This window comes from Tachyglossus aculeatus, chromosome 4, assembly GCF_015852505.1.
Source record: "Tachyglossus aculeatus isolate mTacAcu1 chromosome 4, mTacAcu1.pri, whole genome shotgun sequence".
Taxonomy (NCBI): Eukaryota; Metazoa; Chordata; class Mammalia; order Monotremata; family Tachyglossidae; genus Tachyglossus; species Tachyglossus aculeatus.
In genome coordinates this window covers 126,326,400-126,387,347 of record NC_052069.1, presented here as the reverse complement: position 1 = coordinate 126,387,347, position 60,948 = coordinate 126,326,400, and the positions used below count along the sequence as shown (strand labels likewise).

General features: G+C 57.5%; 2 protein-coding genes across 6 annotated transcripts; both read right to left on the bottom strand.

Moving 5' to 3' along the window:
• Window positions 1-544: 544 nt before the first annotated feature.
• On the bottom strand, window positions 545-34,955 carry PUF60 (poly(U) binding splicing factor 60). Of its 4 annotated transcripts, XM_038745527.1 has the most exons (12): window positions 34,903-34,955; window positions 11,087-11,182; window positions 10,438-10,527; window positions 9,048-9,098; window positions 5,778-5,939; window positions 4,947-5,039; window positions 3,581-3,794; window positions 3,092-3,282; window positions 2,737-2,872; window positions 2,332-2,364; window positions 1,220-1,461; window positions 545-1,017 (listed from the first exon to the last, which is right to left on the bottom strand). In XM_038745527.1, exons 1-12 carry the CDS (start codon window positions 34,924-34,926, stop codon window positions 718-720), a joined length of 1,632 nt encoding a protein of 543 aa, XP_038601455.1. In that variant the 5' UTR covers window positions 34,927-34,955; the 3' UTR covers window positions 545-717. The 4 variants fall into 4 exon arrangements, with proteins under 4 accessions (XP_038601455.1, XP_038601456.1, XP_038601457.1 ...); XM_038745528.1 differs by lacking the exon at window positions 2,332-2,364; XM_038745529.1 differs by lacking the exon at window positions 9,048-9,098.
• A 4,976-nt stretch (window positions 34,956-39,931) lies between these two features.
• NRBP2 (nuclear receptor binding protein 2) lies at window positions 39,932-56,215 on the bottom strand. 2 transcript variants are annotated; one of them, XM_038745225.1, is made up of 18 exons: window positions 56,098-56,215; window positions 49,641-49,763; window positions 48,161-48,262; window positions 47,854-47,943; window positions 45,825-45,865; window positions 45,007-45,101; window positions 44,778-44,801; window positions 44,586-44,669; window positions 43,833-43,888; window positions 43,626-43,721; window positions 43,125-43,257; window positions 42,725-42,827; window positions 42,408-42,458; window positions 41,763-41,898; window positions 41,190-41,243; window positions 41,029-41,092; window positions 40,711-40,766; window positions 39,932-40,528 (listed from the first exon to the last, which is right to left on the bottom strand). In XM_038745225.1, exons 1-18 carry the CDS (start codon window positions 56,209-56,211, stop codon window positions 40,460-40,462), a joined length of 1,491 nt encoding a protein of 496 aa, XP_038601153.1. In that variant the 5' UTR covers window positions 56,212-56,215; the 3' UTR covers window positions 39,932-40,459. The 2 variants fall into 2 exon arrangements, with proteins under 2 accessions (XP_038601153.1, XP_038601154.1); XM_038745226.1 differs by lacking the exons at window positions 49,641-49,763; window positions 56,098-56,215 and adding an exon at window positions 48,733-49,250.
• Between the last annotated feature and the right edge of the window lie 4,733 nt (window positions 56,216-60,948).

Below are 60,948 nucleotides of genomic sequence, written 5' to 3'. Positions count from 1 at the left end.
GAAGAAGAGATTCGTCTCTTGGCCTTCGGCCCCAGCCCCCTCCCTCCAGCCCCGCGGAGGCCTCCAGTCCAGATCGTGTCCCTGTCAGAGTCCGGTCACCCCCTACGGCTCCTCTCCGCCCGACCCCAGCCGGGCCCTCACGCGACGACAGCTGCCGGACCCTCCCTCCCTCACCCTCCGCCCAACTCCCTTCCATGCCAGAGGGGTGGCGAGCGGGGTCCGTGTCGGTTGCTCCAGCGAGGAGTGCATGAGGCGGCTCGCGTCAAGAGCGTCAGCTGGTCTCCCTCGGGGCCCAGCAGGGGGACGCTGCGGCTACGGCCCCGCGGGGCCGGGGCGGACAGGGTATTCGGAGCCCGCAGAGGTAACCGAGGAGCCAGACGCCCCATCCCTCAGCAGGCGCAGGGGCTGCCCCTCCTAGCCCGGAGTCCCACAGCCGCCCTAGCTGAGGGGGCAGCAAGGAAGGGGCACAGAGGGAAGACGGCCCACGACACCCGCCCCCCCCGCCCCACCGCTCAACGGCCGCACACCCACACAGACACCCACGCCGGCTCCACACTTTATCCAAGCGAACCCCCCCACACAGCGGGGGGAGGGTCGGGGGGGAGGACGGGTGGGAGAGGACAGCCCGCCTCCGCCCAGACCCCATCTCGTGTTTCTACAAAACAAGGGAACGGGAGGGAGGGATGGGCCGAAGCCCGAGTCCGTGGGTGGCAGAGTTCAGGCCGAGAGGTCGCTGTTGTCAAACCGCTCCTGATCGTAGACCTCGGCCACCACCTTGCGCCCGGCGAACCAGCGGCCGTTCAGGGCCTGGATGGCCTTGTGCGTCTCCGAGGCCATGGAGAACTCGACGAAAATCTTGACGATGATCTCGGCGTCCTCTTCCTCGCCCTGCTTCTCCTGGTAGATGATGACGCGGTTCACGGCCCCGAACTTGCCGCACTCCTCCGTCACTTCGCCCTCCAAGTCGTCATCGATGTCCTTGGGGTCCACCATGTTGCGCAGGACCATCACCGTCGACTGGGGGGGGGGTGGACGCAGTGACCGCGGGCCCGGATCGGGAAAGCGGGGTGGTCTCGTGATCCGCCCCCCTCCCCCCCCACCTAACCCGAACAACGGGGTGGTCGGTCGCTGTCGGGGACGGGGCGGGCCGAGGCGGGCAGCGGGGAGTCGGTCAGGGCTTAGGCGGGGTCGGAGGGGGGCCGGGGCCGGAGACCCTCACCTCCTGCTTCCGGAGCAGCTTCTGCATGACCATGTGGCGGGCGCTGCTGCCGGAGATGCTCATGTGCTCCTGTTCGCTCAGCATCTCCGGCCGCTCGGCCTCCTGGAAAGTCTCCTCCTCCTCCTTCTCCTTGTCCTTCCTAGGCTCCAGCAGGCCCAGCGTGGGAGGGCTGGCCAGGATGGGGTTCACGACCCCCACCTGAGGAATGGCCACGGGGAGAGGGGGGCGGGCAGGAGTCACACCTGCAGCGGAGCAAAAGGGCTTCAAAAAGGGGTAAAGAGCAGGCCAAGGCCAACGCGGCCCCGCCCGGCCCGACCCAGCCCGATCCAGCCCTTAGCGGGGGGTCTGTCCAGGAGAGGAGTTAGTCCAGCCACCCCCCCAGCGTGAGACTGTCCTGGTCCCCCAACACCGCTCTTTCCAAAACGCCCAGAGGGCCCAGCCGGGGAAGGGCAAGGGCAAGGGAAATGGAGGGGGCAATCTCGGGAAGGGCAAGGGAGAACAGGGAGCGGGGGAGGGCAGGGGAGGGGAGGGGGAGGAGGGAGCCAAGGGACAAGCTGGGACCAAGGAGGGCAGGGCAAAGGTGGGTCCTCGCTGCCAGGGGAACAAGGGGGCGGGGAGCCGGGAGGGGCAGAGCTCGGTAGCAGATGGGCGGGGCTCAGCCGGGCGCTCCAACACAAGGGGGCTCAGGAAGGGTCATCAGAAGAGGACGTCGACGGGTGAGGATTCTGGCAGCGACCTCGGTCCCAGCCTGAGCTCCGCTCTCTGGGGACCGGGGCGGGGTAGGGCCGGGCAGGGTGGGGGCTGGCCGGGGCTGGGGGGACGGGGAGGTTTGGCGGGGCGGGGGGGGGGGGGGAGGGGAGGGAGGAGGAGGAGGGGAGGGGCGGGGACGGGGGACAGGCAAGCGGGGCGGGCGAGCACATAGCTGGGGCAGCCTCAGGCAAGAGTTTCCGAGCACAGGCCAGGCCCCCGCCCCCAGCTCCCGCGCCTCCCGGCCCCCAGCTCCCGGCCCCCGGCCCCGAGCCCCCGGCCCCCCGGAGTCCAGCCCCCAGCAGCCAGGACCCAGCACCCCAGAGCCCGGCCCCGGCACCCCAGCAGGCCGGCCTTCTACCCACTGGGCCTCGCTGCCTCACAACCGACGGACCAGCCTGGTGGGAAATCAGAGAAGAGCAACTCTAGGGCCCGCTGGGGCGGAGGGCCAGACTCGGGGGGCGGGGAAGCGGGGCCAGGGACCTCAGCGAGGGGGAGCGTGGGCGCGAGGGGCACGGGGTTTAGGAGGGGAGGGGCCCGAACGTGTGACTCGGCGGGGGCAGGGGCCAGGGCCCTCTCGCTCGGCTCAGCCTTGGCGGAGACCAAGCCTGTCTGCGCTGCCCGAGGCCTCGACGGCCGCACGGGTGACCGGTCCGGCCGGGGGACGCGGGGGGTGGCCGGGGGCGGTGTGGCGCGGGGCGGTGGGGGGGATGGGACGGGACACGGGGGGGGGGGGACGCGGGGCGGGGACGCAGCTGGACGGCACTCACCTGTGATGACTCCCGGCGCTTGGGCAGCCATGACGGCCTGCGGCAAGGCCCCCAGGGGCTGGGCGAGTGTCAGTGCTGGTGACACCAGCCCGGGGGTGGCTAGGGTGCCCAGCACCGCCGCCCCAGCCACAGCTTCCTGCAACGAGAGCCCAGTCACCCTCCCGCTGGCCTCGCCCCACCCCACCCCAGCCCACGGCACCCTTCCAGAGGCCAGGCCAGCTCCGCTCCCCACCCGGCCGCCCACCCCGTCCCCGCTCCCCGCCCTCCGGTCACGTTACCTCCCGGTCCGCATCCTTCCCCGGCATCAATCGCCGCGTGGCCATCCCCAACCGGTCCCCGGCGGGGGCCCCCTCACCTGAGCTGTGATTTTGGCGGTAGCTGCAGCTGCTGCCACGGCGGCCGCAGGGGGCAGGCCTCCGGGGGTGGCGGGAGTGAGGAGAGGCATGGGAGGGGTGACGGCCTTGCCAACCCGGAGGTACTGCCCCCCCAAGTCAAACAGGTTCATGGAGGAGACGGCGTCTTGGGAAGACTGGGCCTTCTCGTACTCTGCAACGGCAACGGGCAGGGCGGGGGGGGAGTGAGCGCCGTCCCTCCGGCCGTCTCGGCCACCTGCGGGCCCGGGACGGCCCGGGGAGACCCGCCCCGTCCGACAGAGGGGCCCCGGACCGGCCCCGCGGAAAACCCTTCCGGGCCGGGACGGGGAAGGAGCCCCCTCGTCCTTCCGTACCGTACAGAGGCGGCACCCCCCGCGCAGGTCTCGAACCCCGCCCCCGGGGTGGAGGGCGCCCGAGCCCCGACCTCCGCTCCGGCCGGGGACCGGGCCGTGGCGGCGGGGCCGGCTCACCGATGAAACCGTAGCCCTTGTGTTTGCCCGTGGTAGGGTCCCGGGCCAGCGTGCACGACTTGATCTTCCCGAAAGCCTCGAAGACGCTCTTGATGTCGTCGTCCGACAGGTCCTGGTGCACGGACGCCACGTAGATCCGGTTGAAGGCGCGGGCCTCTTCGGCCAGCTGGTCGATGATGGGCTGAGCCTGTCCGATGTTGCTGGGCCGACCCACCTGCGCGGTGCGGCGGGAGTGGGGCGGTCAGCCCCTCGCCTCCCCGGCCGCCTCGGCCCGACCGTTCCTCAGGTGGTGGGTTTTAGCCTCCACCCCGAACCCATCCAGCTCCTCCTCCTCCTCTTTCCTGACCTTTCCAAGGACTGCCTCCAGGAAGCCTCTCTGACCTCGTGGGCCTCCCCTGGGCCCGAAAGGCAGCGGCTCCGCTTGGAGCCCCGGCCAGAGTGAGGGATCGGGAAAGGTTGGAAGAGGTTGGCTTCTAATCCTCCCCGCCCCCCGCTGGTCTGCTGTGGCGCCTTGGGCAAATCACTTCACTTCTCTGTGCCTCAGTTACCTCGCCTGTGAAACGGGGATTGAAACTGGGAGCCCCGTGTGGGACAGGGACTGTGTCCGACCTGATTTTCTTCAATCTACCCCCGCCCTTAGTATTGCCCCTGGCACGTGGTGAGTGCTAAATAAATACCATTAAAGAGGAGGGGGGGAAAAAAGAGTGATGTCTGTGCCGTGCTGGAGCGGAGCAGCAGCGGAGACCGCACGTATTTTGGGGATACTAAGTGGAAAGGACTCAGACACCAGCGGTCTTCCCTGTAACCGCACAGCAGGACTGCGGGGAGGACAACCGTAGGGATGTCCCCCCACCTCATGGGGGGGGGGGGGGGGGGGCACTCACATGCTCTGCTCTGCTGCTGCAGGTACCCCCCCCCCCCCCGGCGCCCCTCCCACGCCTGCTTCTGCTCCCTGTCACGTTTGCCTCTGTGCCCGTGTGGGCCCGTGCCTGCGCACGCTCTGGTCGACCCAGGTATCTCATCTACCCGGGGGACCCAGGGCCGGAGCAGAACAATGAAGCCCTCTTCTCCTCTTTCTCCCAGCTGTGGTCCAGCTCACGCTGAGGGCGCAGGCGCCCGGCCAGTTTGAAAAACGTTGCCAGCCCAGTCGGGTGCCACCGGATGTGCTCGGCAAATGTCGCTCGCCTGGTGCCCTGACCCCCTTCTTCCCCCGGCCACTGTCCCTCCCCACCCTCTCTACACACATTTCCATGCCTCCTCGGAGGGGTGCGTGTACGTGGGGCGGGGGGGAGCGCGGTACACCTTGCCTTCCCTGCCTCAGTCCTCTCCCAGGGAACGGAGCCGGCAGGCGAGGTCTCGGACTCACCTTGATGTTCCTTCCTCCCAGCATTACGGAGTTCATCTGCTCCAGGGCCAGCTGGGCGGCCTCTGGCACCTCATACTCCACAAAGGCAAAGCCCTGGGGGTGGAGAGACTGGGTTACCCTGCCTCATCCTCCTCAGCCCGGGGGGAGGGGGCAAAAATCATCATCCTGGCCTGGTCCCATCGCGGTCCATCCAGGCCGGGATCGTCTCCGGCGGGGACACCGGGACGCTTGGGGAAGCGTGGGCTGGCTTGCCCCCCCAGTCAGCCCCCCTCAGGGCTCGGATGGAACAACCAACGTCCCTAACTGTCCCCTCTCGGTCCTCGAGTCTCCCTCCAGAGACCCAGCCTGGACCGCTTGCCCGGGTTCTATCGAAACGCCCCGGAAGCGGCTGGCATTTCCGGCGGGGCACCGATCAGACGCACTCGTTCGCCCCGCGCTGGGCAGAGACGCGTTTCCGACGCTCTGCTACGGGGCGGGGGGCGGCTTGGAGAGCGACAACTCCACGACCGAGGGGCCAACTCCTCCACGATCGTGTAGGTGCCCATCTCGGCCCCAGAGCTCTAACCCCACAGGCTTCCCCTCGGCCAGGGGATGCCCTGGCCCCCGTTAGTTGCCGGGAAGCGGGACTGAACGGAGAGCGGCTCCCCCCTCCATTGGGGCCTCCGGCCCCAGGCGGGGCTCTAGGGAAGGGCCGTGCCCATGGCTCCGGGGTACCGCCCGGCCGCCCGCCCGCCCGTGAGGGTGCTATGGAAGCTGGGGTTTCTCCCCGCCACCAGGCTGAGGCCCGGGGCGGCCCCGTCCCCTGCTCCCGCCGCAGGGCTGGGGCCCCACCTTGTGCTTCATGGTCACCGAGTCCCAGGACATGTCGATGCTCTTGATGGGGCCGAAGGGGGCAAAGGCCTGGCGGATGGTGTCCTCCCCCAGCTCGTAGTAGATGGAGCCCACGTACACTCGGCACATGATCGCCAGAGCCCGCTGCCTCTGTGCGGCCATCTGTACGGGAGAGAAGGGCTAGCTGGTCAGCGGGGGGGGGGGGGAGGGAGGAGGGATGGACAGGATGGATGGGAGGAGGGGGCAAGGCACTGGGACGGCTCTCTCTCCTTCCCCCAGCCTTCCCAACCCAAGGCCGGGCCTGGGCCAACAACACAGTTTGCCCGGTCGCCAGACTCTCCGCCCCGCGGAGGTAGTCTCTGGGAGGCTGAGTGGTCTTCCCAGGCAGCCGGACCCTTGGCCAGAGCACCCGGAGAGACCACCCTTCCCGGCCAAGGCCCGCTCCATCTCGGGGACCCCACCACAGCCCACCCCAACCAGGAACCCCCGCCACAGCCAGGCAGGGGACCGGGGCTCGAAGGAAATTAGGCCAGGCCAAACGGAAGTCGGGCTGTGGGTAGTAAGCAGTGTCAATGAAAATGGAAACCAGCTCCCGCCTCCCAAACCTGGCCTTCTCCGGGCAGCTGAGACAAGCAGGGGCAGAGGGGCAGCTCTAGTAAGCCGGGGACGGGGATGGCAAGTCAGATGACGCCCTGGCCGTACGGAGAGATTTAGCTTTAGGAGGGCTAGGCCCCTCCCCGGCCACCGTGGACCCTCTGGGGGCCGGGCCCCCGGGGAATCCGTTTGTTCCCTGGCCTCGGGTGGGCCGGGGAGGTCCAGGGAGGTTGAGACTTTCAGCCCCAACCCAAAAGACAAAGCTGCCCCCACGGGTCTCTTGTGTCCCGGGCAGCGGTTGCTGGGAGAAACGGGGGGGTCTAGCCCAGCCACGAGGGTTGCGGGTGTGGACGTGGGGTCGAGGCCGATCTCCCGAGGGCACAACGCTCCCCCGCCTCCCTCCCCCCGCCTGCCCGCCCGGCCACCCCCCAGCCCCCCTCCCCCGTTCCTGCCGCCGCCCCCCTCCTTCCCCCGGGTCCCATCGAGGGCCTGCACTCCTTCGCCTGCCTCCCCCGGCTCTGGCTCCAGCTCTGTCTCTCTGTCTGTCAGCTTGGCAGGGTCAAACATGAAGCTGTCAGGGGGTGGGGGGAATGGGGAGAGAGACCCCAAGCGAGGAGGTGAGGGGCAGACAGGAAGACAGGACTGCAGTTAACGGGGCAAGAGAAGCAGCACCCACAGGGCTCCCCAGCGTCCCTCTCTCCCTAGGTCCCCAGCTGCTGCTCGGAGGGCGGAGGGCAGCCCCAGGACAAAGCCCCCAGGCTTAGGGGTGGCAGGCCTCACTAGGGATGCTACACTTTCTAGCAGGTCTGAAGGAAGGGCCCGACTGACGGGGAGGTGTGCGGGTCAAGCTCCCTTTCCCCACAAGGCACGGAGGCGCGCCAGTGCACGCGCATGCTCACACGCGCGCACACACACACACACACACGCACATCATACCTCCTCTCACCCAGACTCCCACACTCCAGACCAGATGCCCCTGTCTGCGTCTGCCCCGGCTCAGCCTCCAAGGGGAAGTTTTGGCTTCCCCTACGCCCCCCCCGGAGCCTCAGACAGGCCGGGGGCTGCACCCTCCCAGCCGGCCTGGAGGCCAAGACGTTCCCGGAGGGTCCGGACGGCCCCTCCCGGGGGAGGGGAGCCTTGCCGCCGCCGGCAGGCGGTCTGAAGGCCAAATAGCCAGCCGTGACCCCTCAGGCCTGGAACTCCTCTCTCCCTCCCTCCTTCAGCGGGGGCCGGCCAGGCGGGAATTCAGCCAGGTAAGGATGGGGGGCTGGGGGTGGGGCCTCATTTGGAGCGGGACGGGACCCTCCCGGGGAGGGGGGCGGGGTCCTGCGTTCTGCGACCACCGCCAACCAGGCGGGCTTCCCTGGGGGAGCAAGGCTCTCCTCCCAGCTCCTGGATTGGGGGGCCTCACTCGGAACTCCTGGGGGAGCCAAGCCGAGCAGTGGGGACGAGGGTGATGCCCAACCAACCCAACTTCCTCAGGTGTCCCGTCGCCTCAAGAGCAGGCTGGAACAAAGGGGCAGGGGGTAGGGAGAGGTAGGCAAATGGGACAAGAGTCCCGCCCAGCAAGACTCTTGGTCTTATCTGCTCTGCCAACCCTCCAGTTGAGCCCAGATTGGAGTCCGCCACACTGGCCGACGGGGCCACGAGGCCAGCCGAAACGGGGCCGCTCTGCCCAACGAGACGCTGATGAAACCTTTGCGCTTTGGGCTCTCCTGGCTCCGAGCTCCTCGCCCAGCTCGGGGGAGGGGAGGGGTGGGACTGGGGAGCTCTTCACACCTGGCCTCCGAAACTAAATCCTGTCCTACCCCCAAGCGAGAGCCCACTGGGGAAAGGCTGCTTGGGCCTCGGCACCACGAGGGTGGCCACTTGCTCTACCGTGGACTCCCCCTCCGCCTCATGGATGCCGCCTGCCGGTCTCCCTGCGGTGCCCTTTCCCCGAGCCCTCAAATGGACACCTACCAAGGACTGGGGCACCCCACCGAACCCCTGCTGCTCTCCAAGGGACTGGCGCCCGTGCCTCGTGCCCGAGCACAGCCCCAACCCTGCTAGGGAACTGAAGAGAGGGGAAGACTCTGAGAGCTGTCCCTGGGACGCCTCACTTGGTTGCCTGGGGTCTAGGGCCGGGTCCAGCGGGCATCAGACTGGGCAAGAGCAGAGCTGGGGAGTGGGAGGTTGGGGGGAGAGGGGGCGGGACGGGGGAAGAGCAGAGGCCTGGACCCTGTGGGTCCTTCTTTAGGCCCGAAGCTCCGCCTGGCAGTCCGGGGTCTGGGGGAGGGGGGGCACCCCGTCAAACTGGCGCCCACCGTGGCGTTACCTTGGCGGGAATTTTAAAGCCGGGCCCTCAGAACTGTCGCATCCCTAGGAAGGCGGCCGCCCCACCAGGTCCCGGGGCGGGCGTATTGGCAAACGGCGGACCCTAAACTCACTCTCCGGGCCGGCCGCTTCCCAGCCCGGCGGTCGGTCACAGAGGCCCCGGCCCCGGCGCCCCCGCCTGGGAGCAGCGCCTCCCGAGCTCTCTGCAGGGTGTGTCCAGAGCAGGTGGGTCTGAGGGAGCTGGGTCTAAGCGCAGGGCCCTCCCTCCACCCCGCCCCTCCCCACCCCCCCGCCTGGCCTGCCCCCCGCTAGGCCCTGCCTGAGAAAAGTGCCCCAGAAGAAGTGAACATTTCTATTGACCGATTGCAAAGGTGAGAGAGGATCTCCAAAGCCCATTGTCACTGCTGCCATCTGAAAGACAGTAAAGACAGAGTTCAGACTGTTGGAGCTGAGCATACTGCGGCCATTGTTCAAAACTCAAGCAGACAGCGGCGCGGAGAGCCTGGAGGAGAGGGACCCTGTCCCCTCGCAGTCAAAACGCCCCGTCGGACGGGGGCCCCTAGGGCAGAGTCCGGACGGGTCTGGGATCGGCGGGGGCCCTGAGTACCCGGCCCTCCCCCGGCCCCTCTCCCGGCACGGCGCGGAAGGGGAGCGGGGCGCTGCGGCCTCAGGGCGCCCCTTCTGGGGTGCTCGCTGGGGAGGGGCCGGGACCAGGGCCACGAGGGGCAGGGTAAGGGGGGCTCAAGGCGGCAGCACCCTCTGTCACCACGGCTGTTGACTCTCCCCTGGCGTGACGGGGAGCCCCCCGCCACCCCCGGTCTCCCCAGCGGCCACGGACGAAGAGGCACAGACCCAGCTCTGAACTGCTGAGGCTGCGCCCGGCACAGCCCCACTGTAACAGCAGGTCCAACGATCAAAAGCACAAACTACGGCTGGGAGGCCCAGCCTGGAGCCCGGAGCCCGGGACCCTCCTGTGCTAGCTGGAGCCCAGGCCCCCCCCACCCCCGGGACCTTCCTCCACGAGCCGCGTGGCAACTGTGCAGACGTTGGGGGTGGGCGGGGGAGGTGTCTGCCCAATTGCCAGCCATGCAGACACACACCGGAGGGGTGACGGACAGGCGGACGGGAGCGGCAGGCGGAGAGAGACGGAGGCGGTGGGGGGGAAGGGGGAAGGGGGGACGAGGGGCAGGGTGAGGGGAAAGGCAGCCCGACAGTGAGAGGATTGCTGGGCCGCAAGAAAGAGGGGAATGGCAGCGAATGCAAAGCAGCAATACGGAAGTGGGAGAGGGGCTGGTGACTGGAGGGGGAAGAGACACCCCTCGTCCCCGACCCCCACTTCTCACAGGGATAGAATGAGGGGGAAAGCGACACTGCTCCTAGCCCCAGGAGCCTCCTTTGGGGGGTAAGGCAGTGACAGAACAGACATTTTGACTGACTAGAGATTTTTTTTTTTTTTTTTTTGGTAAAACCTCTTGCCTGAGAGGAGTTGGAGGAGGAGGAGGAGGAGGAGGAAGAAGAGGAGGAAACGGGGAAGAGGAAAGGGGGAAGGAGGAGGAAGAAGAGCTGCTCTTCCCGGGCTCGAGGGTCCGGGATGAGAACGGAGACTTCCGTTTCCCTGGGGAAACCCCCAGAACTGACAGGTCCGAGGCTCCAGGCCAGCCCCAGGCAGGCTCTGCCACTAACGGCCTAAAGGGTCCCTTCCTCCTCTGAGGGGAGGCAGAGCCAGGGGAAGGGGGCGCCGGGGGCTCACCTGGAGGTTGGTGAGCTGCTGCTGCTGGTGGGCGATGGTTTGCTTCACCAGCACACTCTTGATGCTTTGCTCCATGGCGTACTTCTTGGCCTGCGGGGGGAAGGGTTGGGGGGGCCGGTCAGGGCAGGGGCTGGGGGCCGAGGGCCGGAGAGGGGAGGGTGGCCCGCGAAGACGGCCCGGTGGCCAGCTGGGCCAACCGAGGACAGGTGACTGGAGTCCAAAGCTCCCTGGGGGCTAGGGGAGGCTGGGAAGGTAAGGGGCCCTGAGCCGGTCCCAGGACTTCAAAGGGGGGAAGGGAGACACAGAGTGGGCGCCTGCCTGCCCGTCCGTCCGTCCATCCATCCGTGGGGAGCACTGTTCTCCACCGCCTGCCTCCACCCTTAGGGAACGGACAGCTCTTCCACAGCTGCCCCACCCCCTCATCATCCCACTCCCCTGAGGCAAGGGTCGGCCCCAGTCCTCGCTCTCCTGAAGAAGAGGAAGAGGGGACAGGAGGAAGGGGAGACCAGCCAGGGTCAGCCCCTGCCCTCCTCCAGGCCCGGGGCCCCTCCGGGACGGGGGCGAAGGGAGCAAGAGCGGGGATTTGGCCAACCTTGCGGAGGAGGAGGGAAGTCCCGCTCTGGGGGACCCAGCCCGGGACAGGACTCACCTTCTGGAGGGCCTCCTGCTGCTCGGGGGTGAGTGGGGGGAGCCCCAGTTTAGCGGCTGTGCTCTGACCATTTTCCATCTTTATGGAGTCGGTGCCCTAGAAGACAAACAGTAGTCGTGATCAGCCCGCCCCAAACCCTTCTCCCAGGGTGCCAGCACTCCAGCCCCCGGACCCTGTGGCATCGACAGAGCTGGGGGGGGCCGCCCGGGACTAGGGACCCTGCAGTCTCTTCTCCCCGGCCGGCGCCCGTGGCAGGAACGGCCACCTGCAACCAACACCTGGAAGCCGAGGCTCATGCCCTCGTGGCCCCGGGGCCCGTCGCTCCCTGGTTTTAGGATTTACGCTGTGGAGTTCCCCTCCCGGTCCGCAGACCGACCCATCCTCCCTGCTGCCACCCCCACCTTCCCAGTCGATCTCTAGGCCTGGTCTCCTGCCCCTCTCTCCCTCCCTCCCTCCCCCAGCCTGGAAGATCAGCTCACGGCACTCCTCCGGACCCTGAACCCCCAACCTTGCCCGACCTGGTGGACGGCTTGTCCTCAGAGTCGGGGGATGCGTTAAACACCTTCTGGGGCCCGGGTGGGAGGTGTAAGGTGGCAAGGGGAAGCCAGGGTCAGTCAGAGGGCACCAGCCCCGTTGCAGCTGGGCAGCCCGCTCCCTGCAGGAGGGGGAGAGAGGCCCTGTGCTTAAGTAGGGCTGGACGGCACGGAGCTGGAAAGCCTGACCAGCCCTTCACTGGGCAGGACTCTACCAGCCAGCACCCTCCAGACCAAGCAGATTCCCTCTCAGGACCTGAGCGAGGTCTAGAGGGCGGGGGACTCTACAGTTTCGGGAGCACACGGAGGAGGCCACGAGGTCTGGAGAGATAGATGCTCCTCTTGAAAGCAAGCAAGCAGGCGACTGCCCCTGGGCAGAGGGGTGTCACCACTGGGGCAATTCCAGCCTTTCCCCCAGGCCAGGGAGCTGGGGTGCAAGAGGCAGGAACTCTGGCCCACCTGGGAACTTAGGGTGTACCCTCGCAGGCTCAAGAACTACCCCAGAACTCTACCATAGTCAACCCGGCTTGTGGGCCGAGGACGAGACCTGCTCCAGGAGCCCGGCCCTCCCCTCCCCTTCGGCCCCCAGAGCTGGGGAGGCCCGGAGGCCCAGTGTGAGGGAAGACACGGAGGCTTCAACGAGATCATTCAGTTGCACAAAGACTTTCCCGAACTATGGCAACCAGCTGCCAGTTCATTTGCTTCAAGTCGGAGAGACCCGCCTCTCACGACTCCGGGACAAAGAGAGGTCTCAGAGCAGGGGCTGAGTGGGGAGAAAAGGAAAGGGAAGAGAGAAGAAGGGGAGGGATGGGGAGGGGAGGAGAGAGGAGGAAAGGGGAGGCAGGCCCAAGCAGAGCCAGGGCGGGCTGGCCAGTGGGTGGGATTGGAAGACCAGAGCAGAGAGATGGGAAAGCCAGGAGTCCCCTTCAAGACCACTAAATGGCATCTGAAGAAAGGCTGAGGCCTGGGGCTGCAGATCCTCTCCCTGACTTTCTCGTCACTGTAGACGGCACTACCATCCTTCCCGTCTCACAAGCCCGTAACCTTGGTGTCATCCTCGACTCCGCTCTCTCGTTCACCCCACACATCCAATCCGTCACCAAAACCTGCCGGTTTCACCTCCGCATCACCAAGATCCGCCCTTTCCTCTCCATCCAAACCGCTACCTTGCTGGTTGAATCTCTCATCCTATCCCGACTGGATTACTGCATCAGCCTCCTCTCTGATCTCCCACCCTCCTGTCTCTCCCCACTTCAGTCTATACTTCACTCTGCTGCCCGGATTATCTTTGTGCAGAAACGCTCTGGGCATGTTACTCCCCTCCTCAAAAATCTCCAGTGGCTGCCTGTCAACCTACGAATCAAGCAAAAACTCCTCACCCTGGGCTTCAAGGCTCTCCATCACCTCGCTCCCTCCTACCTCACTTCCCTTCTCTCCTTCTTCAGCCCAGCCCACACCCTCCGCTCCTCTGCCTCTAACCTCCTCACCGTACCTCGTTCTCGCCTGTCCCGCAGTCGACCCCCGGCCCACGTCCTCCCCCTGGCCTGGAATGCCCTCCCTCCGCACATCCGCCAAGCTAGCTCTCTTCCTCCCTTCAAAGCCCTGCTGAGAGCTCACCTCCTCCAAGAGACCTTCCCAGACTGAGCCGCCTTTTTCCTCTCTTCCCCCCCACCCCCCCCGCCCTACCTCCTTCCCCTCCCCACAGCACTTGTATATATATATTTGTACAGATTTATCACTCTACTTATTTCACTTGTACATATTTACTATTCTATTTATTTTGTTAATGATGTGCATATAGCTTTAATTCTATTTGTTCTGATGACTTTGACACTTGTCTACATGTTTTGTTTTACCGTCTGTCTCCCCCTTCTAGACTGTGAGCCCACTGTTGGGTAGGGGCCGTCTCTATACGTTGCCGACTTGTACTTCCCAAGCGCTTAGTCCAGTGCTCTGCATACAGTAAGCGCTCAATAAATACGACTGAATGAATGAATCCTTGTAGGAGAAGGCCCAGGGAGCCTCGGTGTTCCCCGAAGGTAGCTCAGCTAGGGGCAGACCTGCTTTGGGTCAGGAGACTGGCACCAGCAAGGTCCAGGAAAAGGTTTATAGAGCAGCAACAGCAGCCGCCGGCGGCCTGCCGGAACGATGTTCAGTGCAGAGCACGACCTCTCGAGGAAATGAGCAGCGGAGAGGATGCGATAAACAGGGTTGGGTGGTTTGGGGCCAGCTGGGCAGCAGTCAGGCAGTCATCTGGGCTCCCGGGGAAAACCCGGGGGACAGAAATTCAGTTTTCAAACACACGGACCCAGCTGGTCCCGGGCCGGGCTGGCCCCGGAGCCCCTCCAGTCCCCGCATTCTCCCAAACAGGCGGGAGGCTGAGGCGGCACTCAGCTCCCCGGGGAGGGAGGGGGTTCAACAGCATCTGAAGAAACCAAGGCCTGCGGCCACTCGGGCATTCGGTGGCAGTGAGTAACAGCCCTACGGAGTGGGGCCTTCCTAACTGGTGGGGGGAGGTCACACCTCACTTTCCTCCCCGGAGCGCCGTTGCCAGCCAGATGTCTCACGACAGGGCCCGACAAATTTCTCCACTTGGGGAATAATAACAATAATAATGATGGCATTTATTAAGTGCTTACTATGTGCAAAGCACGGTTCTAAGCGCCGGGGAGGTTATAAGGTGATCACTTTGCCCCACGTGGGGCTCACAGTCTTAATCCCCATTTTACAGATGAGGTAACTGAGGCACAGAGAAGTGAAGTGACTTGTCCACGGTCACACAGCTGACAAGTGGCGGAGCCGGGATTTGAACCCATGACCTCTAACTCCAAAGCCCGTGCTCTTCCCACCGAGCCACGCTGCTTCCCGCCCGTGACCTTGGCCCCGCGACCGGAGGTCGGGACCAGTTTGAGCAGCCCCCGTCCTAGGCTGTCCAAGCTCCAAACAGACTGCAAGATGGCGGAGCCCCCTCAGCCCTCGCTGCTCAACATTTCAGGCGGGAACGTGAGTTCCCTCCTGCAGGAGAGGCGCGTGGGGAGGAGGGAAGCGGGGGGAGAGAGGCAGGGCAGGACATTCAGCCATCTCCGCGGTAACCGCTGCCCAGACCTCACGTGGCTGTGGGGATTAGAAACCTCACTTTCCTTTTCAACAAGGGGCCTCAGAGATTGAATACCTTCTGCCAGACCCCTGGGGTGGAAGGGGCGGGGTCACCAGACTCCCCCCTCACTCCCCGTGGCCCCCCCCCACCCCACCCCCAGCTTCCACCCCAGCAATGAGAGACATTAGCCTGGCAGCTGACGGCAGTTTCAAGGAACAGACCCATTCCCTCTGTGACCAACGTGGGGCTCCGGGAGCTTCACCCGAGAACCCGTGTCCCCAAGGGTCTCAGAGTAAGCGGCACCCGCCCATCCCTCCACCCACGGGCTCAGCCCCAAGAACTGGGGGGGCGGGGGGAAGGAAAATGGGGGGAGCATGGTTTGGTGGCGGGCGCAAGATGAGGATCTGATCGAGAGGTTCAGCTGCAGGCTCTCTCGTCTAGCCTGGGCTTTTCCCAACCCACAGAGATGGGGCCTCTGTACGCTGGGTCCTTTCTGACATTTTTCTGAGCAGAGAAGGGGCCCAGGGCAAACCACGGGGCCGAGCCGGGCCAAGCCTCCTGGGAACTCCTCGGTGAAAGTACAAGACGGCCGATCCTCAAGGACTTCCTGAGCATCCATCGTCCGGGTCCTCGGCCCTGGAGTCCCTCAGCTTCAACCCCTCCTGGCCCCAAGGCCGTACCGGCCTGCCACGGGATAAATAGGCAGCGGTCTAACCCCTTTCTTCCCTCCCTCCCTCTCCGTTCAGGAGGCGGCAGCGGCCACGTGCAACTCACGTCCCCCTCCTCCCCAGATGCCAGGCCAACATTTCCTCAGCCGTCCCCTCCCACGAGCTCCACTGGGGCAGCCCATCGGTCTGGGCTACTGGCTTCTCCCAGGCAAGAGCGGGGGCCCTGTTCTGGGATGTTTCAGGTGAGTCGGGGGTTGTCCACACAAGAAGACGCCTTGCAAACCCCTCCCTCAGGAACCCAGTTCCCCCAGAAGCTGCTCCCCAGCCTGACTCATGTCACCTCAACGGCCACCCGGACCACATGGGTTTCACGGCGGCTTTCATTTTTCCAGCTATGTGTGTGTGATGTGTACACACAGACACACGCACTTCCTCCCACTCTATGTACCCAATTTGTGCCTGTAGTTTTACTTATTTAATGTCTGTCTCTCCCTCTAGACTGTAAGCTCTTTGTGGGTGGGGAATAATAATAATAATAATAATGATGGCATTTGTTAAGCGCTTACTATGTGCAAAGCACTGTTCTAAGCGCTGGGGGGGATACAACGTGATCAGGTTGTCCCACGTGGGGCTCACAGTCAATCCCCAATTTACAGATGAGGTAACTGAGGCTCAGAGAAGTTAAGTGACTTGCCCAAGGTCACACAGCAGACATGTGGTGGAGTCAGGATTTGAACCCACGACCTCTGACTCCAAAGCCCGGGCTCTTTCCGGGGAATGTGTCTGGCATGTTGTATTCTCTCAAACGCTGAGTACAGTGCTCTGCACACAGTGAGCACTCAAGAAATATGACTGACTGATTGACTGACTGACTCTCCCATTAGACTGTAAGCTCCTCAAGAGCAGGGACTGGGGGCTCTTATGTGCCCGGTGCTCTCCTCAGCGCCTAGTAGAGAGCGCTTTAGCCAGCAGGGGCTCAAATAGGACAGCCAGCTTCCCTTAGGCTTCTTTTAGAGCTCTTCTGTCACACCGCTAAGGAACTTTAATGCCAGTACTACTTACAGGCTCTCGCTTCCCTGCCAAGTTTACCTTGGCGTAGGCACTTCCCTTCCCCACCGACTGACTCCAAAACAGAGATTAGAGCCCATTTCCATTTAGCTTTAGACAATGACATCTATTTAGCAGAGCCTACTAGCAGATCTACAGTCTACTAGCATAAGGTACCTTTTTGTTGCCCGGGACTGGAAAATGTGCTATTAAATTTATATACCTATATAAAAATTAATGCAAAATAATTCATCGGGGAACTCATTTTCAGTGGTATGTGACAGTGCCATGATATTAATCGTACCTTTTTAAATCACTGAAAAATACATTTCTATCATTCGACACGTTTTTTCCTGTGGGGAACTCTACTACTTCGTAAGATAGAGGGAATGACTGGACGGATGGACAGTCAGAGACCAACGGTTCTGTTGGACAAGCGGATCTTCACCCTAGGTTACACCTGAGTCCCCCAAGGAGCCGGCACCGAGGCCGCAGTGGCCGAAGCAGTAGAAGGGTTGCGGGCAGGAGGCCCACCTGGCCCAGTGTTCCCCTCCTGGGAAGTCCCCAAACCAGAAGCCCGGCTCATTTGACTTGACTGGCCCAGCCCAGGCCCAGTTAGCCCAGCCCTACATTCACCCCAACCTGGGGGTGAAAGATTCCAGGCAAGTATTCTCCTTCTCTAGACTGCAAGCTCCTTGTAGGCAAGGGGCATGTCTACCAACTCTGTTATACTGGATTCTCCCGAGCAGTAGGCAAGCGATAAATACGACTGATAGATCAAGTGGAGCATTCCCGATATAATATGGGGCCAGACCCAATCTTCCCAGACCTCTGGGTTTGGCTCTGGCCCAGCCAGTCAACCCCAAGGCACCAGCATTCATTCATTCAATCGCATTTATTGAGCGCTTACTGTGTGCAGAGCACTGTACTAAGCGCTTGGGCAGTACAAGTTGGCAACATATAGAGACGGTCCCTATCCAACAGCGGTCTCACAGTCTAGAAGGGGGAGACAGACAACAAAACAAAACATATTAACAAAATAAAATAAATAGAATAGTAAATATGTACAAGTAAAATAGAGGAGGGGAAGGAGGTAGGGCAGGGGGGATGGGGAGGGGCAGGAGGGGTAGAGGAAGGAGGGGGCTCAGTCTGGGAAGGCCTCTTGGAGGAGGTGAGCTCTCAGTAGGGCTTTGAAGGGAAGAAGAGAGCTAGCTTGGCAGATGTGTGGAGGGAGGGCATTCCAGGCCAGGGGGAAGATGTGGGCCGGTGGTTGGCGGCGGGACAGGCGAGAATGAGGCACAGTGAGGAGGTTAGCGGCAGAGGAGCGGAGGGTGTGGGCTGGACTGTGGAAGGAAAGAAGGGAGGTGAGGTAGGAGGGGGCGAGGTGATGGAGAGCCTTGAAGCCGAGGGTGAGGAGTTTCTGCCTGATGCGCAGATTGATTGGTAGCCACTGGAGATTTTTGAGGAGGGGAGTAACATGCCCAGAGCGTTTCTGCACAAAGATGATCCGGGCAGCAGTGTGAAGTATAGACTGAAGTGTGGAGAGACAGGAGAATGGGAGATCAGAGAGGAGGCTGATGCAGTAATCCAGTCGGGATTAGTCCAGCAGAAGTGGTAGCCAAGCCCCGGGGACTCACACCACCTGCCCCAGGGCAGGCAACATGCACGGCCGGGCTTGAGATCTCTCTCTTGCGCGCCTCTCCTTTGGTGCATCCCCTCGGTAGTGGCAGGGATGAGGCAGGAATTCACTCTTCCCAGCAGGGTAACAGGGAACGGCAAGATGCTGCTGACCCTGCAGCATCCCCCTCCCCTCCCCTTCTCCCCAAGGCAGACGGGCCGGGAGATCTAGGACACAGGATGGGTGGTGGGTCCCAAACTCCCCAGCTCAAGGGCCACCAGTCTCCCAACAACACAAGACGCAGCGTGGCCGAGTGTGAAATCAATCAATCAGTCGTATTTATTGAGCAGAGCACTGTACTAAGCGCTTGGGAAGTACAAGTTGGCAACATATAGAGACGTTCCCTACCCAACAGTGGGCTCACAGTCTAGAAATGGGGATGAAGACTGTGAGCCCCACATGAGACGGGGACTGTGTCCAATCCAATTTGCTCAGATCCACCCCAGCTCTTAGTACGGTGCCTGGCACATACTAAGAGCTTAACATTCATTCAATCAATTGTATTTATTGAGCGCTTACTGTGTTTAACGAATATGGCAATTCTTCCTCTTGGCTCCCCACAAATCCCACTCCAGCAGCAGAACCGGGGAAGGGCAGGGCGGGCAGGACAGGTAGGCGGGCAGATCCGGCCCTTTAGCACACATAATCCAGGGTGCCTCCAGGCTTTTCAGGCAGAGGGGGAATAAATCAATCAATCGTATTTATTGAGCGCTTACTATGTGCAGAGCATATGCTCTCTTGCCTGGCTCCTGGAAGGAAGGTGGCCGGAGTAGGGCATAGGGGGGATACCGACAATGCTAGGGTGCTGAGCATTCCTTCCTCAATTTGCACAGCCGGCCTGGACAACTGAATACAGCAACTCACCTCCCTCGTTACCGCCCTCCAAATCGTCAGGGACCCTGGTTTCCTTCCTTCAAACCTTGGGCCTACCTAGGACAGGACTAGAAAATCCTGAATGTAAGGGTGGAAATTTTCCTATCCTCTTTCACCATCTCCCTGAAACCACCAACCCCCATCACGAGCCTGCCCAGGGCCCAAGAAACCTCCGGGGCAGAGAACCCATGCCCCCGGAGGGAATCAGATGGGTGTTTCTTGAGAGCCTGGTCAATCGCTTGCCTTGGGTGGGCCCTCTAACTCTGCCATACCAATCAATCGATCAATCGTATTTACTGAGTGCTTATGAGGAGCGGAGCAACGAGAACATTCAGCTCTCCTAATCATAATAATGCCAATGGTATTTAAGTGCCTACTATGTGGTGGGTACTGTAGTAAGGGCTGGGGTGGGTCCAAGCAAATCGGGTTGGACACAATCTCTGTCTCACGTGGGGCTCACAGTCTTGATCCCCATTTTACAGGTGAGGTAACTGAGGCACGGAGACATTAAGTGACACGCCCAAGGTCACGCGGCAGACAAGTGGCAGAGCCGGATTAGAACCCAGGTCCTTTCTGACTCCCAGGGCCACGCTCTATCCACTATCCCACACTGCCTATCAGTCGATGAGATACAATGGGACCAGTCCCAGCCCCCATCCCATGTAGGGCTCCCCGGGAATCTCCATTTGACACTGGGGGTGTCATATTTTTGATAAGCCCTGTGTCATCACGTTCTTAATGAACCCCGCGCCGAGGAACACTTTCTTTCCAGGGCACATCCCCGGACTGCCGCCGCCTCCGTGATCCCAACCGGGCCTCCCTACGGCTCCTGGCTCCAGGGGCACGGGCTCGGAAGGACGGCTTATGCTGGCCAAAACACGGGGCCAAAGTACGCATTATGGAAGAACCAGCTTGGCCTAGGGGACGGAGCACGACCTGGGAATCGGTAGGACCTGGATTCTCATCCCAGCTCTGCCATTTGTGTGCTTGTGACTTAGGGCACGCCACTTTACTGGGTCTCAGTTACCTCATCTGTAAAATGGGGGTTAATACTGTGAACTCCATGTGGGACAGGGACTGTGTCCATTCCAGTTTTCTTGTATCCACCCTGGTGCTTAATACAGTACTTGGCACATGGTAAGCGCTCAACAAGTGCCACAATTATGATTATCATTAGTAGTGGTATTGTCATTATTAACCGCATGTGCTGGCCAACAAACCAGGAGCAGCCAGTCTTTCAGAACCCCAAGTTTGAGCCTGCTGACCTGCTGGCTGGCTCTGGAGCCAGAGGGCCCGGTCAGGAAACCTAGGCTGGTCGGTGGTCCGCCCTTGCCCTGCCCACCCTGGCCAAAATCAATCAATCAATCGTATTTATTGAGCGCTTACTGTGAGCAGAGCACTGTACTAAGCGCTTGGGAAGTACAAGTTGGCAACACATAGAGACAGTCCCTACCCAACAGTGGGCTCACAGTCTAAAAGGTTCTAAATGATTAGCTGATGGGAAAACTGGCTTGGAGCCTGCCTCATACGTCCAGAAACGCCCCTAGCAGGGGCTTCTCCCCGCGGAGGTGCCACAGGGACGGCATGGCCTGTGACGTCCCGGCCCCGGAAGACCAATCTTCGTTTTCAGAAAGGGTCGGGAGGCCTGTGGCGCTGCCCCCCCACCCCGAGAACAGCCGACAGCTTCCGCCAGCCCCGCCCCCACTCCATGGTCGCCGACCTCCTGTCGCTCCCCAACCGGATGTGCTCCCGCAGGCCAGCGGGGAGGAAGCCCCCGGGAGCGGATTACCCCCACCCCTCGCCTCAGGAAGTCACCCGGTCATCCAAAGCGTCCTACCCGCTGCCCCCTGCGGACCCGACCAAGTTCGCCACGGCTCCACTGGGAGTCTGTCCAGCCGGGTGTGTCCGCTCCCGGCCCCGGGACGGGTGTACAATGGCTTGGAGAACGACTCTTGCAGACGGAACACGTCGGATGCTTTCTTTCCCTGGTCCCAAGGCTGCCAAAAATGCTCTCGGCCGTAGGTCCTACCTTTCCCCCAACTTCTTTCCCCCACCTCGCCCTCAGAAACCTCTGGCCTCATAGCTCCCTTTCGCCTCAGCCACCACCGGACCGGCTCCGAGCCTAGAACCGAACCCGGCCCCCGCGCCTTTTCCTCACCCACTGGACTCAGGTCCTTCTGACTGCCAGGTTAGACCACACTGCTTCTCCCAAGGTTAGTGAAGGCAGGCGATAGACCACGAAAGACAGGCTGGGACACAACATCAAAAAGCCTCCAACATGTTTCATCCGTATGGAAAAGCCACCCCGTCTCAGGGGAACCCTGAGTTTACTTTTTTTTATGGTATTTGTTAGGAGCCTACTATGTGTCAAACACTGTTCTAAGCGTTGGAGTAGGTACAAGTTAATCAGGTTGAACACAGTCCCTGCCCTGCATGGGGCTCACGGTCTAAGTAGAAGGGAGAACAGGAATTTACTCTCATTTTACATTTGACGAAACTGAGGCCCTGAGCAGTGTAGTGACTTATCCAGGGTCACACATCAAGCGATTGGTACGGCCAGGATTAGAACCCAGGTCCCCTGACTCCGGGGCCCATGCTCTTCCCTCTAGGCTATGCAGCTTCTCTAACACCTCCAATAACAAACATTCACCAAAATCATCATCAGTGGTATTTATTGAGCACTCACTACGAGCAGAGCACTGTACTAAGTGCTTAGGAGAGTACAATACAACAGAGTTGGCAGACAACAAGCTGTTGCCCACAGGTTTTCCGCCTAGAGGGGGAAACAGATATTAGTAAATAATTGACAGTAAATAACTTAAATATATGTATCTAAGTGCTATGGGGTTGAGGATGGGGCAAATATCAAACGCTAAAAGGTCACAAATCCAACTGCACAGATGATGCAGAAGGGAGAGGGAGCCGGGGTAAAGAGGGTTTGGTCGGGGAAGGCCTCTTGGAGGAGACACGACCTTAGTAAGGCTTTGAAGGTGGGAAGAGCGGTGGTCTCGTGTAAATGGAGGGGGAGGGACGGAGTTTCAGGCTAGCAGGGGGACGTGGGAAAAGAGTCGGCGGCGAGATAGATGAGATCGGGGTAGAGTGAAGAAGCTGGCAGACAGGCCAGTAGTAGATCGGTGAGGTAGGAGCGAGTGAGCTGATTGAGGACTTTAAAGCCAATGGTAAGGAGTTTCTGTTCGACGCAGAGCTTGGTAGGCAATCACAGGAGGTTCTTGAGTGGGAGGACATGGACCGAATTTTTTTGCTTCCAAGAAATGATGCATGCAGCAGAGTGAAGTATGGACTGGAGTGGGGAGAGATAGGTCAGGAGGTCATTGAGGAGGCTGATGCAGTAGTAAGGTGGGATATTCGAAGCCGCGGTGAGCCGGGGCTGGGGGGATGCTGACCGGGGTAGGGGGGACACGATATCTGCAGCAGCCCCCGGCTCCCAAACCAGTGACCTCATCCGGACCGCCCCCCACCCGCCCCTGCCCAAATTCAGTGCCCATCTGAGAAGCAGGATAAAATCCAGGGCTACGCAGGCCCCTGCCCACCTGGGCCGGGTCGTAATCCATAATAATTGCCGTCTTTGTTAAGCCCTTCCTAGGTGCCAAGCGTTGGGCCAGAGATGCCATAAATCAGGTCGGACACTGGCCGGGTCCCATACGGGGCTCTGTCTAAGCAGGAACGAAAACGGGTATCGAATCTCTATATATGTATGTATATATATGTGTGTATGTATTTATTACTCTATTTTACTTGTACATATTCTATTTATTTTATTTTGTTAATATGTTTTGTTGTCTGTCTCCTCCTTCTAGACTGTGAGCCCACTGTTGGGTAGGGAGCCGTCTCTATATGTTGCCAACTTGGACTTCCCAAGAGCTTAGTACAGTGTTCTGCACACAGTAAGCGCTCAATACGATTGAATGAATGAATGAATATATATATGTTTGTACGTATTTATTACTCTATTTTACTTGTACATATTCTATTTATTTTATTTTGTTAATATGTTTTGTTGTGTTCTCTGTCTCGCCCTTCTAGACTGTGAGCCCACTGTTGGGTAGGGACCGTCTCTATACGTTGCCAACTTGTACTTCCCAAGTGCTTAGTACAGTGCTCTGCACACAGTAAGCGCTCAATAAATACGACTGAATGAATGAATGAATGAATAAGATAAGTGCTGGGATCACCTTGGTAACAGTTTGGATGCAGGGAGGAGGAAGGATTTTAGCAATGTGGTGAAGACAGAACCGACAGGATTTGGGGACAGATCGAATATGTGGGTTGAATGAGAGATGAGTTGAGGACAGCACCAAGGTTACGGGCTTGTGAGATATGGAGGGGAGTGCTATTGCCTACAGTGATGTGAAAGACAGGGGAGGGCAGGTTTGGGTGGGAAGGTGGAGTTTCTGTTTTGGACATGTTAAGTTTGAGGTGTTGGTGGGACATCCAGGTAGAGACGTCCAAAAGGCAGGAGAAAACGCGAGACTGCAGATTTGGGAATAATAAGAATAATAAGAGGTGGTAGCTGAAGAGGTGGGGGAGAGTAAGCCCTCCAAGGGATTGGATGCAGGTGAAGAATAGAAGGGGACCCAGAACTGAGCCTTGAAGGACCCCCATTGACAGAGGGTGGGAGGCAGAGGAGGAGCCCTTGACAGAGACTGAGAAGGAGCAACCGGAGAGAAAAGAGAACCGAGAGAGGACAGTGTCAGCGAAGCCAAGGCAGGACAAACTTTCCAGGAGAAGGGGATGGTCGACAGTGTCCAAGGCAGCTGAGAGGTCGAGAACAATTAGGATAAGTGTAGAAGCTGTCCGACTGGGCCAGAATAATCGTGGTATTTGTTAAGCGCTTAATGCGTACACAAGGCATTGTACTAAGCACTGCGGTGGATACAAGCAAATTCATTCATTCATTCAATCGTATTTATTGAGCGCTTACTGTGTGCAGAGCACTGTACTAAGTGCTTGGGAAGTACAAGTAGGCAACATATAGAGACGGTCCCTACCCAACAGCGGGCTCACAGTCTGGAAGGGGGAGACAGGCAACAAAACAAAACATATTAACAAAATAAAATAAATAGAATAAATATGTACAAGTCAAATAAATAGAGTAATAAATACATACAAACATATATACATATATACAGGTGCTGTGGGGAGGGGAAGGAGGTAAGGCGAGGGGATGGGGAGAGAGAGGCGAGGGAGGGGAAGGAGGGGGCTCAGTCTGGGAAGGCCTCCTGGAGGAGGTGAGCTCTCAGTAGGGCTTTGAAGGAAGACAGCTAGCTTGGCGGATTTGTGGAGGGAGGGCATCGCAGGCCAGGGGGATGACATGGGCTGGGGGTCGACAGCGGGACGGGCACAGTCCCTGTCTCACGTGGGGCTAACAGTCTCAATCCCCATTTTACAAATGAGATAACTGAGGCGCAGAGAAGTGAAGTGACTTGCCCAAGGTCACACAGCAGACAAGTAGCGGAGCCGGGATCAGAACCCCTGACCTTTTGACTCCCAGGTCTGTGCTCTAGCCGCTATGCTGTGCCAGAACATTCCTTCTCGTTCCATTATCCGTTTTTTTTAAAAACCTTTGGTATGAGGCCTCGTCAAAGACCTTCCGAAAGCCTAAATCCATGATCACGCCTAGTATGTCCCCCGCAATACCCATCTGCTAATTGTCCTCAAAAGACCCCAAAGGATTAGCGAGGCCTGATCTCGCCCACTGCCAGTCATAGCTTTCTCTTAGTCGGGCAGAAGCGAAGCTCGCCAGTCTGATTCCCAGGATCCCCGCGGGGCACAGCTCTTCCATCCAGCGAGAGCTAGCCCGGAGATCCAGCGGAACTCGAGACCGGAGGCCAGCGGGGCCTCTGCCATCGCCCACCGGCCCGGAGGACTTCCGGACGTCAGGTCCCTGGCCCACCCTGCCCCGACGTGCCCCCCCCCGGCTCACCTTTGCTGCGGGCCGCCCGAGCAGGTCCACCCCCGTGGCATCGGCCCGCGGCCTCGGAGTCAGCCACAGCCCTGACACGAAGGGCGTCGCGGGCACCTCTGAGCCCGGGGGAGACCCTCGGGGCCGGGAGGCCCAAAGGAGGAGGCCGGTCGCTAGGAGAGACCAAGGCTCTCCCCCCCGGGGGCAGCCTTCGCCTGCACGCAAGGCTACTGGTGCGCAAAGCCTCTTCCAAGCTCCACAAGAATCGGGGGGGAGGAGGCATGGGGGCATCTCGATAAAGCCCAATCGGCGGCAGCGGGGGGAAGAGGGGTGACCTTCCACTACGAGGCTCCACTTCCCCTCGTCAGGAAACATGGCGGGGAGGGGGCGGTGGCCGTCGAGAAAGTCTCTGGGAGCCCTTTCACGACTAGGTCTTATTTTTATGCTGTATAGTATTATTTACACTCTGTGCCAGGTGCTATACTAAGTGCTAGGGTAGATACAAGCTAATCGGGTTGGACACAGTCCCTGTCCCACAGGGAGCTCACAATCTCAATCCCCACTTTACAGGTGAAGGAACTGAGGCACAAACATGTGAAGCACCTTGCCTACAGTCACGCAACAGACAAGTGGTGGAGCCGGGATAAGAACCCAGGTCTTTGAGAATCCCAGGCCTGTGCACTATCCACTGGGCCACGCTGCTCCATGCCACCGCCTCTAGGACAACAGCTCTCCAAGATCTAAGGCCTCTTCGTTTCCCCTTAACCCAACACGGGACGAGCACGAGATGGCCCAGGCCCCAGGTTGAGAGTCACTCTACATTTCAACGAGATGGGGCCCTTTGGAGCCCTCCCCGACTCAAACAGGCTCCGGGATCTTTCTAAGGGTCACTGCAATGTCTCCCGCGGCCTCCTGGCCTAGCTCTGGGGACAGGGGCTGGGCTGAGTTAACCCGACCACCGTCCTGGAATCCTGCAAGCCCCCCACTCAGAGCCAGGCTCACCGGGATGCTATATTCCCAACCTTTACAATCAATCAATCAATCGTATTTATTGAGCGCTTACTGTGTGCAGAGCACTGTACTAAGCACTTGGGAAGTACAAGTTGGCAACCTATAGAGACAGTCCCTACCCACCAGTGGGCTCACAGTCTAGAAGGGGGAGACAGAGAACAAAACCAAACATACTAACAAAATAAAATAAATAGAATAGATATGTACAAGTAAAATAAATAGAGTAATAAATATGTACAAACATATATACATATATACAGGTGCTGTGGGGAAGGGAAGGAGGTAAGATGTGGGGGATGAAGAGGGTGACGAGGGGGAGAGGAAGGAAGGGGCTCAGTCTGGGAAGGCCTCCTGGAGGAGGTGAGCTCTCAGTAGGGCCTTGAAGGGAGGAAGAGAGCTAGCTTGGCGGATGGGCAGAGGGAGCGCATTCCAGGCCCAGGGGAGGACGTGGGTTGGGGGTCGATGGCGGGACAGGCGAGAACGAGGTATGGTGAGGAGATTAGCGGCAGAGAAGCAGAGGGTGCGGGGTGGGCTGCAGAAGGAGAGAAGGGAGGTGAGGTAGGAGGGGGCGAGGTGATGGACAGCCTTGAAGCCCAGGGTGAGGAGTTTCTGCCTGAAGCGCAGACTGATTGGTAGCCACTGGAGATTTTTGAGGAGGGGAGTAACATGCCCAGAGCGTTGCTGGACAAAGACAATCCGGGCAGCAGCATGAAGTATGGATTGAAGTAGGGAGAGACACGAGGATGGGAGATCAGAGAGAAGGCTGATACAGAAGTCCAGAAGGGATAGGATGAGAGCTTGAACGAGCAGGGTAGCGGTTTGGATGGAGAGGAAAGGGCGGATCTTGGCAATGTTGCGGAGCTGAGACCGGCAGGTTTTGGTGACGGCTTGGATGTGAGGGGTGAATGAGAGAGCGGAGTCGAGGATGACACCAAGCTTGCGGGCTTGTGAGACGGGAAGGATGGTAGTGCCGCCAACAGAGATGGGAAAGTCAGGGAGAGGACAAGGTTTGGGAGGGAAGACGAGGAGTTCAGTCTTCGACATGTTGAGCTTTAGGTGGCGGGCAGACATCCAGATGGAGATGTCCTGAAGGCAGAGCTGAGTCGAGGATGACACCAAGGTTGCGGGATTGTGAGACGGGAAGGATGGTAGTGCCGTCAACAGAGATGGGAAAGTCGGGGAGAGGGCAGGGTTTGGGAGGGAAGACAAGGAGTTCAGTCTTGGACATGTTGAGTTTTAGGTGGCGGGCAGACATCCAGATGGAGATGTCCTGAAGGCAGGAGGAGATGCGAGCCTAGAGAGAGGGGGAGAGAGCAGGGGCAGAGATGTAGATCTGGGTGTCATCAGTGTAGAGATGATAGTTGAAACCACGGGAGTGAATGAGGTCACCAAGGGAGTGAGTGTAGATCGAGAACAGAAGGGGACCAAGCACTGAACCTTGGGGAACCCCCACAGTAAGGGGATGGGAGGGGGAGGAGAAGCCTGCAAAAGAGACTGAGAATGAATGACTGGAGAGATAAGGGGAGAACCAGGAGAGGACGGAGTCTGTGAAGCCAAGGTCGGATAGCGTGTTGAGAAGGGGGCGGTCCACAGTGTCGAAGGCAGCTGAGAGGTCGAAGAGGAGTAGGATAGAATATGAGCCATTGGATTTGGCAAGCAGGAGGTCATTGGTGACCACTGAGAGGGCAGTTTCCGTGGAATGTAGGGGACGGAAGCCAGACTGGAGGGAGTCGAGGAGAGAGTTGGTGCTGAGGAATTCGAGGCAGCGCGTGTAGACAACTTGTTCAAGGATTTTGGAAAGGAATGGTAGGAGGGTTATGGGGCGATAACTAGAAGGTGAGGTGGGGTCAAGAGAGGGTTTTTTTAGGATGGGAGAGACATGGGCATGTTTGAAGGCAGAGGGGAAGAAACCAGTGGAGAGTGAGCGGTTGAAGATGTAAGTTAAGGAGGGGAGAAGAGATGGAGCGAGAGATTTCATGAGATGAGAGGGAATGGGGTCAGAAGCACAGGTGGCCGGAGTAGCACTTGAGAGGAGGGAGGAGAGCTCCTCTGAGGATACTGCTGGGAAGGATGGGAGAGTAGCGGAGACGGTTGAGAGGAGGGAGGTTGGCGAAGGTGGGGGAGGAGTGACTTTGGGGAGGTCGGACCTGATGGATTTAATTTTGTTAATGAAGTAGGAGGCCAGATCGTTGGGGGTGAGGGAAGGAGGAGGGGGGAGGAACCGGGGGCCTGAGAATGGAGTTGAATGTACAGAAGAGCTGGGGGGGATGATGGGCATGGGTGTCAATAAGGGAGGAGAAATAGTTTTGTCTGGCAGAGGAGAGGGCTGAGTTAAGGCAGGAAAGGATAAACTTGAAGTGAACGAGGTTGGCATGGTGTTTAGACTTTCGCCAGCAGCGTTCGGCAGCTCGAGCATAAGAGCGAAGGAGCCGGACAGTGGCAGTGATCCAGGGCTATGGGTTAGTGGTACGAGAGCAGCGAAGGGAAAGGGGAGCGAGTGAGTCTAGCTGAGTAGAAAGGGTAGAGTTGAGAGCAGTAATCTGATCATCAAGACTGGGTAGAGAGGAGAGAGAGGCGAGGTGGGGTGTGAGGCGCTCAGAAAGATGGATGGGGTCAAGAGAGCAGAGATCTCTGTGAGGGAGTAATTTGGATTTACAGGGGAAAGGAGTGTGAGTGAGGAGGCAGGTGAGAAGATTATGATGAGAGAGAGGGAATTCAGAGTTGGTGAGGGTGGACACAGTGCAGCGGTAGGAGATGATGAGGTCGAGGGTATGACCAAGTTGGTGAGTGGGTGAGGTGAGGTGAAGCAAGAGGTTGGCAGCGTCGAGGAGAGATATATATGTGCATATATACATATATATATGTATATATGTGTATATATATATACATATATATATGTTTGTATGTATTTATTACTCTATTTTATTTGTACATATTTATTCTATTTATTTTATTTTGTTAATATGTTTTGTTTTGTTCTCTGTCTCCGCCTTCTGGACTGTGAGCCCTCTGTTGGGTAGGGACCGTCTCTATATGTTGCCAACTTGTACTTCCCAAGCGCTTAGTACAGTGCTCTGCACACAGTAAGCGCTCAATAAATACGATTGAATGAATGAATGAACAACAGCAGTACTCGCTAAGCACTTACTATGTGAAAAGCACTGTACTAAGCACTTGGGAGAGTACAATACAACGGAATTAACATAGATGTTTTCTGCCCATAAGGAGCTTACAGTCTGGAGGGGGAGACAGACATTAATATGAATAAGACAAGGAGAGGAGCCAGGTCAATCAATCAATCATATTTACTGAGCGCTTACTGTGAGCAGAGCACTGTACTAAGCGCTTGGGAAGTACAAGTTGGCAACGTATAGAGACAGGCCCTACCCAACAGTGGGCTCACCAGGCCTGAGCTCTCTCCATTAGGTCACACAGCCCCTTTACAAGCCAGAGGGGGAACAGATGGGCAAAGGGCAGAGAAAACGCCTGCCCGGAGCTGCCCATTCACCCAAGGCAGGGACCGAAAAACACTCTCGGTTTCAGATTCTCAGCCTGAGACAGAGATGCTTTGCTGTCTGTTAAGCGCTATGTGCCCAGCACTGTACTAAGCACTGGGGTATGTGTGGGAAATCAGGTTGGACATAGTCCATGTCCCACATAGGGTACAGTCTTCATCCCCATTTTACAGATAAGGTAAATGAGGCACAGAGAAGGGAACTGACTTGCCCAAGGACACGGCAGACAAGCAGCAGGACCAGAATTAGAACCCAGGTCCCTGTGATTCCTGGGCCTGGGTTCTATCCACTAGGCCATGTCGCTTCTCTATCATTTGGATTCGTTCACTCTGGCCAACCCTGTCCCCTCACGATAGGCATTGGGAAGGAGTAAAGTGAAAATGGATAAAACTGCTTTGCTTCAGAAACGATGTCGGGACGCAAGTGTGCATGGACAAAAATGGTTTCAAACAATAGCATTTATTGAGCGCTTAATGAATGCAGACCACTGAAGAAGACGCTCGGGAGAGGGAAATGCAATAGGGTCAGTAGACACATTACCCGCCCATAAGGAGCTTAAACTGTGGTACTTCATTGCTTACCACGTGTCGGGTCCTGAACAAAGCACTGAGGTAGGGACAATATACAGAGATAAGACACAGCCCTGGCCTATATCATCATCAATGGTGTTCGCTGAGCGCTACGTGCAGAGCACTGTACTAAGCACTTGGGAGAGTAAAAACAGAGTTAGTAGACACATTTCCTACCCACCAGCTTATTTCCCCAAAGCACTTCCACACCAATGAACCAATAATAATAATGATGGTACTTGGTAAGCGCTTACTATGTGCCAAGCACTGTTCTAAATGCTGGGGTAGATACAACGTAATCAGATTGTCCCACGTGGGGCTCACAGTCTTAACCCCCATTTTACAGATGAGGTAAATGAGGCACAGAGAAGGGAACTGACTTGCCCAAGGACACGGCAGACAAGCAGCAGGACCAGAATTAGAACCCAGGTCCCTGTGATTCCTGGGCCTGGGTTCTATCCACTAGGCCATGTCGCTTCTCTATCATTTGGATTCGTTCACTCTGGCCAACCCTGTCCCCTCACGATAGGCATTGGGAAGGAGTAAAGTGAAAATGGATAAAACTGCTTTGCTTCAGAAACGATGTCGGGACGCAAGTGTGCATGGACAAAAATGGTTTCAAACAATAGCATTTATTGAGCGCTTAATGAATGCAGACCACTGAAGAAGACGCTCGGGAGAGGGAAATGCAATAGGGTCAGTAGACACATTACCCGCCCATAAGGAGCTTAAACTGTGGTACTTCATTGCTTACCACGTGTCGGGTCCTGAACAAAGCACTGAGGTAGGGACAATATACAGAGATAAGACACAGCCCTGGCCTATATCATCATCAATGGTGTTCGCTGAGCGCTACGTGCAGAGCACTGTACTAAGCACTTGGGAGAGTAAAAACAGAGTTAGTAGACACATTTCCTACCCACCAGCTTATTTCCCCAAAGCACTTCCACACCAATGAACCAATAATAATAATGATGGTACTTGGTAAGCGCTTACTATGTGCCAAGCACTGTTCTAAATGCTGGGGTAGATACAACGTAATCAGATTGTCCCACGTGGGGCTCACAGTCTTAACCCCCATTTTACAGATGAGGTAACTGAGGCACAGAAAAGTTAAGTGACTTGCCCAAAGTCACACAGCTGACACGTGGTGGAGTCGGAATTAGAACTCACGATCTCGGACTCCCAAGCCCGTGCTCTTGCCACTGAGCCACGCTACTTCTAGCACTGACTGAGCAGAGCACTGTACTATGCCCTTGGGAGAGGAAAATACATCAGCGCGGCAGGCGTGTTCCCTGCCCATCGGGCTCACAGTCTAAGTAGGAGGGAGCGCTGTTAATTCCCATTTAACAGACGAGGAAACTGAGGCCCAGAAGTGCAGTGACTTGGCCCAAGGCCGACCAGTAGGCAGGCAGCACGGCCAGAATCAAAACCCAGCCCTTCCGACTCCCCGGCCGGCCCTCTACTAGGCCCCACTGCCTAGGAAAGATGGTCCAAGCCCTCTCTAGCCTTGTTCTAAGAAACCCCATCCTGGATCCACGGATGGGATGAAGAGCCTTCCCTGAGAGATCCTCACCCCCACAACTCCAAGCCCACCAGGCTCACTTTCTCAGGATGCTCATGGCCTAGGAAGGGGGGGAGGAGGCCAAGAGGGGAGCCTGGGATGCTCAGGTTAACAGTCACCTCTTCCTCTTTTCTACTGTTATATTGGACTCTCCCAAGCCCTTAGGACAGTGCTCTGCGCACAGTAATCGTTCAATAAACCAGACTGCCTGACTCTTTCCAGATGCCACCTGGGTGATGGTCGCATAAGAGGGCACTACTGGTGGTAGGGCTTTATGGAAGATGGGTCTAGCCCGGTCGGCTGCCCTCTCCTTCGGGTGGAAGGACAATCTAGATGGTCATCAGGGTGGGCCTCTGGATGAGGTGGCTGAGCCTCCTTCTCTATCTTCTGGGTGGATTCTGGCTGAGTCTTTTAGACTGTGAGCCCACTGTTGGGTAGGGACTGTCTCTATATGTTGCCAATTTGTACTTCCCAAGCGCTTAGTACAGTGCTCTGCACATAGTAAGCGCTCAATAAATACGATTGATGATGATGAGTCCGGCCCGCTGGAAATACTGGAGGGATTTCTCCCTCTCCCGCCTCAGTATCTCCAGGCCTGCATCCCTTTCCATGGTGAATTCCCGGGAAATGTCACTCTGCCCTCAAACACCTATCACCCTTCATCTGCCTCAATTTCTGAAGGAGCCACTTTATATCACATTTATACATACGTATTTAAAAATATTTAAACATTACTATATCTGTTAAGCCCTCACTGTGTGTCGAGCACTGTTCTAAGAATTGGGGTAGACACAAAATAGAAAAACAGTGTGGCTTAGGGATAGAAAGGATGATAGTAATAATAAGAGACAGGGCCCAGGGCCAGAGAGTCAGAAGGACCTGGGTTCTAATCCCAATTCCGCCACTCATCTGCTGTGACTGTGAGCCTATCACTTCACTGCGTCCCGGTCATCTCATCTGTAAAATGGGGATAAGCCCGTGAGCCCCATGTGGGACATGGACCGTGTCCAATCTGACGGTCACTCACTGGGTAGGGACTGTCTCTATATGTTGCCAACTTGTACTTCCCAAGCACTTAGTACTGTGCTCTGCACACAGTAAGTGCTCAATAAGTACGATTGATTGATTCATTCATTCAATCGTATTTGTTGAACACTTACTGTGTGCAGGGCACTCTACAAAGCGCTTGGGAAGTACCTACCCCAGCGCTCAGAACAGTGCCTGGCACATAGTAAGCACTTAACAAATGCCATTTTTAAAATAACAATGATAATAATGATGGCATCTGTTAAGCACTTACGATGTGCAAAGCACTGTTCTAAGCGCTGGGGGGGATACAGGATGATCGGTCACCTCATCTGTAAAATGGGGGTGAATCAATCAATCGTATTTATTGAGCGCTTACTGTGTGCAGAGCACTGTACTAAGCGCTTGGGAAGTACAAGTTGGCAACATATAGAGACAGTCCCTACCCAACAGTGGGCTCACAGTCTAAAAGGTGAAGACTGTGAGCCCTCTGTGGGACAACCTGATCACCTTGTAACCTGCCCAGCGCTTAGAACAGCGCTTTGCACATAGTAAGCGCTTAATAAATGCCATCATTATTATTATTATTATCACCTTGTCCCACGTGGGGCTTACAGTCTTCATCCCCATTTTACAGATGAAATTTACAGATATTTTGTTAGTATGTTTGGTTTTGTTCTCTGTCTCCCCCTTTTAGACTGTGAGCCCACTGCTGGGTAGGGACTGTCTCTATGTGTTGCCAACTTGTACTTCCCAAGCGCTTAGTACAGTGCTCTGCACACAGTAAGCACTCAATAAATACGATTGATGATGATGATGATGAAGGAACTGAGGCTCAGGGAAGTGACTTGCCCAAGGCCACACGGCAGACATGTGGGAGAGCCGGGATTAGAACCCATGACCTCTGACTCCCAAGCCCACGTTCTTTCAATCAATCAATCAATCGTACTTACTGGGCGCTTACTGTGTGCAGAGCACTGTACTAAGCGCTTGGGAAGTACAAGTTGGCAACATATAGAGACATTCCCTACCCAACAGTGGGCTCACAGTCTAAAAGTCCCCTGATCTTCTCTAATAAACCGGTTAATCACGGAGATTAGGGACCGTTCCTGACATGGGGCTCCCAGCCTAAGTCGGAGGGAGAACAGGGGTTGGACCCCCATTTTTCCAGCCATGGGGAACGGAGCAGGGGCAGCACGGCGAGGATCCGTTTGGGGAGGAGGGAGGGAGGGAGAGAGGGAGGTCCGGGGACAGTAAGCGCCCCCTCCCTCCGGGTTTGAATCCCAGCTCTGCTACTTGTCAGCTGTGTGACCTTGGGTAAGTCACTTCACTGGGCCTCAGTTCCCTCATCTGGAAAATGGGGCTCCCACCTGGGACAACCTGATCACCTTGCATCCTCCCCAGCGCTTAGAACAGTGCTTTGCACATAGTAAGCGCTTAACAAATGCCATCATCATTATTATTACTATTATTATCAAGCTAGCCCTCTTCCTCCCTTCAAGGCCCTGCTGAGAGCTCACCTCCTCCAGGAGGCCTTCCCAGACTGAGCCCCTTCCTTCCTCTCCCCCTCGTCCCCCTCTCCACCCCCCCATCTTACCTCCTTCCCTTCCCCACAGCACCTGTATATACGTATATATGTTTCTACATATTTATTACTCTATTTATTTATTTTATTAGTACCTATCTATTCTATTTATTTTATTTTGTTGGTATGTTTGGCTTTGTTCTCTGTCTCCCCCTTTTAGACTGTGAGCCCACTGTTGGGTAGGGACTGTCTCTGTATGTTGCCAACTTGTACTTCCCAAGCGCTTAGTACAGCGCTCTGCACATAGTAAGCGCTCAATAAATACGATTGATGATGATGATGATGATGATGATGCTGATTCGGGCGAGGAGGCGCCAACCGAACCCCCTCCCTCAGCATGCAGGCCGCAGGTAGGCCCCATCGCCTCCACATGCAGCCACCAGGCAACGCCGTGGGGTCGCAGAACCGCCAGAGCCCAGCATGCACCGCGACGGCGAAGAGCCACGAGGACTACAGCTCCCAGCGTGCACCGCGAAAAAGACGCCGAGAGGACCGGGGCGCTGCCGCGCGGGGGCTGCTGGGAGACGTAGTCCCGCCGCCGGGGGCCCTCCAGAGCGAGGCGGCCTCTCCCGCCCCAGATGCAGGCGAAGAGATGAACCACCTGCAGAGGAGGGAGACGCGCAAGAGTCGCCATCGTTCCCTCGGCCCTTCTGCCCTACAGCCTGACATCCTGCGCACCGGGCTCCCGGGGGGTGGGGTGGGTTTTTTTGGGGGAGGGGTCACTTACGAGAGCCATAGTCGCTGCCGCCATCTTGCGTTCGCCGCGGCCGCCGCGCGCGCGCCGCACTCTCCCGCCCCGCGCACTCTCGCGTAATGTCCGGCGAGAGATGGGGAAGGGAAGGGGAGTTCTCGCGAGAGTTGGTGGGGGGGGGCGGGCCGTTGCCTGGTTACTGGGGCCTAGCGGAAGGGCGCTGTGACTTCAGGAGAAGGGCGGGCCTGAGGGGATGTCGAGGCTTTCGGCACGACGGAGCCGGGCCCTGTGATGAGGGTTATTTAGTGAGCGCTCACTAATTAATAATAATAATAATAATAATAATGATGATGGCGGCACTTATTAAGCGCTTACTATGTGCATTGCACTGTTCTAAGCGCTGGGGAGATTACAAGAGAAGCAGCAGTGGCTCAGTAGGAAAGAGCCCGGGCTTTGGAGTCAGAGGTCATGGGTTCAAATCCCGGCTCCACCAATTGTCAGCTGTGTGACTTCACTTCTCTGTGCCTCAGTTCCCTCATCTGTAAAATGGGGATGAAGACTGTGAGCCCTCTGTGGGACAACCTGATCACCTTGTAACCTCCCCAGCGCTTAGAACAGTGCTTTGCACATAGTAAGTGCTTAATAAATGCCATTATTATTATTATTATTATTATTATTATTATTACAAGGTGATCAGGTTGTGCCACGGGGGGGCTCACAGTCTTCATCCCCATTTTACAGATGAGGTAACTGATCATCCTGTATCCGCCCCCCCCAGCGCTTAGAACAGTGCTTTGCACATCGTAAGTGCTTAATAAATGCCATTATTACGATTATTATTATTATTACAAGGTGATCAGGTTGTGCCACGGGGGGGGGGCTCACAGTCTTCACCCCCATTTTACAGATGAGGTAACTGATCATCCTGTATCCGCCCCAGCGTTTAGAACAGTGCTTTGCACATCGTAAGCGCTTAAATGCCATTTTTAAAATAACAATGATAATAATGATGGCATTTGTTAAGCGCTTACTATGTGCCAGGCGCTGTGCTGAGCGCTGCGGTAGGTACTTCCCAAGCGCTTTGGAGAGTGCTCTGCACAGAGAAGTTGTGAGCCCACTGTTGGGTAGGGACCGTCTCTATATGTTGCCAACTTGTACTTCCCAAGCGCTTAGTGCAGTGCTCTGCAATCAGTCAATCAATCAATCGTATTTATTGAGCGCTTACTGTGTGCAGAGCACTCTACTAAGCGCTTGGGAAGTACAAATTGGCAACACATAGAGACGGTCCCTACCCAACAGTGGGTTCACAGTCTAAATGGGGGAGACAGAACAAAACCAAACATACTAACAAAATAAAATAAATAGAATAGATATGTACAAGTAAAATAAATAGAGTAATAAATATGTACAAACATATATACACAGTAAGCGCTCAATAAATACGATTGATTGATTAAGTGACTGGCCCAAAGTCACACAGCTGACAAATGGCAGAGCCAGGATTTGAACCCATGGCCTCCGACTCCAAAGCCCAGGCTCTTTCCACTGAGCCACGAAGCGCTCACTATGTGCAAAGCACTGTTCAAAGCGCTGGGGAGGTTCCGAGGCGATCAGGTTGTCCCACGGGGGGCTCACGGTCTTCATCCCCGTTTTACAGATGAGGGAACTGAGACCCAGAGAAGTGAAGTGACTTGCCCAAAGTCACACAGCGGACAGTTGGCGGAGCCGGGATTTGAACCTATGACCTCTGACTCCAAAGCCCGTGCTGTTGCCACTGAGCCACGCTGCTTCTCATGTTATAATAATGATGGTATTTGTTAAGCGCTTACTATGTGCAAAGCACTGTTAGCGCTGGGGGATGCAAGGTGAACAGATTGTCCCACGTGGGGCTCACAATCTTAATCCCTATTTTACAGATGAGGTAACTGAGGCACAGAGAAGTGAAGTGACTTGCCCACAGTCACACAGCCAATAAATGGCGGTGCCTTCTATAGCAGTCCTAGCAGGACTAGGTGCCAAGCACTGTTCTAAGCGCAGGCGTGGATTCAAGGTAATCAGGTTGTCCCACGTGGGGCTCACAGTCTTCATCCCCATTTGACAGATGAGGGAACTGAGGCCCAGAGAAGTTAAGTGACTTGCCCAAGGTCACACAACTGAAAAGTGGTGGGGTCGGAATTGGAACCCACTGTCTCTGAATCCCAAGCCCCGTGCTCTTTCCACTGAGCCACACTGCTTCTCGTGTTCCTTCCATAGCGGGAAAGCAATCACGGACCCTCCACAAGTTCAATCGCCATACCCTGCCATCACACACACACCCCACACCGTGCCCCAAGAGTAGCCTAGTGGCTACAGCCCGGGCCCAAGAGTCAGAAGGACCTGGGTTCTAATCCTGACTGCCACATGCTTGCTGTGTGACCTTGGGCAAGTCACTTCACTTCTCTGGGCCTCAGTTCCTTCATCTGTAAAATGGGGACGAAGACTGTGAGCCCATGTGGGACGGGGACCGTGTCCAGCCCGATTACCTTAGAACAGTGGTTGGCACATAGTAAGCGCTTAACAAATACCATCATCTACCCCAGCACCTAGGGCAGTGCTTGACACAGTAAACGCTAGACTGTAATAATAATGATAATGATGGTATTTGTTAAGCGCTTACTATGTGCCAAGCATTGTTCTAAACACTGACTAAGCTCGTTGTGGGCAGGGAATGTGTCCGTTTACTCTTCTAGTGTGCTCTCCCAACTGCTTAATACAGTGCTCTGCGCACAGTAAGCGGTCAGCAAATACTATTGAATGAATTGAATGAAGTATCATCATTCCCATTCTCCTCGGCACTGGCCCAACTCCCTTCCCCACCCCTCAATCCACTACCCAATAATGCTCTATCCACTCACTAGTGGCCTACTGGCCTAGCGGCTAGAGCACCAGCCTGGGAGTCAGAGGATCTGGGTTCTAATGCCACTCAGTCACATCACTCATCCATTCATTCATTCAATTCAATCGTATTTACTGAGCACTTACTGTGTGCAAAGCACTGTATTAAGCGCTTGGGAGAGTACAACAACAGCCACATTTCTGCCCACAATGAGCTCACAGTCTAGAAGGGGAAACAGACATTAAGATAAATAAATTACAGATATATACATATGTGCTGTGTGTAGCCACTTGTCCACTGCATGACCTTGGGTAAGTCACTTCACTTCTCTGGGCCTCAGTTACCTCACCTGAAAAATGGGGGTGGGGTCAGGAGAAAGTCGGGATTTTCGGATGGATGGAGTGGGGGGACAAGCTAAGGCTCCGGTGGGCATGGGGGAGAAGGGCTGTGCCCAACTTGAGTACCATGTTTCTACCCTGGTGCTTAGAATAGTGCCTGACATAGTAAGTGCTTAACGAGTGCCATTAAAAAAACTCTGAATTCCCACTTTCCAACTGGATGGTCCCAACTTGCTATCTCAACTTGCTCATCCTTCTTGCATGTTTCTCAGTACAGTGCTCTTCACTCCGTAGAAGCTAATCGAAGCTAATCATCATCACTCCAGTGTCCGAGAAGATGGAGAGGACCCATAAAGACTACTTGTTTCCCCCCCTCTATTTGTGCTGCAAGCCCACCTCCTTTATCCTCTCAAAATCACTTACTCCTTCTCTTCTTTTTTTCTGGTATTTGTTAAACGCTTACTATGTGTCACCAAGTCCTGCGGTAGATACCAGCTAATCGGCTTGGACACAGCCCCTGTCCCATATGGGGCTCACAGCCTTCATCTCCGTTTTACAGATGAGGTAACTGAGGCCCAGAGAAGCAAAGTGGCTTGCCCAAGGTCTCACAACAGACAAGTGGCGGAGTCAGAATTAGAACCCTGGTCCTCCCAACTCCCAGGCCTGTGTTCTATCTACTAGGCCAGGCTGCTTCTCTCCTCCCCTCTTATGGCTAGCCTCAAACTCTCACTCTCCTCCGGCCCCTTCTCCAATCCCTTTGAACATGCTTAATCTCCCCGCTACTAAAAGAGCCTGTTCCTCAATCTCGTCTATATCGACGCCGACCCCTCACCCATATCCTGCCTCTGGCCCAAACAACCGATCGCCTGGTAGCCCGACAGACCTTTACTTTCCCTACCTTCAAAGCCTTACTAAAAGCACATCTCCTCCAAGAGGCCTTCCCTGACTAGGCCCTGATACCCTCTTCTCCCCTCCCTTCTGCATCACCCTTACCCGTGGATTTGAACTCTTGATTCATCCCACCCTGAGCCCCACAGCACTATTGTTCATATCTATAATTTATGTCTCCCCCTCTAGACTGTACGGTCCTTGTGGGCAGGGGACATGTCTACTGATTCTGTTGTATTGTACTCTTCCAATGTTTAGTACACGGCTCTGCACACAGTAAGTGTTCAATAAATATGACTGATTGATTGATTAATGGATGGATGGATCCGCTAGCATCCCCCCTAGAACATAAGCTCCTTGTGGGCAGGGGTTTTGTCTACCTACTCTGTTGTACTGTACTCTCCCAAGTGCTCGGTACAGTGCTCCGCACACAGTAAGCACACAATTTTAGCAATGTGGTGAAGGTTGGACTGAGAGGATTTGGTGACAGACTGGATATTGAACGATAGAGGACACAAAGGATTGACAACCGTGCCTTTTTGATGGGAGGGAAAAAGGGGTCCAGGTTTTACCCATTTCCTCCTCCCACTAGATACCCCTGACCCTCCATAGAGCCGGGAGAGGAGGTAAAGCGGAGAAGTAAAGCAGAGAAGCTGATGGTGGCGTTCGCCCTCATCGCCCCTGCCCCCATTCCTGCCCGTGCCTCTGTCCTCCCATTTGCCCGTGCCCCTCCCCTCCCCACCCCCTCTTGCACAGAAGCTCCAGGCGGCTGTGCCCATTTGGAGTTTGGTTTATTCATTCTCCAGGGAATAACAAAACATACCGAGGGCCGCGGCAGTGTGCTTCTCCAGGTGTGGGGCTGAGGGGAGAGGGGCTTCAAAAAAAGATCCATCTGGTCCCAAGAAGGCGGGGTGGGGGCAGGGGAAGAGGGGGAGCAGGTTCTCAGCCCCCATCCCCTGCTCCCCCCCGCCCCCCCAGGGCAGTGTGGCTGATAAGGCACTGGCCTAGCCAGGGGAGGCCCGCCAGCACTCCCTCACCCCAGGATTCTAGGGGTGGGCTCTCCTTCCTGCCAGCCAGGGTCCCAGTCTTCCCCCCGGGCACCGCCCCTCCCCGTTCCGGGCCCTAAAGCATCAGGCTGACGGTGTGGACGCCCGAGTTGCGGGTGACTATAGGTCTCCCACCCCGGGGGCGGCGTGCTGGGGCACAAGGGGCTGGACTGCCTGGCGGAGCAAGCCAAGCCCCGCACCCACTCAGCTCCTCTCGTGTCCTCTCCTCCTCCTCCTCCTCTTCCTCCTGGCCTCTATCAGTCACTCCTGCGGGGCCCCCGGCAGGTCCAGGGATGCCCCCCCCCCACCGCAGGCTGGAGAGCCCCGGCCACCCCACTCGGGGCCAGGGGTCCAGGGCCATCGTGGGGGACGATTTCCGGCCAGGGGTTCGCTGGGCCCAAGTCCCCGCTGGCGTGCTGGGGTGTGGCTGGAGGGGGCGGGAGGAATCAGGGGGGGCCTGAGCGGTACTTGTGGAAGGTGCTTTCCAGGAATGCGGCAAGCTTCTCAAAGTCATCCTGAGCCAGATTGGTATGGGGGGGGGGGGGGGGGGGGGGGGGGAAGAGACAGAGACAGAGAGAGAGAGTAAAGATGGTGGGGCAGTGGGGAAGATGAAGGCAGGAGCGAGGGGGGTAGGCTGCCCCACCTACTTTCAACCGTGCCACAGCCCCTCCCTCTCCCCGAGACCCCCGGACCTCACCTCGTGGATGAAGCCATAATGAACCAGTTCCATGGCCAGGTCCCGGGAGCTGTCGGCTGCAGGAAACGGTAACGAGCAGTCAGTGGAGGAAATGGGGCAGAGATCTCTGGGAGGCCAAGGAAGCGGGGACTTCAAGGGAGGGAGGGAGGCAGAGACCCCAGGGAGGGAGGGAGGCAGAGACCCCAGGGAGGGAAGGAGGCAGAGACCCCAGGGGAGAGCTGGTGGGGACAGAGATCTTAAAAAGAGAGGGGCAGAGACCCCTGGGGAGAATTGGTGGGGGGCCGAGATCTCGGGGTGGTGGTGGGCAGAGACGCCTACTCGGCAGCAGGTCGTAGCTGAGCTGTCGGTGAAGCTTGTCCTCCAGTGTGAGCAGCAGAGTGAGCTGGGGACAGAGACGGACACGGACAGTCAGAGACCCCGAGAGACAGAGGCCAGGGAGACCCACACCTGGGGCCGGGCCCGGGGCAGAGAGAACTCACGTGCCACTGTGCTTTGTCCTCGTTCATCTCCATGTTACACTGCATCTGCACCACCTACGGGGAGCAGCGGGGCAGACAGCGGAGGAGGAAGAGGGGAACAGAGGGGCTAGGCACCCAACCATGCTCACCCGCCCCAACCCGTGGGGACCCCCAGAAAAGTTGGGGGTCAGGCTCAACCGAGTCAGCTTGGATGGAGTCAGAGTGGGATCAGGATCAGTCCCCACTGTGGAACCCAGTAACTAATGCCCACCCCGGTGCCACTCTCACTTTGCCCCCCCAGCTCCCCCACCGCCCCCCGCAACTTCTTGCCAGCCCCGTTCTGCTTCTGGGGGATGAGGGCAGGATGGCGCACCAGGGGGCCGCCCCCCCTGCCGCTGCAGGGCCTTCTGCCCACCAGCAGTCCCACAGGAGCCTGTGGGGGCCCCTTGGGGGTGCCGGTGGCCAGCTGGCTGGCAGGGCTGGGTAGGTGGCCCTCCGCTGCGGGGGGGGCAGGGATTGCTCATTGGCCACCAGCTCCGGTCCAGACAGTGGCCTGCAGCCCCTCCCCACCCTGGTCCTCTCTGGCCCCCTCACCTTCCTGGTCTCCACGTCAAAGGGCTCTGGGGTGGGGGTCTTGGCCTTCTGGGCATCCTCAGGGGGTTGGGTCAGAGCCCGGGGTAGTCCCAGGGGCCGAGACGCAGCAAAGTTCATCAGTGGGTAGATCCCATTCCTGGCAACGGGGCAGAGAGCCGGGTAGCGACGGAGTGCAGAGGGTGAGGTGGAGTCGGGGGGTGGGGGGCTCTCCCCGGGGCAGCCTCGGCAAGGAACCACAACTGTTCCTGTCCGAGACTTCGGCCCCGCACAGTTGAGGGTGCTGGGCAGCCGCTGCCCAAGGCCGGCGGGGGGCAGAGATAGAGAAGCGGCGTGGCTCAGTGGAAACAGCACGGGCTTGGGAGCCAGAGGTCGTGGGTTCTAATCCCAGCTCTGCCACATGTCTGCTGTGTGACCTTGGGCAAGTCACTTAACTTCTCTGAGCCTCAGTTCCTTCATCTTTAAAATGGGGATTAAGACTGTAAGCCCCACATGGGACAACCTGATCACCTCATATCCTCCCCACCCCGGCGCTTAGAACAGTGCTTTACACATAGTAAGCGCTTAACAAATGCCATCATTATTACTGCAGCAGCTCCTCTTATCCCTCCATTCTATCACCACCCATCTGACCAACCGCCTCCTCACCTGACGTCCTCCAGAAACTTGTCCAGCTCCAGGAATGAGACCTCTGAGTACCTGGGGTGGGGGCAAGGGTAGGGGCAGGGGCAGTGGCAGTGGCAGGGGTGGGAGAGGCAACCTCAGCGGGACTGACATCTGCTTGCCTCCCGCCAACCCAAGAAAAGGAGCGGGTGGGGATCCCCCCTAGGCCTGCAAGCCACAGGGAACCCTGGGCCGGGGGCGGGGGGGGGGGTGGGGAGGTTTGGGGACGAGGCGTAGGATGGGGCTTGGGGGTCTCCGAGGCAGGGGGCAGGGGGGTACAGGGTGCAGGGGGTGGGCATCACCTCCACTGGACGCTGGGTCGGCCAGCCCTGCGAATCTCCGCCATCACCATGTTGAGGTCAATCATCTTGGTCTTCTCCTCCACCACGTTTTCCGGCATCAGGTCTAGGGGAAGAGAGAGGAGGGAGATGGGCAAATTAGGAGAGAGAGAGAGGGAGGGAGGTTTAGGGTCAGGGAAGGGGTGCCATGGGTGGGTGAGGAGTCCAAGAAGGGGTGAGGGGGGACGGCTGGAGTTGGGGGACAACGGTGAGGAGAGGTGACGGGGAGCCCGAGCCGCAGGCTGGGAAACAGTGACCTTAGTGGCCATTCCCCTGCTCTCGCGACCGTCGTCCCGCATCTCCCTCAGGGGCCCCGGGTCTGTCTCCCAGTGGTCCCCACCCCCCTGCCCGGGGCCCCGCTCACACTGATGCTGGATGAAGCAGTGGGCAGCGAGGAGCTTGAGAGAATGGACCTCAAAGAGCACCCGATGGAAGAGCAGGTTGTGGGCAGAGGGGCGGCGGGCAGGGTTCAGAATCAGGCAGGACAAGATGAACTCCTGGGAGGGTGGGAGGTTTCAGATAGGGCGGAGGGCGGAGGAGGGGCCGGAGGGGTTTGGAGAGCGGTCAGTTACCCCCCCCCCCCCCCGCCACCCTTGGGGGATGGGAAAGAGTAGGTCATGCCAAGCCCGAGCCCCCCACACCCGGACAGGAAATTTCCCTCCTTCCTCTTCAGGGGGCATCCCCCCACCCTCCCAGGCCAGGGGCCAGCTGGGAGATGGGGCCGAAGGTCAGCGCAAGCTCGGTGCGGTGCCCGGCTTGCCTAGGACCCCATCCTCATTCAGCGTGGGCCCTAAGGGATCAGACCGGGTTGGAATGGGCCGCCCAGAATCGGGTCCCGGGACGTCGGGGGCCTGGAGCATCGCACCCGCATGTTGTCGTCATCCAGGGAATGCCCGGCCCGGGCGATGGCCTCCTCCGTGACGCGGGTGTCTCCGTTGGCCTGGATCTCCAGCACAGCCATCTGCAGCAGGAGGGGCATCGCAGGGGTTAGGGGAGGAAGAGGGGGATGAGGGGCCCCCCGGGGAAGAGGAGTGGTTGGGACTGGCGAAGGGGGGCCAGGGGAGACGGATACCTCCAGGGCGCACATCCCGAATGAGAAGATATCCACGGCTGTGCCGTCAGCCACATCTGCAGCAGAGGGGAAGGAAAGGGATGTGGGAGCAGGGCCCCGATGGGCTCTGCCTTTGCTTTTGGCCCCGGCCTGACGGGTCCAAGCTGGACCGGGCACGATGTCTGAGCTCGCCGCAGCCGGCTCTGCCCAGGGGGAACCCCGGGAGCGGCACAGGGATGTGGGGGAATATGAGCTAGGCCAAGCCAGAACAGGTTTGGGAAGGGTCCAGCCCGTCGGTTGACCAACCGGCCGGGCAGGCCCTAGTCCTCAGAGGGTCTTGAGGAAAGGGCCAGAGGAGAGGAAGGAGGAGGAGGTGACAGCTAATAGTAACAATAATAATAATGAAAAATAGTAGCAATAATAATACAATAACGATGATGTTCGTTAAGCACTTACTCCGTGCCAAGCACCGTACCAGGCGACGGGACAAATACAAGATAATTCAGGTCAGACACAGTCCCTGTCCCTCATGGAGCTCACAGTCTAAGTGGACGGGAGAACAGGCATTTAATCCCCATTTTACAGATAAGGACACCGAGGCACAGAGAAGATAAGCGACTTGGCCAATGTCACACCTCGGGTCAGCGGCAGGGGCAGGACTAGAACCCACGTCCTCTGACTCCCAGGCTCACGCTCTTTCCCCTAGGCTACGCTGGTTCGCTCCTAGGGGAGGGTGTCAGGGCAGGGGGGAATGGCCTTGCAGCCTCTACTCACGGCCGTACTCTGGGGGAAAGAAGTGCAGATTTCGCTGTTCCTCTCGCTCAATCCGGATGGGGCTGCGGAGATCGTCCGGGATGGCTGCAGGGGAGCGGGGAGGTTGAAGCCCCATTCCACCTCTACTCCCGACACCACCAGCCCCCCAGACTTTGGCTCCCCTCCCCCTGCCCCCCTTCCCCATGCACTCACCATTGGAGAAGACTCGGTGCCACACTGTGAGGTTGCGGGGGTGGGGGGCGGGGGAGAAGAGTTGGCGTTAGCCACGGATCCGGCCCTTGGAAACAGGCGGTACCGCCCATCCTCCCTGCGGTCCCCCTCAGGCCTGGCCCTTCATCCCATGGGAGGGAGATCACCCTCCTCCGGCCCCCCTCCCCCGAACCTCCCGCTCCTCACCCCCGAGACCGCCCCTGCCCCTCACCGGAGCCGATCTTAATGAGGCCGTTGTGCTGGATGAAGATGGTGTCGCTGGTCAGGTTGCCATGGATGATTGGGGGATCACACGAGTGCAGGAAGCTGAGGGGAGGATGGGATAGAGGAGGTGGTGGGGAGCACTAAACCCCTGGTTGGGGCGGAGGGGCGGGCAGTCACCCCGCACAGACTGGACAGAGGAGGAATCAGAGAGGGCAGGGGGAAGGGATGACGAGAGCACGGTGGGGATGTGGGGGGGTAGGGGAAACCAGGGGGAGGGCGGGAAGCAGCGTGGCATAGTGGATAGAGCCCGGGTGGGAGTCAGCAGGACCTGGGTTCTAAGCCTGGCTCTGCCACACGTCTGCTGTGTGACCTTAGGCAAGTCACTTCACTTCTCTATGCCTCAGTTACCTCATCTGTGGGCAAGGAATGTGTCTGTTGATGGTTACATCAACTCCATGCAGTAAGTGCTCAGTAAGTGCAGTTGATTAATCCCCGCTGTCATTCATTCAGTCAGTCGTATTTATTGAGTGCTTACTGTGTGCAGAGCACTGTACTAAGCACTTGGGAGAGTACGATACAACAGAGTTGGTAGACAAGTTCCCTGCTCGCAGCGATCAGGACTGTGAGCTCCATGTGGGACAGGGACTGTGTCCAACCTGATTAGCTTGGATCTACCCCAGAATTTAGTACAGTGACCGTTTAACAAATACCATAAAAAAAAGGGAGGGGAAAAAGGGGGTCAGGAGAGGAGCCACGGAGGGTAAACAGAAGACGGGGAGCTAGCTGGGGACCTGGTGGGCGGGGGGGGCTGGAGGGGGCCCTCACCTGAGAGCTGAGAGGATCTGTGTGCACCAGCGTTTCCATGCCTGGAAGGGATGGAGCGGGGCAGGAGGTAAGGAATGTGTGGGCTGGCTAGGCCCCCTCGCTGAAGGCCAAGTACCGGGCTGTCTGCCCGTCTGCCCACCTATCAGCCGGTTTGTTCGTCTGCCTGTCTGCCCGCTTATCTGCCTGGCTTTCCGCCTAGGTGCCATCTGCCTGTCCGTATCCTTCGATTCTGTGAGCTGAAGATGGGGACAGGGCTGGCACACCAGGTGGCACCCTCCAGGAGACAGCGATCTGCAGGCTGGCAAGGGTCGGTCTTCTGCAAGCTCTCGGGGCTCGGGGCTCCGGGCATCAGGCCAAGGGATGGGGCCAGGAGCCAAGTGAAGAGTAAGATGCCCACACCGAGGCGAGAGGCCGGGACCCTTGGGAGGCAGCTGTGGCGCCGGGAATCGGACCAGCCCCGGCGCCGGGATGGAGTCGGGTTGGTGTGGGGGGGAGGAAACGGGGAAGGGGGCTGGAGATCAGGGAGGCCAGAGGAGTCTTGGGAGCCAGAAGGGAGGACCCAGGCTGGGAAGGGCTTTAGCCAACAAGGTCCACTTGAGCAGCCGAGGAGCTGAGTGGAAGTCACGAGGAAAGGAAGACAAGCGGTCAAGGGAGGAGACCCAGCTAGGACTTTATCCTGCCTTCGGTTCCAGGAAGGGTCACGATCCTGGATTCCGACTCAGGGAGGCTGCCAGAACTGGGGGAGGTTGCATTTGGGGGCTGGATTTACTCTTGGGTTCTCTGGACTCTTTACTGGTACAAACCTCCCACAGTTATTATTATTATTACTATTATTGTGACTAATATTAATAACAATAATAATAATATCTGCTGTAAACTTGTTCAATATCGATTGCTGATGTTTCAGGATTTTTTCTTTAAACCCGATATTCAGACTACCGATCACTTTAGCAAAATACGTCTTACCACATTCCTAGCCAAACCTGTGTGTCTTGTGTCCTGGGGCAGCCCCCTAGTCACAGGGGGCCCACAGTGGTGAGGGAGGGGCTGGGATCTGGGAAACCCCTTCGGGATAATTTCTGCTCTAGCTTGGGGGGCTGCCACTATAGAGAAACAGTGTGGCTCAGTGGAAAGAGCCCGGGCTTTGGAGTCAGAGGTCATGGGTTCAAACCCCGGCTCCGCCAATTGTCAGCTGTGTGACTTTGGGCAAGTTACTTAACTTCTCTGTGCCTCAGTTACCTAATCTATAAAATGAGGATTAAGACTGTGAGCCCCCTGAGGGACAACCTGATCACCTTGTAACCTCCTCAGTGCTTAGAACAGTGCTTTGCGCTTAATAAATGCCATTATTATTATTACTATTATAGGTCACGGCTCATGGGGTAACTGGCCTGGGTGATCTCAGGGGCTCCAGCTGGGAAACATCCCCAGAGGAACGTGGGACGGTTGTGGGCAGAACCCTGAGATTACAACAAACCCCCACGGCTTGGGTTGGGCATGTCCTTTCTGTTGCAGTCTTGGCTCCACGCAGAGAGCCCTGTGAGGGTTTGGCAGAAGGAAAGCTAGGAGGAAAAGTACCAACTGTCACAAGAGGGAGGAAGGAGAGAGGAGGAAATGGAGGAATAGGAGAAAGAAAGGAGGAGAGGGCAGCAGAAACCTCAGAAGCTCGCCCCACAAACCCAATCCCCTGGACCCAGCTCTCTCTCCCCTAATCAGCAAATCCCTGCAACCCTCATTCTCAGGTATCAAAATCCCCATTCTCAGATGGCCTTCCCAGCAAATTCCCTCATTCCAGGTGTCCTTCCCAGCAATCCCCATCTCCAGGTGCCCTTCCCAGCAAATTCCCTCATTTCCAGGTGTCCTTCCCAGAAACCCCTATTCCCAAATGTCCTTCCCAGCAACTACCATTCCCAGGTGTCCCTGCTCACCATACAATGCTCTCCCCAACAACCCCCATTCCCAAATATCCCTCCTCAGCATGCAACGCTGCCCAGTTCGTAGTTATCCCTCCCACTAAGCCCCCCAGTACCCGGGCATTCATGGCCTTGTGGTTTTTTTTTGTTTTCTTCAGGAACTGCTTGAGGCTGCCTGAGGATACATATTCAGTAATGAAGATCACCTGCAGAAGGAGCAAACATTTAGGGGGACCAGCAGTGGGGAAGGAGCAGTGGAATGTAGTTTGACCCGGGCTCCCCACCCCACTCGGGGTCTTCTGGGAGAAACAAAGGGTCTCCACCTGGGAGGATCCCTACTGCAGGGCTGGGGGCAGCTCTGATACAGGCCTGCTCTTAAGGGAACGGGCGACAAGGAAGGTGGGAGCAAGGGTCATCCCTCACCCGGGCTTTGCTCTCAGGCGTGTCCAGCCAGTACTTGTGTAGCTTGACGATATTGGGGTGATCCACGACCACCAGCTGCTCAAACATCGTCTGGATCTTCTCCTGGGAAGTACAGGGAGGGGTTGGAAGCCTGGCAGAGGACTGATGAGCCAGACCTGGGCCAGGTTCAGCCAGCCCTTTCTATCAGACCTGAGCCAGGCCCTGGCAGCCTCCCCTGTGACGCCCGGGCCAGGCCCGGGCAGGTCCTCCTTTGCCTCTGCAGCTCCCCGGAAGACAGCAGGCTTACAGACCCTCCCGACAGCACAGGGCCGCAAAGGAAGAGTCGTCCTTGGGCTGCTAGGACCATAATTCCCTGCAGTCTCTGGCCCAACCAAGAATGCAGGGCAGCTCCTGCCCCCTGGAAGTGAACCCGGAGCTGTTTCTGTTTGGACCAGGTTTGAGCTTGGACTTGACAGGGCAACATGAGCAGGTTCGGGGAAACACACAGGAAGCCACAGAATCTGGGGCTAGCTAGGCCAGACTTAATTTCTGGTCTGTGGTACAGGGTGGCACAGATTAAGGCCAGGGCTGACCTGGCATTTCTGCCTCAGGAGAGAGACTCTCGGGGCCTTGGTGGAGACTTGTATGTTTCCGGGCCCGGGCCCAGATCAAGACCCCGGTCCACACCAAGACCCGGGTCTGGGCCCCGGCCAAGATCAGAACAGACTCAAACTGGAATGGTTGGTTGTTCCTTTCACAGAAGAGGAGGCGGGTGTGTGCCCGCCTGAGGTACAACTCCCAGCAGCTCAGAGCCACGCTGAGCACACCCAGCCCAGCCCGGAGGAAGGGCCTGACTAGGAAGAGCCTGGAGAGAGAAGGGGGACAGGTTTAGGAAATGAACAGGAGGGAGAACAGCACTGACTAAGGGATCTCAGGGATGAGGAGGTAAATCCGTGGGGAGCCTGGTGGGAGGGCTTGGCTGGAGATCCCCGGATGTCCTAGCATAGAGTGTGGGGAGGAGATCTCACGGTGTCTTGGCTGAGGAGAGCAGGGAGGAGATCCCAGGGTGTCCTGGAGGGAAGAAAAGGGAGGAGAGCCCAGGGTGTCCTGGCCAGGGAGAGTGGGGAAGAGATCCCAGGGTGTCTGGCAGAGGGAGTGGGAAGGAGATCCCAGGGTGTCCTGGTGGGAAGAGGAAGGAGATCCCAGGGTATGCTGGCAGGGAGAGTGGGAAGGGCAGCCCAGGGTGTCCTGCCAGGGAGAAGGGAGGGGGAAATCCCAGGGTGTTCTGGCAGGGAGAGCAGATAGGAAATCCTAGGGTGTGCTGGCAGTGAGAGCGGGAAGGCGATCCCAGAATGTCCTGGAGGGGAGAGGGCGGGGAGGATACCCAGGGTGTGCTGCTGGGAGAGCAAGGGGGAGATCCCAGGGTGTGCTGCTGGGAGAGCAAGGGGGAGATCCCAGGGTGTCCCGGCAGGGAGAGTGGGGAGGAGGGGGGAAGGAAAACCTCGTGAGCCTTGAAAGCCTTCCTGTCGGTGAAGTGCAGCTCATTCCAGACGACCTCCACACCCTCTTCTGTGTCCATGGCCAAGAAAGTGCTCTGGATCCCGGGCATGTTTCCTTGGTTCACCTGTCAGGGAAGCACACGGTCGCCCGCCCTGCCCATCAGCCACGTCCCCGCTGCTGGGCTGCCCCGGACGGGAGCGACTGACCCTGGGGACGGGGCACCACTGACTGGGCTCCTCGGTCTGGAGGAAGACCATGATGAGAAGGGAATTCGGTGCCCTGCTGATCCACAGAAGCTAGACTGCTGGCCCCAACCAGGCCGGTGACCCCACTGAAGTCCTTGTCCTGAACCTGGGAACTGTCAGTCAGTCGGTCAATTGGTTAATTGTATTTAATGAGTGCTTACTGTGTGCAGAGCACTGTACTAAGTGCTTGGGAGAATACAAGATAACAATAAACAGCTTCCAGCCTAGAGGACTAGTCTACAGCCTGTCCCTGCCCTTTCCCACTCCCATCAGAAGCCCCTGACTCTGGCCCCAGCCTCAGTCTTTGGCCTCAGCTCCCGCTCCCTGTCTCCAGCCTCTGGCCCCCGGCCCACTGAATCTGGTTCCCCAGCCTCAGCCCCCTCTCCCTGTCTCCAGTCTCTGGCCCCTGGCCCAGTGAGTCTGGTTTCCCGGCCTCAGCCCCCTCTCCCTGTCTCCAGCCTCTGGCCCCTGGCCTGCCGTGCCCAGCTCCCCAGCCTCAGCCCCCCACCCCACTTCTCTTCCTCCAGCCTCTGGCCCCCAGCCCATCGAATCCAGCTGAGCCTCAGCCTCTAGCTCCCAGCTCCCCTTCTTCTGTTGCCAGTCTCCAGCCCCAGGTACCGGGCAAGTGAGCCTACGCTTATGAACAGGGACAGGATGCCCCCCCTCCCCTCCGCCGCAGCCCGCCCTCCCAGAGATCAAGACACTGCCCGCAAGCAGGAACTCTCTGCTCCTCTCTGCTCCTCTGACCCCAGGGCTCCCCTCTCCCTCTCCTCGCTCCCCAGGGAGCCTTGGGGGCAGGGGGGCCGGCATGCCGGGCCAGGAGACACTGCAGGATTGTTCTGGCCACGTGCCGTGCTGCCCTCCCTCCCCCCAATCTGCATGTCCCAGTCACACAGAGACCCGTCTGATGCCTTGGCCAGCTCGGGAACAGGCTCGGGGGGAGGACCAGCCTGGAAGAGAACTGGGAGCCTGGGAATGGGTGGAAGAGAGCCCGGAGGAAGCCTAGGGATGGGTCAGGGGATGGACTCCGAAGGGGACCGAAGGAGGTGGGATGGGGTTGGGGGAGGTGGGAGAGTTGTCTGGGGAGCAGAGGCGGCTGCAGAGGGCAGGAGGAGTGCCTGGTGGGAACAAGGGGTGCTGGGGAGAAGGGAGGAAAGGAGGCAGAGAGCTGGTCCTGTACCACTGGGAGGGGTGGCAACTGGAGCTGGGCAGAAGCCAAACGCTCCACCCTCCATTGCCAACCCACCTAATCCTTCAGTGGCATTCCCTCAGCCAAGATAAGAAGAAAGGAGCCGCAGCCCCACAGGCCTGATAAACTGCAACTCTCCTCCTCCTCCTCCCCCACACCCCTCACCGGCCCCCCACAGCCCGGCCGGGCAGGGCAGGCTCGGCTCTGCTCGGCTCCAGCGCTCCCTCCTCCTCTGGTCCTCTGCTGCAGCCCAGCCCAGTCTGGCTGCTCTCCAGGCAGAAGGGGACTGAAGGCACAGTCAGGCCTGGGGCCCAGTGAGGAAGCATGAAGTGTTCTGGGCTGGGAGAGGAGAGGCTGGCCAGTGTCCCACGCCCTGGAGTTGGGGGTGGAGGAGCGGTTGGGGCTCCCCGGGCCTCTGCCTCAGAAAGAAGCAGGAAAGGGAAGAGCTGGAGATGGCTGCAGCGGCTCCGGCTGGCAGAAAGCCTGGGAGCTGGAGCTGGGCCCCCTGTGGAGAGCAAAGCAGGGAGGAGGAGGAGGAGGAGGAGGAGGAGGAGGAGCTGCTGGGCTGTTTTAGCTCTGGGTCGGGACAGTCAGGAAGAAGGAGGAGGGCTGGCAGTGAGGCGGCGGCGGCCGGAAGACGTGCGCGGTGGCCGGGGCCCAGCTCTCTTCAGAACGCACTCAGTCGGACACGGGCAAAAGGGCTACACGCGTTGTCCACACTGGAAACAAAGTAACCCAGAGGGCCGATCCAGCTGACTTGGGAGTTGCCCGAATAGCCAGGCAGAGCCACGTCAACCAATGACCAGACAAACAGCAGTCCAGGCCCTTTTCCCCGCCTGACCCCGGCAGCCCCCAGCCCCCAAGCCCATGCTTTCCTCTCCCCCCACCATACTGTCTTTGGCCAGGCGGGTCCCTGGGCAGGCTGGGAAGGGGCCAGCTTCGGCCTGGGGGGGCCTAAATGGGTAAGCGCTCAAGAAATTCGACTGACCAACTGACTAAATGGGCTTCCCGGGCCCCAGCCCTCCACAGTGATGCCAGCTCCACCTGCAGACTGGACGAAAGTGCTCAACTGAAGCACCGATCATTCATTGACTCAACTGTATTTACTGAGCACTCACTGTGTGCAAAGCACTGTACTAAGCGCTTGGGAGAGTACAATATAACAAAAAACAGACACGTTCCCTGCCCACAGCGAGCCTCGGCACCCCAGGCGCTGGCCCAGTGGAGTGGCTTCGGTCCCAAGGGCTGCCCTCGGCTTCCTGCCGGCAACCAGAGAATGCCCAAGCGAGGGCCCGGTCTGACCACGCCACCCCAGGGTCGCTATTCCCCTTTGGGCCCAAAGCCTTTCCCACCCAGTCTCCAGTCATCCCCAGTGGGAAGTTGATAGGTGGGCAGGGAGACTGAGGCCCAGAGTGGCACTGTGGCCTGTCTACTAATTTTGCTGCCACTTCACCTGACCCTCAGGCTCGTTTTGGGCAGGGAATGTGTCTGCTAATTCCGTTGTACTATCCCAAGCTCTTAGTACGGTGCTCTGCACGTAGTAAACGCTCAATAAATATTCTTTCAAGCTGTTCATTGAGTGCTTATTGTTTGCGGAGCACAATACTAGGCGCTTAGGAGAGTACAATACAACAATAATAAAATTATAAATATGATTGACTGATTGATTGGTAACCCCTCGGCTCCCTCTCTGCCTGGCTTGCTCATTGCTCCCACCTGCCAGGACCGCTTCCAGCTCACCTCTCCCCACTCTCATTTCTCCCCTCTCCCCCTGGCCTCGGCAGCTCCCCGAGCAGCCCTGCCCAGACTCTAACCCTCCATGGCTTCCACTTCCTCATCAGCCCTACTTTCCAGCCTCCCGTCCCACCGGGCCAATGGTCACCTTTATGAGGTGTCTACTAGGTGCCAAGCTCCGTGCTAAGCAGTGGGGTAGTCAGTAGGTCCCACAATCCCCTGGACTCCAGCTCATTCCCAGACATCTCTGCTAAGAGGGAACCCAGAACTGTTTTCTCTCCCCGCCTGCCCGAATCTACCAACTTTGTTATACTGACCGCTTCCAAGGGCCGAATACACACAGATAGCTCTCAACAAATACCACTGATTGATTAACTGGATTCCAAGGCTGTCTGGGAGATGGCAGTTGCTGTCTGTTGACTCCCGATGCTACCTCTGCATTCTTCCTCCAGCATGTTCTCTTTTTTATTTTTTTCGTGGTATTTGTTGAGCACTTATTATGTGCCAGGCAGTGGCAGTGTACCAAGCACTGGTGGGGATACAGGATTATCAGGTTGGGCACGGTCCCTGTCCCACATGGGGTACACAGTCTTAATTCCCATTTTACAGACAAGGTAACTGAAGCACGGAGAAGTGAGGTGACTTGTCCAAGGTCACCCTGCAGACAAGGGGTGGTGTCGGGATCAGAACCCAGGTCCTCTGACTCCCGGGCCCTTGCTCCATCCACTAGGTCACGCCGCTTCTCTTGGCCTCCCTGGGAGAGGAGAGGGGCGACTCTGCTCCACTCTTTTCCTCAGCCTCGATACCCTTGACTCAAGTATACCCTTCTTGCAAAACCTCGCGTTAAGGAAAACGTGCTGGAAGGGTCTCCTCCCGTTCCAACACCAAACACGGGCACACAAACCACTTGTTCTTATGCCGCCCCACTTCCAAACAGTCTCATGCTGTTGGTCAAAAGCTCCCTAATTCCCTAATGACGCCCTTGCCAAAACCCGTGGTGAAAGCTCTGGGAGGACGTGCTACTCCGGGCCTTCAACAGGAAGCCCGGAGATGCACCACCCTCCGGCACAATGCCAGGGCCGGAGGGGGCTGCTGGAGGTGCCAGGACCGGGGGCAGCCCTGCCCGGAGGGCAGCGGTTGGCGCAGGGAAGACTCGGGGAGCACGGGCGGACGAGAGATGGCGGATCTCGGGCCTTGGATCGGTGACCCCGGAACGGGCTCGGGGCCAGCACCAGGCTTCCCTACCACCCCTCGCACGCTGGGGCTTTTCAAATTGTAGAGAAGCAGCGCGGCCTAGTGGATAGAGCCGGGCCTGGGAGTCGGAAGGACCCGGGTTCTAATCCTGGCTCTGCCCCTTGTCTGCTGGCTGACCTTGGGCAAGTCGGTTCCCTTCTCCAGGCATCAGCTACCTCACCTCTAAAATGCAGAGTAAGAAGACTGTGAGGCCCATGGGGGACATGGACTACGTCCAGCCTGATTTGCTTGTATTCATTCAATCGTGTTTATCGAGCTCTTACTGTGTGCAGAACACTGTACTAAGCACTCTGGAAGTACAATTCAGCAACAAATAGGGACAATCCCTGCCCACAACCGGCTCACAATACTCACTCCAGCATTTACTACAGTGCCCTGCATAGCTTAAGTGCTTAACAAATACCATTTAAAAATGAAAAAAACTCTTGAAATTTTCACTTGGGTTCCACGTCCCTGCAGTATTCCTCAGAACGTCCACCCTTCCCGTGCGGATACCTGGGACTGGGCGAGCTTGGGGACCATCTCCTCCGCCACCGCCCAGTCGGGAATCAGCACGACGGGGGACTGGACCCTGAGAGGTGGACCGGATCACGGCGGCGGCACGGGGGTGGAATAAATATCACTCTATTTATTTTACTTGTACATATTTACTTTTCTATTTATTTTGCTAATGATGTGCATCTAGCTTCATTTCTATTTATTCTGATGACTTGACACCTGTCCACACGTTTTGTTTGGTTGTCTGTCTCCCCCTTCCAGACTGTGAGCCCGTTGTTGGGTAGGGACCGTCTCTATATGTTGCCAACTTGTACTTCCCAAATGCTTAGTACAGTGCTCTGCACACAGAGAGCTATCAATAGATACGACTGAATGAATGAATCTGCCCATCTGTCTGAGAGCCCCATTAACGTCAGTATGTAGCGAGCACTTTTTGCGGGCAGAAGATTTAGCCGGGGGGGCAGCTCCTGTGGGCAGAATGTTGACCTGGAGGCCTTGAGTGAGCGGAGGCCTATTCTGGGTGCCTGCTGAGTGCCGGATTTAAGTAGCTGGGAACCCCACAATAGAAGGCAAAACCCCCTCCAGGACTGTGCGGTCTTCAAGATGCCCATCTCTGCCATCTCCCGGAAACGATCGCGAGGGCGGGAGCTGCCCCAGAGCGGGGAGGAAGGGATACGAGCTGAAGCCGAGGCTGGGAGCCCACTGTTGGGTAGGGACTGTCTCTATGTGTTGCCAATTTGTACTTCCCAAGCGCTTAGTACAGTGCTCTGCACACAGTAAGCGCTCAATAAATACGATTGATGATGATGATGACTAAACCCCGAGGGAAAGGGCAGAGGGTTACGTCGGGTCAATGGACTCACTTCGAAGGGGAGCCTGTGACCAGCAGAGTTGTTTGGAGTGCCCTCAGAGGGCAGCCTCAGGCCTCCCTGCCAGTCCTCTGGGGGAAGCTGTGGTGATCAAGCCTTTCCCGCAGGGAAATGGTGACTGGCAACAAGGAAGGGGAGGACGCCAGGGAGAAGCGTGTTGGGGTGAAGGAGGGGGGATGGGTCCCCGGGCTTTGGGACCTTAAGGCTTGAGGGAAAGTGAGGCCTGGGAGAGAGCTGGGATGGGAATGCCGGAAGGCCCTGGAAAGCTGGGGCTGTGGGGGGTGTGGGGGGGTACAGGTCTAAGGGTTTAGACTGTGAGCCCACTGTGGGGTAGGGACCGTCTCTATATGTTGCCAACTTGGCCTTCCCAAGCGCTTAGTCCAGTGCTCTGCACACAGGAAGCGCTCAATACATACGATTGATTGATTGATTAATGCCGGGCCTGGAAGACCGTGGGCCATCCCAGGCGGGTGATGGCTCCTCCCAACTCTGTCGTAGTGGAGCGTTCGGTAGGGTGGCCGGCCACACCGTAAGCGCTCAATAAACAGCGCCGACTGAAGGTGGGGGCTAAGGGGCGATGGGGAGGGGGTGCCGAGGGCCCCCCGGCCTGCAGGCTTTGGGAAGGCGCCGGGCCCCGGCCCCCGCCCGGCCCCCCGCCCGGCCCGCTACCTGCTCCCGGCGTTTCTGCCAGCGTCCGCACGGACTCTCCTCCAGGATCTCGCTCTCATCCTCGCTCTCCTCCTCCCGCTCCCGGCCCCGCTGCGCCGGCTCGGAGGCGGACATGGCCGGGGGGCCGGGGGGGGGGCCGGGGGGGTCCCGGGGGGGTCCCGGGGGGTCCGGAGCCGCTGTCCCTCCGGCTCGGGGCCGGCGGGGGGCAGGAGGACAGAGAGAGAGAGAGAGACGGAGAGAGAGAGCGCCCCCTGGGACAGGCCCCGCCCCCTGCATTGGCTCCGCCCCCTCGGCCAGGCCCCGTCCCCTTCATTCAGTCATTCAATCCTACTTACTGGCTCCGCCCCTCGGACAGGCCCCGCCCATTTACCAGCCCCGCCCCTGGATTGGCCCCGCCCCCTTTGGACAGGCCCGCCCCCTCGGACAGGCCCCGCCCCCTGGACATACCACGCCCCTTTACCAAGCCCCGCCCCTGGATTGTCCCCGCCCCGTGGACATACCACGCCCCTTTACCAAGCCCCGCCCCTGGATTGTCCCCGCCCCGTGGACAGGCCCCGCCCCCCCGGCCAGGCCTCTCCCCCTCATCGTCGTCATCATCAATCGTACGTATTGAGCGCTTACTGTGTGCAGAGCACTGGACTAAGCGCTTGGGAAGCACGAGTTGGCAACATAGAGAGACAGTCCCTACCCAACAGCGGGCTCACAGTCTAAAAGAAAACACTCTTCTAAGCGCCGGGGGGGATACAAGGTGGTCAGGTTGCCCGCTTGGGGCTCACCGTCTTAATCCCCATTTTACAGAGGAGGTAAGTGAGGCACAGGGAAGTGAAGTGGCTTGCCCTAGGTCACACAGCGAAGTGGTGGGGCGAGGATTCGAACCCATGACCTCCGACTTCCAAGCCCACGCTCTTTCCACTGAGCCACGGCCCTTCCCCCTCCTCCCTCCTCCTCCCCCCTCACCACCCCCTCCCCCCCCCTTACCCCTTCCCACCCCGGGAAAAGGGCCCTTGTTATCATCAAGTTACATTAACGACAACCTCATTCGCACCTACTCAGCCCTCCTGTCCCGCCATCGACCCCCGGGCCTGGAATGCCCTCCCTCTGCCCATCCGCCAAGCTAGCTCTCTTCCTCCCTTCAAGGCCCTACTGAGAGCTCACCTCCTCCAGGAGGCCTTCCCAGACTGAGCCCCTTCCTTCCTCTCCCCCTCGTCCCCCTCTCCATCCCCCCCATCTTACCTCCTTCCCTTCCCCACAGCACCTGTATATATGTATATATGTTTGTACGTATTTATTACTCTATTTATTTTGCTTGTACATATCTATTCTATTTATTTTATTTTGTTAGTATGTTTATTATGTTAGTATGTTCTCTGTCTCCCCCTTTTAGACTGTGAGCCCACTGTTGGGTAGGGACCGTCTCTATATGTTGCCAACTTGTACTTCCCAAGCGCTTAGTACAGTGCTCTGCACACAGTAAGCGCTCAATGAATACGATTGATTGATTGATTGATTGTACTTCCCAAGCACTTAGTACAGTGCTCTGCACACAGTAAGCGCTCAATAAATGCGATTGAATGAATGAATTGGCCCCGCCCCTATACCAGACTCCTCCCCCAGAGCAGGACCCCCCCGGGTGGGCCCCACCCCCCGACCAGGCCCCGCCCCAGACAGCCCCCCCGCTTCAAATCCACCCACCCATGACTCTCCTCCTTTCAAAGCCTTACTGAAATCCCATCTCCTCCGAGAGGCCTTTCCAGGCTACACCCCGCTTTTCCTCCTCTCCCAGTCCCTTCTGCGTCGCCCTGACTTGCTCCCTTTGCTCTTCCCCTCTCTCGCCACCCCACAGCACGTATGTATAGAGCCGTAATTTCATTTATTTGTATTGATGTCTGCTTATTTTTATTAATGTCTGCCTTCACCCCACCTCCAAACTGTGAGCGCGTTGTGGGCAGGGAATGTCACTTTTTCTGTTGTATTGTACTTTCCCAAGCCTTTAGTGCTCCGCACGCAGTAAATGTTTAATAATCCCGGCTCCGCCGCTTGCCGTCTGTGTGACTTTGGGCAAGTCACTTAACTTCTCTGTGCCTCATTCATTCATTCATTCACTGTACTAAGCGCTTGGGAAGTACAAGTTGGCAACATATAGAGACGGTCCCTACCAAACAGCAGGCTCACAGTCTAGAAGCCTCAGTTACCTCACCTGTAAAATGGGGATTAAGACTGTGAGCCCCTCGTGGGACAACCTGATCACCTTGTAACCTCCCCAGCGCTTAGAACAGTGCTTGGCACACAGTAAGCGCTTAATAAATACCATTATTATTAATAAATACAATTGAATGAATGAATGAATGAAATGCTGGGCCCCACCCTGCCCTGTCCTGCCCAGGATCAGAGAGGGAATGGGCAGGGAGGCTTCAGGGGCGCTCAGGGTTGGAGAACGTGTGTGGGTGTCCTATGTGTCTCTGAACCTGTGTGTGCGCGACCTTGTGGCTGGCATCTGCCTGTAAGTGATCAGGTACTAATGTGCATGCATGTATGTGCCCACATGTATGTCCAAGGGCCTGCCCGTGTGTATACATATCTGCCCACGTATGCCCCTGTGCCCTTGCCCATCAATCGATCCATCAGTGGTATCGATTACGCCCTCACATGCGTGCCAGAGGTCTCTGCTTGCGAATCCTTGAGTGCATGTGTGAGCCCGGTAGACTGTGGCTGTAAAGAGGAGGTGCCCCAGATAATGTGTGCGATCCCTCAGCCTGTCCAGTTAGCGTATCTACGTGCCTCAGTGTCCCCACACATTCAGCCCTCTTACTGTGCAGGTGTGTGTGTTGACAACAGGCATCTCCATGAAATTGATTCTCACAGTTTCTCCATTTTGTCCATCTCGCTGCCGACCCCTCATCCTCATCCTGCCTCTGGCCTAGAATGCCCTTCCTCCTCAAATCCTACAGAAAATGACTCTTCTCCCCTTCAAAGCTTTTTGAAGGCACATCTCCTCCAAGAGGCCTTCCCTGACTAAACCCTCATTTCTTCTTCTCCCACTCCCTCTAGGTCACTATGACTTGCTCCCTTATTCATCTCCTTTCCCAGCACTTATGTACATATCTGTAATTTATTTATTTATTTATATTAATGTCTGTCTCCCCTTTTAGACTGTATATTCATTTTGGGCTGGGAATGTGTCTGTTTATTGTTATATTATACTCTCCCAAGCACTTAGTACAGTACTAAATACGATTGAATGAATGAATGAATGCTGTGCACACAGTAAGCACTCAATAAATACAATTAAATGAATGAATGCATCTCAGCGAAAGTGAAAATGTGCCTCTGAGACGCAGGACCACCACGTGATTATGTTGGGTGATAAACACATCTCCTTTTAAAAAAAATGTGATATTTGTTAAGTGTTTACTATGTGCATGGCACAGTACTAAGTACTGGGGTAGATACAAGTTAATCAGGGTGGACACAGTTCACGTCCCACATGGGGCTCACCGTCTTCATACCCATTTTACAGATGAGGAAACTGAGGTAAGAGAAGTTAAATGACATGCTCAAGGCCACAAGCAGACAAGTAGCTGAGTGGGGATTAGGCCTGGGCTTTATCCACTAAGCCCCGCCGAGTCCTGGGCTCCAAGTGACAGATGAGCTCACCGCCCACCTGCGGCTGCATTTCCTATGTTTCCCACTTCCCCAGGTCAGGGGATGTGGATGTGTCACCTGTCCAGCCCAGCACGTCTCTGGATGTGTCCACCTCACTGGCCTAGGGTTTGGTTTTTTTTGTGTGTGTGTGTGTGTGTGTGCGTGTGTGTGCGCGTGTGAGGAGCTCGTTGCGAGCGGGGAATGTGCCTGTTCATTGTTTTATTGTACTCTCCCAAGAGCTTAGTACACAGTGCCTTGCACACAGGAAGGGTTCAATAAATACGATTGAATGAATGAATGAACGTGGGAGTGTGTGTGTTTGTGTGTGTGTGTGTGTGTGTGTGTGTGTGTGTGTGTGTGCATACATAGGCTCTGACTCCATGGGGAGGGTCACAGGGGCTCTCGCCCCCATGGTTCTGGGAGCCGGTAGCTTTTTGGAGCAGGAAAGGAGCCTCAAGATGGTGGCACATCTACTTGTGCCCTGACATCAACAGAAGGAGAAGGACAGCAGAAGGAGGAGCGGGAAGGAAAGAGAGGAAGAGGAGGAGGAAGAGGAGGGAAAGGACTCTAATCAATCAGTTGTATTTATTGAACGCTTATTGTATGCTTGGGAGTGCTTGGGAGAGTACAGAATATCTGAGTTGATCAACAGGATCCCTGTCCACAATGAGCTTACAGGCTATGACTCTACTGCTCCCTTTCTGACCCTCACTGGACGTTAGGGTTCCCTGCCCTGAAGCTCTGGGAGGGAGACCTCCCACAAGAAGCAACTTGGCCTAACAGATAGAGCATGGGCCTGGGAGTTAGAAGGACCCGGGTCCGAATTCCAGCTCCGCCACTTGTCTGCTGTGTGATCTTGGACAAGTTACTTCATTTTTCCTTGCCTCGGTTTCCTCATCCATAAAATGGGAATTAAGTCACTCAGTCAATCGTATTTACTGAGCACTTACTGTGTGCAGAGCACTATACTAAGAGCTTGGGTGATACAGCAATAAGCTATATTGCTATAATGTTTGGATAATGTTTCCAGGAGGAAGGGGAGGTTGAAGGTGTCGAAGGTCAAGGAGGATTAGGATGGATTAGAGGCCATTGGATTAGGCAAGAAAGAGATCATTGGTGACCTTTGAAAGGACGGTTTCTGTGGAATGAAGAGGACGGAAGCCAGGTTGGAGGGGGTCAAGGAGACAATTGGAGGAGAGGAACTTGAAA

Bases quoted from the DNA above. Each gene is read 5' to 3' on its own strand.
- NRBP2 (XM_038745225.1), bottom strand. From the start codon at position 56,211: ATGTCCGCCTCCGAGCCGGCGCAGCGGGGCCGGGAGCGGGAGGAGGAG. The intron at 44,802-45,006 runs GTGAGGGGCAGG...GCAACCTCACAG, and splicing joins CCTCATTAAGATCGGCTCCG to TGTGGCACCGAGTCTTCTCC. The intron at 43,889-44,585 runs GTGAGTAGAGGC...CCTCTGCTGCAG, and splicing joins CTTTCCCCCAGAGTACGGCC to ATGTGGCTGACGGCACAGCC.
- PUF60 (XM_038745527.1), bottom strand. From the start codon at position 34,926: ATGGCGGCAGCGACTATGGCTCTC. The intron at 5,940-9,047 runs GTCAATAGAAAT...TCTCCCGTACAG, and splicing joins CTCTCTCACCTTTGCAATCG to ATGGCCGCACAGAGGCAGCG. The intron at 2,365-2,736 runs GTGAGTGCCGTC...ATTTCCCACCAG, and splicing joins AGCGCCGGGAGTCATCACAG to GCTGGTCCGTCGGTTGTGAG.